The sequence below is a fragment of the Physcomitrium patens genome, chromosome 20, assembly GCF_059467195.1.
Source record: "Physcomitrium patens ecotype Gransden chromosome 20, ASM5946719v1, whole genome shotgun sequence".
In the NCBI taxonomy this organism is placed as follows: Eukaryota; Viridiplantae; Streptophyta; class Bryopsida; order Funariales; family Funariaceae; genus Physcomitrium; species Physcomitrium patens.
The window spans coordinates 13,690,085-13,762,173 of NC_143429.1; the positions used below are offsets into that span (position 1 = coordinate 13,690,085).

General features: G+C 32.6%; 4 protein-coding genes across 16 annotated transcripts; 2 read left to right on the forward strand and 2 right to left on the reverse strand.

Moving 5' to 3' along the window:
- Window positions 1-8,763: 8,763 nt before the first annotated feature.
- Window positions 8,764-16,950, forward strand: LOC112273485 (autophagy-related protein 18h). Of its 4 annotated transcripts, none has more exons than XR_002967040.3 (12): window positions 8,764-9,181; window positions 10,183-10,352; window positions 10,808-11,094; window positions 11,361-11,807; window positions 12,074-12,529; window positions 12,835-13,080; window positions 13,177-13,998; window positions 14,266-14,450; window positions 14,585-14,793; window positions 15,160-16,014; window positions 16,228-16,302; window positions 16,422-16,950. XR_002967040.3 is itself a non-coding variant. In XM_024502355.3 (11 exons), the coding sequence occupies exons 3-11, from the start codon at window positions 10,888-10,890 to the stop codon at window positions 16,233-16,235; spliced, it is 3,435 nt and encodes a 1,144-aa protein (XP_024358123.1). In that variant the 5' UTR covers window positions 8,824-9,181; window positions 10,183-10,352; window positions 10,808-10,887; the 3' UTR covers window positions 16,236-16,950. The 4 variants fall into 4 exon arrangements, 2 of the variants coding, with proteins under 2 accessions (XP_024358123.1, XP_090101479.1); XR_016499053.1 differs by lacking the exon at window positions 8,764-9,181 and adding an exon at window positions 9,596-10,073; XM_024502355.3 differs by having other exon boundaries at window positions 8,824-9,181; window positions 16,228-16,950.
- Window positions 16,951-19,404: 2,454 nt separating this feature from the next.
- LOC112273486 (large ribosomal subunit protein uL15x) lies at window positions 19,405-20,482 on the reverse strand. Its single transcript, XM_024502356.3, has 2 exons — window positions 20,106-20,482; window positions 19,405-19,677 (listed from the first exon to the last, which is right to left on the reverse strand). The coding sequence occupies exons 1-2, from the start codon at window positions 20,427-20,429 to the stop codon at window positions 19,561-19,563; spliced, it is 441 nt and encodes a 146-aa protein (XP_024358124.1). The 5' UTR covers window positions 20,430-20,482; the 3' UTR covers window positions 19,405-19,560.
- Window positions 20,483-21,956: 1,474 nt separating this feature from the next.
- LOC112272923 (V-type proton ATPase subunit d2) lies at window positions 21,957-26,267 on the forward strand. Of its 2 annotated transcripts, none has more exons than XM_024501101.3 (12): window positions 21,957-22,107; window positions 22,483-22,703; window positions 23,022-23,142; window positions 23,369-23,476; window positions 23,769-23,871; window positions 24,161-24,241; window positions 24,434-24,519; window positions 24,705-24,764; window positions 24,914-24,962; window positions 25,216-25,350; window positions 25,583-25,714; window positions 25,838-26,267. In XM_024501101.3, exons 2-11 carry the CDS (start codon window positions 22,517-22,519, stop codon window positions 25,712-25,714), a joined length of 1,062 nt encoding a protein of 353 aa, XP_024356869.1. In that variant the 5' UTR covers window positions 21,957-22,107; window positions 22,483-22,516; the 3' UTR covers window positions 25,838-26,267. The 2 variants fall into 2 exon arrangements, with proteins under 2 accessions (XP_024356869.1, XP_024356868.1); XM_024501100.3 differs by having other exon boundaries at window positions 26,029-26,267.
- Window positions 26,268-62,872: 36,605 nt separating this feature from the next.
- Window positions 62,873-66,191, reverse strand: LOC112272970 (methylesterase 17). Of its 9 annotated transcripts, none has more exons than XM_073529568.2 (6): window positions 65,749-66,191; window positions 65,348-65,622; window positions 64,942-65,082; window positions 64,693-64,818; window positions 64,402-64,547; window positions 62,873-63,328 (listed from the first exon to the last, which is right to left on the reverse strand). In XM_073529568.2, the coding sequence occupies exons 2-6, from the start codon at window positions 65,579-65,581 to the stop codon at window positions 63,136-63,138; spliced, it is 840 nt and encodes a 279-aa protein (XP_073385669.1). In that variant the 5' UTR covers window positions 65,582-65,622; window positions 65,749-66,191; the 3' UTR covers window positions 62,873-63,135. The 9 variants fall into 9 exon arrangements, with proteins under 9 accessions (XP_073385669.1, XP_073385671.1, XP_073385672.1 ...); XM_073529570.2 differs by having other exon boundaries at window positions 65,348-65,442; window positions 65,749-66,190; XM_073529571.2 differs by having other exon boundaries at window positions 65,348-65,442; window positions 65,745-66,190.
- Window positions 66,192-72,089: the final 5,898 nt, after the last annotated feature.

The following is a 72,089-nucleotide window of genomic DNA, read 5'->3' on the forward strand; positions in this document are numbered from 1 at the left end:
TCTGATATTGTCCAAAAATGAGGAAGAGCATGAAAAGCACGTTCGTTTGGTCTTAGAGAAACTACACGAGCGAAGGCTATATGCCAAGTTGAAGAAGTGTTTATTTCACCAAATAGAGATGGAGTTTTTGGGATTCGTTGCGACTACAGAAGGCTTGAAGATGGATCCCAAAAAGATGGAAGCAATCATGTCCTGGGAGGTTTCAAAGACGGTGAAAGACGTACAATGCTTTCTTGGCTTTCCTAACTTCTATCGGATCTTCATCAAGAATTACTCTCAAGTTGCTCCTCCTCTCACTCGGTTGACATACAAGGATAAGCTGGAATGGACACCTCTAGCGGAGAAGGCATTTCAAGACCTAAAAATTGCATTTACTACGGCTCCAATCTTGGTACATCCAGACTTTACAAAGGCCTTTTATTTAGAAACTAATGCTTCGGATTTTGTTTTGGGAGCTATACTTTCACAAATGGGAGAAGACAAGAAGCTCCATCTGGTTGCATTCTATTCTCGAAAGTTCTCTGCTGCTGAAATCAATTATGAAATCCATGATAAGGAACTTCTTGCTATAGTGGATTATTTCCAAGAATGGCGTCATTTTCTTGAAGGAGCTGCACACCTAGTGTCCGTATATACAGATCACAAGAATTTGGAGTATTTCATGCCGGCTCGAGTTCTAAATTGACATCAAGCTCGGTGGAGTATGTTGCTATCTAGGTTCGATTTTGTTATGACTTATCGACCTGGAAAGCAGCAAGGACTATCTAATGGCTTATTGAAGAGATCGTATCTTGTACTAAAGGCTGGAGAAGCAGCATTTGATCAATAATGTACGATGTTCTTGAAGCAAGAGTAATTTTGGCTTTGCGCTACTATTGTGTCAATTGATGCTGACTTCTTGAATCAAGTACATGCCACGACCATTAAAGATTCAATAGCCATTGATATCCAGTAGCGTACCAATGACGACAAATTTAAGATAGAGGGAGATCTTTTATACTTTGAAGAGCAGTTGTATATCCCAAAAGGACTAGCACGACTCCGAGTTCTTCAATCTCACCACGATTTTTCAGCTGCGGGATATTTTGGATTCAGCAAGACCTTCGAGCTTATTTCTCAAGATTTTTGGTGGCCTTAAATGTGGAAGGATGTGAAAGATTTTGTCTTTTCCTGCGACATTTGTTCAAGATCCAAGAATCCTCGGCATTGCCCTTATGGACTCCTACAGCCATTGCCAATTCCACATCGACCATGGTCTTCAGTTTCTATGGACTTCATCACGGACCTTCCATCATCGAACTCATTTGACAGCATCTTTGTCGTGGTAGATCGGCTTACAAAGATGGAGCACTTTGTTCCTTGCAAGAAGACATTGTCCAGTGAAGTCACAGCAAGGCTCTATCTCGATAATGTGTATCAATATCATGGACTACCAGATGATATCGTATCAGATCAAGGAACCCAGTTCGTATCAAAGTTTTAGAGATCTCTTTTTGAGATACTGAAGGTGGATATTAAGCTTTCTTCGGCTTTTCATCCTCAAACTGACGGCCAAACAGAACGGGTGAACCAAGTCTTGAAACAATACTTATGATGCAGCATCAACTATCAGTAAGACGATTGGACCACATATCTGTTCCTAGTTGAGTTTGTATATAATAACACCCTCCATGCGTCGACTCAATACACACCATTCTTTTCCAACTATGGATATCATCTGAAGCTTGATTTATTGAGTCCATCAACAAATAACAATTTAGCAGCTGAAGGATTTGCGAAACAACTATCAGAGCTTGAAAATATGTTGAAGCTTTAATTACAATCCGCTGAAGAATCCTACAAGGCGTCTGTAGATAGATTTTGAAATCAAGCATCTACTTTCAAAATTGGAGATAAAGCATGGCTTCTTCGACGGAATATCAAGACCAAGCGACCATGTGACAAATTGGACTATCAAAGATTGGGACCATTTATCATCCAGAAGCAAATCAATCCAGTGGCATACCATCTGGAATTACCGACTTCTATGAAGGTACATCCAGTCTTTCATGTTTCTCTGTTAGAGCCTTATCGAGAGTCGTCTTTTCCTAGAAGAATACAATGTCCGCCACCTAGTATTGAGATCGAGAATCACGAGGAATACGAGATTGAAAAGGTATTAGATTCACGGCGAAGAAGGGGCAAGTTGGAGTATTTTGTTCATTGGTGCGGCTACGACATTAATGAGTGAACATGGGAGCCAGCTAAAAATCTCGCAAATGCGCCGCAATATCAAATATTTGGAATCATATATTTGGAATCATATGGTATAAAATAATTTGGAATCATATGGTATAAAATAATTTGGAATCATATGGTATCAATGTTTTTAAGATTATTTAATTATGAGTAAGTTTGTGAGTGATCCATTAATTCCTTATTTATTTATTAAATAAGATTAAATTGGTTTTATAATCATCATTGTATATGTTGATGATCTTCACCTAATAGATATTAGATCTACATGTGTTGTAGCTATTAATTTACTTATCCATGAGTTTGAGATAAAAATACTACAAAAAATAACTTTTTGCATTGGTCTTTAGATTATGCATCTCACAGATGGTAGCATTTTTTTCTATCAATAAATATATATTAGAAAAATCTTACAAAGATTCAATATAATTGATGCTTATCTATTATCTAGACTAATGATTGGGTATAGTTGTGATGGTCATGATCCATATCGTTTGTACTAAAAAGAAGAGAAAATATTGGAAGATCAATATCCATACCTTACTGTAATTGGAGATCTTTTATATTTAGCTACATCTACAAGATCAAATATTGCATTAGCAGTTAGTGTTCTTATAAGACATAATGCATGTCTAACACTAAAACATTGGAATGGCATCAAATATTTACTATATTATTTAAAAATTACTATAGATTTGGAATTATACTACACATGATCTATAGATCCAAAATTAGTTGGATATTTTGATGTATGATATGAATTTGATATTGCAACAACTAAATCTTAAAAAAACTATGTATTCTTAAGATATAGAGTTATAATATCATGGAAATGAATGAAACAAACTATAATTGTGACTTCATTCAACCATGCAAAAATTATTATTTTATATGAAGTATCTCGAGAATTTATTTGATTGCAATCAATTGATAAACTCATTTAGTCAATCTATAGATTTTCATATGATGATTTTCCAACTATCTTCTATGAAGAGAATAGCACTTATGTTGCACAAATATAAATTGGTTTCATTGAAGGAGATAAGACAAAGCATATTATTTTATTTTGATTTGATTATTGATCAGGTACTTAAGATCAAGAAAATTGAATCTGCAAATAACCTTCTTAATCTCCTCATCAAAGCTCTCCCTTTGTGCAACCATCGCCAACTTACTTATGGCATTGGCATGTGGCAACTTGCTTTCTTTGAGTAAGAAAGTAAATGAACTCTTGAGATAATGTTTTACTCTTTTTCCTTCATCTATGGTTTTGTCTTTAAATATAATAAGGTTTTTGTAAATAAGATTTTAATGAGGCAGAAGTTGTTGATCTTAGGAGATTACAAAAAACTACAGATCATAATTCTATGCATATAAATATTATAACAAGCAAGGAAGAGTGTTTAAAGTATTAAATGTAGTCAACTATTTACTGTAGTTTATAATATTTACTACAGATATAGTTTTTCAAATATAGTAGAAATAAATTGTTTATCTTCTCCCCTTTTCTTTGTGTAAGAAATATAATCCTATCAATAAAATCACTTCTTGTGTGTTTGTGCGTGTGTTTTTACATGTGTATGCATATTACTTCTAGCTACTTGTCTCTTTCTCTAAAACATTCTTAACAATTTTAATAGCTATGTATGTGAACTTTCTATGTGAAAAAATTAACATAGTTGAAATGGTGTCATTTGAGTGACTTGTCTAATAATTCAATCAAATAGCTTTGGACATACTTTTTGATGGTGGGGCGCCCATACCTCATATATAGTGGCTAAAAGAATCCTACAGTGCTTCAATTTAATATGCTCCATAATAAAAATGATAACAAATAAAGTAGTATTATTATTTTCAATGGAATTTTACTCTAGGCTTGTGATAGGATTATAGATGATTTCACCCAAAAAATAATAATAATAAATTAATTAATAAAATCTAAAGTTTATCATTATAATAAACTATTAAAAAATATTCTAAATTCTTTAAGGGTTAGAAGTTACAAAATCCTCTTGTGGGTCATACAAGCCATACAATAGGCATGGAAAGTTCTATAATTTAAAGGGAATAAATAAACCTCGGAATATGTGAGCATGCATTCTTCTACTTTGTAATGCTTTAATTATTTATTTATTTTCCTTCAGAACTCCAAATCCCAAATAAAATGCGGCCATATGCCAGTACTTGTATGTTCAAACTGAAACCCATACAACAATTGCCACATCAGCGATGCACATTCTGCATGGGAATTGTCCTTCAACCCTCGCCTTTTTATTATTCCAGTTTACTTATTGAATTGGAGCTGGACTTTGTCTTGGTTTGAGATTCTGTGTCCCAAGGGAATGTATGAATGGATGTGCCCCTTTCTTGGGTAGCCATCCACATGAGATTCCAAAGCCATTTGTTGCAATTATGTATATATTTTTAGAATTACCCATCCATGTTATATTTTTGCTTGTAACATAAATGCTATTTTTACTACATATCAATCTATAAAGAAACCATCATGCACCAAAGAAGATAAAATCATCAAAAATTATTCCATGCTTGGTTTAATACTTCAAAACTTTACATTTTATTACTTTATGTAAAAACATATTAAAGTATTAAAGTATACTTTTATTAATAATAGGTGTTAAAGTATGAAAGTAATCTTTTGATACTTGAAGAAACTTGTTCATTACAGTTTTGAAGCTGCTGATTTTAAAATCTGGTTTGAAGTAAACATTGCAATGAGCGTGTCTATTTTTTAAATTTCAAGAATATATATTATGCATTGTCATTTTTTAAGTTTCTGCCATTATTAAGTCTAAATTATGGCATCTCTACTTTATTAGTAGAATATATATTGTTGTTTACGAAATTGGTGGCTTTCCTTAAAATTCCCTAATTAGACTCACTCGAATTGATAAAAGAGTGACTATTAACTTCTGCAGTAAATTCCAAGTGATACATGAATGACTCAATTTTGTGAGATGTTCATATATATATATATATATATATATATATATATATTTTTGATTTTTTTCAATTTCATTTTTCAAAATGTATTTGAAATAATAGGAAAAATCATGAACAAAAATACATCCAAGTTTTTAGTCAATAACATATAAGATTATCACAATATCTGCAATGACAGTCTCTCTATGACGATGATTTATACTGCCAAATAATGTTTTTTTAGGACTTATCAAGAATTTAGCTTACTAAAGGAATCTCCTTTCTAATATGTATATGTTCAATTATTGCACATAAATTAAATACTGATTGAGAAGAAAAAAAAAAAAACCAAAAACCAAAAACCAAAAACCAAAATTTCAAAATGTGCATTTATGATACATAATGTTTTTTGCTTCTCAACTATTAACAAATATTTATAAAATGTGTAAGTTTAACTAACACTTATGAAAGTTCAACTTATCAAGACTATTACAATCCTCAAAATTTCCATGGTAATTGAAATATGAAATCACCTCAATGTTCTTAATCTTAAATGTGTCATATCCAGTGAAGACGTGAACTTCCAAAAAGCATTAATCTGTATGCAATCAAAATTGAAAGTCGTGTTATTTTTGCAAAGTTTCAATCACAATGTGTATGTCGAAACTTACAAAAAAATATTTTCAAACAATTGATTCGACATATAATGTTAGTGCTCGGGGAATTCTAGGGTAACTGTCATCAATTTGTTTCTTGTTTTTAAGATGGTTTATCATTTTAAAATAGAACCACTACATTAACATTTGATATTAAAAATTATCTGAAAAAAATTGATGATGATTTTTTTACTAGTTTAATGTACATGTGTTTACAAATATGTAACAATAGATAACTTTATACTTTCAAAGTTAAATTATGCATTCATTTGGTTGACTTCTAGAAGCTCAAATCATTCTAGATTACAAGCAGCAGAGAAGAATGTAAGATTCAAACTTACAATCGAACCAATTTTGAATACTTTTTTATTCTATCTACAAAATAATAACCCTAAATATATTTATCCGAAAAAACACCTGTATGAAAAACCCTCTTTCTTGATAAGTATTATAACTTTTTATTTTTATTTTTATTTTTAACAATTAAATCAGTACAACTTTTCATACTTTTTTTATTTTTTTATATATGTATAAAGTTTCTATCATCATGGTTATTGTGTATTTCAAATAGTAGATTTGAAGAAACATATTGAGTAGCATAATTGTAAAATGTTAATACGTTTTCTAAACTAACTCAGTGAAGTACAAACATTGTTGTAAAAGATGTTCTGAAATCACATCATGTACAATAATAACTGGCAATGCTACTTCATTAGTTGTTGAATGAGTTAAACATTTTTAGTATATATATAGACGTACGTACGTACATAAAATATAGTATGACCTGATAATTCTAGTGTAAAATAGAATGCAACAATGTATGTTACTATTTAGGTACAATATTGGAGAAATGTACTAATATGCTTGTAAGTGTCGTAATAAGCTATTTATTTTGTAAACGAAACATTTAGATTTTTTGGACTAAATTTAAAGAGTATTTCAATGCCTCAACACACCATCATAATACAACTTTATCACCTTGAGTTAAAAATCACTTTTTACTTGTATGTTACTTATGTTATTGAAGTAAGAATAGATTCAAGTTTTAGAAATTAATAGTTTGGAATATTGAAAAAAAACTAAAAACATGATACATATTAAACATGATGATTTTTATTAGAGTATCAATAGCAATGACCATTTATGTAAATGAATCATGGAGAACATTTCTTTCCACTCTACTTATTAAAGTCATTTAACATTTGGGAATTATAGTATTATAAATCACAATGATATTATGTATAATATCTAGTTTCTTAAATCAAATATTCTGAATACTCTATGTTTTATAAAGTCTATAACAAAACCAAATTTCTGTATATGTGTACAGAATAAATATTTAAAAATATTGTATTCTGTATCTTTCTAATTAAACAAAAGATAAAGTAATTTGGTCTTTAAAATTCTTTGATTCATTTTTCAAAACATCCCATTAATTACATAAAACGTCTTAATTATGATATTTAAAACATTATTATTAATTTTTAATGACAGAATGTCGAATAGTTACTATACAAAAATGATTATTCTCCAACATTGCATTTCCAAGCATTTAGAAGAATGTAGCTTAAATGGAATTAAAAATCATGCAATATAAACTCTATTTCTAATCAATTATATTGTTTGAAAATGTAGAAAAGAAATCAATAACGTATGTTATTTTTACAATTTAAAGTTAAATATATAGGTAAAATGTACAAACCCATTCAATTTAGAGATTATAAAATGAGCTTTGCTAGTAATATTCGTATTAGATTGCTACCATATATATATATATATATATATATATATATATAGTTTATGCTGAAATTATTAAAAGGATTCATTTTGAACAAACTATATTTTATTCATGCAAGTTTTATCACTATATAAAATTATATAAGTATATACCCACATTTCAATGTATATAAATATAAATTACCTTGCTTTATCAAATATTCATCAAATTATATCATTTCAGTTTCTCTCTTTGACACACAAACATATATATATATATATATATATATATATATCTTTTATGTTAAGGGTATAATAAACTAATAATTATATATATTGTGCTTTTGTTTTCCTCAATCTTTGCAATTTGTTAGATAAATTACGAATGCCAATTGTTTTTAATGTATTCAATATTGCTCACCTCACTCTAATTATTATTCAAAAAATATAATATATTTATAATCGTTGATGCCAATATAAATGTGGTTTCAACACATTAAATTATACGTTTTTCCCCAATTATTTTTCCTTTTTGATTTTTTGAATTTTTTGATAACATGGACATTATTTTAAATAATCATCAATTTATCTGCCCTGGAGATTTTTCAGAAATTAGAAAACACTTGAAGAGATCACTACCACCATGAACGGTTATGAAAAAATCGAATTATTTCCAACATCGAACATCAATTTTAATACAATTCCAAATCCACACAAAGAGGCCAAATCTCAATAACCCACACTAAATGTGAGCAGTAAGATAACGAGTCCCGCACAATTTCATTCGTCAATCACTCACCCTATTTCATTCATCAATCACTCACCCTATTTCATTCATCCATATCTATTTAATTCATCCACAATCTAATTATACATATATTGTTCGTTCGCTCACTCGCTCGTTCGTTCCTTGTTCGTCCCTCAGACACAATTTCGTTCACTCGTTCTTTCGTTGTTTCGTTCGTCCATGCACGACCACACTAAATTGGGAAGTGGCGAGAGTTGAGTGAGGGGAGATGGGTGACGATTCCGCACTCACTGACGGACTGACGGACTGACTCAGTGCGGTGGGGCCAAGTGCGCCGAGCTGCCAATGCCCCGATGCTGCGAGGAGGAGCATCATCGCATCATCGCATCATCGAATCTACCTCCAACCCATTAAACCATAGGATGAATCCTGGTGTGGGTTGTTATTGGATTTTGCTTTCACAGGGTGGGGGAAGGGGAGGCTCTTTACCCTGCGCTCCATCTTCGGGGATTCTGTTTTTATTTTCTAGTGGTGGTGGTGGAGGTGACATTGCTTGTCGCAAGCGCGAGCGAGTGAGTGAGAGAGAAGAAGAAGAAGAAGAAGAAGAAGAGCAAGAGACCAAAAGTAAGAGGAGGGAGGAGTATTCGGCCACTCGTGGACCAGGCTCGCTGTGGCTCCCCGTGCTCCTGTTCCTTCCCTTCCCTTCCCTTACTTCCTTTCCTTGTTTCTCGTCCGCTCGCCCCTTTGCCATCGACATCCTCGCAAGCTGTGTTGTTGTTGTCTCCTCGTTTGGTGATCAAAGGTATAAAGTGCCGCCACTCGGATGCTCCTCCGGCCCCTGCTTGTGCACGCATCGACCTCTTTTCCATCTAATTCCGCGACCACGGTAAACCACACCACGATTCTCTCCCGGTTCTTCTCTCCCTCGGTTCCGTCGATTCATGGGGTCTGTTGCATGATTACGTGTGGAGAGAGATGTGGGGAGCTCGCGTGTTGAGAACCATTTCGTCCTGGGCTGTAGAGGTGTCGAGGGAGATTGATTTCACGATGGATTAGGTTGTGGGTGATGCGTCGCAGCGGTTGGTGTGTATGAGCAGGCGTAGTTTCAGTGGGTTGTGGATGTGGGGCGAGAGGAGAAGGGGAAAGTCGGGGATAGGGAGGTATGAGGTGTTGATTTGCGAGGTGAGGAGGAGGTGGCGAGGCGGTGTTCCTAGCCCATTGGCATCGAGAAACAGGGGCATCGTGTGGGTATTTAAGGCGGTCGATTGAACGAAATTCTCTGCGGGGTTGAAGGTTCAGTACGTGTTAGGGTGGAATTTAGGTTGGCTGGAAGCCCGGGTTTGTGACGATGCGTGTCTTGAGGGTAGAGGATTCATGTGGTTGATCTTACGTGGCGGTCTGGTCAAGCCAGCGTGTTGTGTGCTGCGGACGTTTGTTCCGGAAAGCGTGAATGGGTAGGCGTGAGCATGCCGTCCCGGCGTGAGAGTTCATTTGCTTGCACGCCTTGATGTTGTGTTGAAAGGCGTAGGTGTACCTGGACGTACGCTGAACGGGTCTTTTTGTATCCTTCGACGGCTTTGTTTCTGTTCCCACGTATGCGCACTTTGACACGTATAGAAAGGGCGTCAGCGACGTAAATTTTGGTATTTCTTGTAGAGAAGTGCTTGCTGTTCGCAATCCAGTGTGGGCAGGGTGGTGTGGTCTAACTTGGGAGACGCGGATTATTGGGAACATCGCTTACAATTGAATCGAATTGTAGTTTGTATCGCTCTATTCGGGTACCGATAAAGAATTGTTTTTCTTGCTGAATCTATTTTCTGCTTTCGATTATTTATTTATTTATATTTATTTATATTTTTTGAAGTTTGCCTCTTTTGGCACGTGCAGGATGTGAAGCTTATTTCGATTGACGTATTCGGTTGATAATCGAATCGATCAAGAGTCCGTTGTCAACTTATCAGCACATTGCGATTGGAATCAGAACTTAGTTTGCAATAATGGCTAACGCAGGTTTCTGAGGAGGCAATGGACTGACAAAACTCGTCAGTCGTTGCCAGGTATTTGCTCCGAAGCAGGATCTACTTTAAATATCTTTGTTCTAATTCTTGTATCGCGACTTCATGTTTTGTCCACTTGCACAATAATTTTGGGGTTGGGTCGGGGAAATGAGGAATTGGAGTAATTTCTTGTTCGGAGAGTAATGAAGGCAATGGATTGCAGGTCGATTGACCATATGAATCATCATGAATCTTGAACTTAAACGTTTTCTAATAGAAAGACTGGCTTTACCTTTTTTTGTGGTTTTGCATGCTTTTGCAAGCGATTTATTTTGTTTTTGATGCCCCGATAAACTCACATCATGTGTGTTTTAGTTATTAGTGATGTGACCCATGTTGGCCAGATTCAACAGCAAATAAAGCTTAGCTATCTGACAAAATCTTTGCAAAATTTGTCTGGACGGGGCATACTGGCATACCTCTCAAGCTCTGAGTACTGACGCCTTTTCTTTCAGGACTGTGGGTGCACAAGAACGCTGCGTGGGCATGCGCTTAGAAGGGCCAACAAAATCTCCGAATCAAGGCATAGAGTGGGATGAGGAACGACGCCGACTATCAAATGCGTAGTCCCCACGGGGGCAAATTTAGATCAATCCCTTCCTCCTTCCGCACCATATCCAACTATCTTCGCAGTGTCTCTGCAAATGCGAGCAGCATTGCTGCATCTACTGTTCGCCAGGCTGCTGTCTCCGCAGCTTCTAGTGGATCACTCAACCATGAAGATGATCGTCAGCGCGAACAGGTATCGTTGACATACCTTGTGGAGATTAAGGTCTGAGGCGGAAATGCCAATTGGTGGTGCTTGCCTACGAATTGCTTTTCATCTCATTTGTTATTTTAGGGTTTTTTCAGTCGACATGCTGTGACTTCCAGAGTAGCAATTCAATTTTAGTATCACAGAGGGTTGAGGGTAAGTTGTTTCTTTGGTCTGTTTTATATTTTATTATGTTATTTTTTGGTTCAAAATTCTGTGCTGTTTTAAATTGTCGTCATTTTCTGAATGTGCAGGTCCTGTGGTCAAGCTTTGATAAGCTAGAGCTTGGCTCAGGTGAGATTCGGCAAGTGCTCTTGTTGACGTATGCAAATGGATTCCAAGTTTGGGATGTACAAGATGCGAGTAATGTGCATGAATTGGTTTCACGTCGTGATGGACCGGTCGCTTTCCTGCGTCTTCAGCCGAAACCTATTCTTCAAGAGCCTATGGATGAAGGGGTAAATTTCGAGGGAGCTCGGCCTCTGCTGTTAGTCGTTACTGTGGATGTAACAGGTTCTGGGAGTCCAGGTGCCGGTGGCGGGGGCGGTTCTTTGAATTTTGGAGCCTCTCACTTCGTGCCAACTGTCGTTCGATTTTATTCCCTTCGCAACCATTCGTATGTGCATTCCTTAAGATTCCGCACGGGAATTCATGCAGTGCGCTGTAGCCCTCGTGTTGTTGCAGTGGCCTTGGCTACTCAGGTAATTGAATTTCTTACTCTCTGAGTCTCCAAGGTTCTACTTGTCCTCTGCCATATGTTCTACGGCTTGCTTTGTCCCATTTGAGCAGTTCTATACCTTGAGAGGAACCAAGTTTGTACAGCTCAAGTTACGTTCGCCCAGTTCTTTGTGTTACGCGTTACAATTGGGGCACCTTTTGCTACCCGTGAGATTATTACTTCGTGTGAAGATTCAATACTTGAATGGAAATGTTTGACCCAAGAAGTTCTATCCGCGTTATTTTGCAGATTTATTGCTTTGATGCAGGGTCACTTCAAAATGTTTTTAGTGTGCTTACTTATCCATCCCCAGCACCAGCTCCTGGATCCAGTCATTACGGATATGGTGCAATGGCAGTTGGTCCTCGGTGGTTAGCGTATGCAGCCAACCAGCCTCTATTTGCGACTTCTGGGCGTGTGTCCCCTCAGCACTTGACCCCATCTCCAGGAGTGAGCCCATCAACTTCTCCAGCTAACGGCAGCCTTGTAGCACATTATGCAAAGGAGTCCAGCAAACATATCGTAGCAGGAGTGGTGACTTTGGGGGACATGGGTTACAAGACAATTTCAAGATACTGCTCAGAGCTTATGCCGGATGGTGGCGGCGCTTCTCCTAGGCTTAGTAGTCCCAGTTGGAAGAATGGTACTAATAACCAGAGTCCTTGGCAAGGAGGTCCTGCCCTCGAACCAGAGTTCTCTGGCACGGTAATTTTTAGTTTATCTTGGACCTTTAGGCCAGGATTTAGTTCTTAATGTTACCTGTCATCGTGCTTCTGATATGCTAAGAGCACAAGAAGCAGCTGTTTTCTTTTCTTTTTTTCTGTTTTTCCTTTTTTTTTTTCTTTTCTTTTTTCAACTACATGAATGGTCTGCTATTATCTGTTGTTATCCTCGGCCGAATTAGTTCCTTACTCTTTTTGATACTATAGTCGTCATAAGTGCAAGTGTCTGTGCTTTAGTTAGGGAACTTTCTGTAACGAAATCTGAGTGTCTCCTCTGATTATGAACAGGTGATTATCCGAGATATTGTGAGCAAAAATGTAGTGGCCCAGTTTAGGGCACACTCAAGTCCTCTTTCAGCACTTGCTTTTGATCCGAGCGGCACTTTACTGGTCACTGCTTCTGTATATGGCCATAACCTAAATGTGTTCCGCCTCACACCTCCATCCTCAATTGCTGGGGGTAATGGGACCGGTGGGGATACCAGTACAAGTTTTGTGCATCTATACAAACTCTCTCGTGGAGTGACTAATGCGGTAAGTGTTGCATACGGTTATGTTTTGTTCGACTATGTATTCTTGGATCAAGTAGTATTCGTATGTAGCCTGATGGTCATTTTGGTTACTGTACAGGTTATTCAGGACATAACTTTTAGTAGCGACAGCCATTGGATCGCTGTCAGCTCTTCAAGGGGAACAAACCATTTGTTTGCTATATCTCCATTTGGTGGAATAGTAGGGCCGCAGACGCACGCAACATTACCTATTGATGGGCTAATCGGGCCCACTATAACACCGGCCCCAGTATTCCCCTGGTGGTCTACAACAGGACCCGTGAGCCTGAATCAGCAAGCATCGTATTCCCCTCCTCCTGCCATAACCCTCAACGTAGTAGGTAGAATAAAGAATGGGAATGGTGGGTGGCGGGGTACTGTAACAAGTGCTGCGGTGACAGCTGCGGGCCGACCCAATGTTCTTGCTGGTGCTGTGGCTGCTGTTTTTCATGACGGTGGTAGAGTAGGTGTGGAATCGGACATAGGAACTGGGACGTTGAGAGATCAACTTTGGATTTTTTGCCCGACAGGGCATCTTCTTCGTTACTTGCTGCGTCCTGCTGTAGGAGGTGACGGTGTTTACAGTAATGGCTTGCCGCAAATGGTCGGGATAGGCTCACCGGGAAGCCCTGGCCTACCTCAGGAGTTGAAGGCAATTGTCGAACCAGTAGAGCGTTGGGATGTTGCTCGTCGGCCTAACTGGGTAGAACGGGAAGAGATAGTTGGGGCCCAGGATGCAAATCAGGAAGAAGCTGGAGTGCGTTCTGGAAACTCCGGGATTTCTGTAGGGTCTGTATCCAAGGAAGCTATGAGAACTGAAGAGTTGCAGCGCTGGTTTATGTCTAATGCTGAAGTGCAGATGCATCAATCCAGGTCTGTGCCCATCTGGGCAAAGTCGAAGGTACTCAATATATCACTTATTAAACTGGCATTGGTTTTCCCCTGCGTTCTTTTATCACGTGTGAATCTTTTTGAAACTTAAAATTCTTTTGTATCTTGTTTTGACTGTTTGCTTGAATGTACATTACTGTTTTGACTTGTACAGTTCAGTTTACGACCTGGCGTTTTCGGATCTCCGATTTCGTGATGAGAGACACCTAGGTCTTCACTTTTTCAATGCATTTTACTTCACAAACTAGATTTTTACTAGAGTTTTGCTCCTTTCTAGATTCAATTTCATGTGATGCTTCCGGGGACATCGAAGGAGCTTGAAGCTGGCAAGTACCCTTCTTTAGATGGGGTGGAAGAGATTGAAATCGAAAGAATTCCTACTCGTATTGTTGAAGTGCGAAGGAAAGATCTTGTTCCTGTAATTGAAAGACTCCAGAACTTTACGAAAGTACACGGTGCTCGGTGAGATACCTTCCTTTCCGTACACTTTCACTGTTGAAACGTGTAAGCTTATATTCCTCATCCATCTTTCACATTTGTTCGTGTGACTGAAGTTTGACGTTTGTTTGTGTGTCTTTCAATTCCTTTCCGTGTAGGGCCACCATGGTAACAGATGCTTTGCCTGGAATATCTAACGCCCATGATCAGCTTCTTGGAAATGAGGGCTTGCAAGATGGGTTCATAGCTGGAAGTTTGAGAGGCATGCCCATCCAGCGCACCAATAGTAGCAGTAGTTTTGGTTCAGAGGGTGCTCCATATGCTACCAGTGCCGGTGGTATGAACGATTACCACCGCGGGTACCAAGGTTCGTTCTTTAAGATTATATTCGACCCTACACCTTTACATGTTATGAGCGCTCTTTTGAATTCATTTTCATAATTCGTGTTAGTAAGTGGTAAGGGCAATGAAATTCCAGTTAATGGCAAGCCGGAAGACTTGCTGAGTATTAAAATAACGTTTTTGAGTGGAGATATTGTATCGTGGTGGCCGAATCGGCCCTCTTGCATCTCAGTGGTCTGAGCAGTAGAGATAGTGTTGGTCCATTCATTTTCTCCTTGATGCAAAGTATTTACAGATGCCTCTTACAACGTAATTGAAGTTCGTGGATATTGCTTACAGGTCTATTGGAATTTCGTTTATGCTAAAAAAATTAATGTATTTGTGGATGCAGATTTGTCCGTTGTGATAGCGGCAGACACCCCTCCTTCATCATTTGGTTCCCCTCCGTATTTTCATCAAATCCATCAATCGTTAGAGTCACCGGTGTCGGGCAGATCTGAATTGTCTCTTGGCCATTCGTTTCGGTCCAGAACTGTCGTTCCCGAGGTATATCAGGACAGTTTTGCACCGACAGCGGTCACTTCAGAACCAGTTACAACGATGGTAACAGGGTCCCCCATCAACATTCTAAGGGCAGAACAGAGAGAGTTATGTGTGTATACAGATTACATCAAGCCTGGCGTATCTGCTGGCAGAGATGGGATTTCCAATCATGAAAATATTGATGGTGCATCTATCGGCGATGGACCATCAGACGTTGACAATGTTCAGCGTGTTCAACCCAACGCTCTTCTTGGCTCTACTCCAGTGATTGAAGATCCTGTAGCCATCGCAAACTCCCAATTCAAAGATATGGTTTTGCAAGAAAATGGTGGTATGCAGCATATTCGTTCCGGGGTTTTGGCAAATGGGACAAACTGCTGGGACATGATACCAACTGATCAGGTTACAGCGGATGGATCCTATAAACACGACAACCCATCTGCACATGTACCAACTCCTACGTCCGGCTCCAACCCAGAATTTGAAGATGCGTCCCTCATTGATCACCGTAGGAATCATGGAAGCAGCGGTGTTGCAAGTGATAGTCCCTTGAATGAAAGTCCTGCTCATGGAGGCATTAGTGGTATGGCCGAGGATGCCGAAAGTGAGGATGTAGAGGGTACTCAGAGTAAGAGCGAGCAGAATGAGAAAGCAGAGCATGGGGATGATGTGTTGGAGGGCTCAATGTTTCCTTTTTGTGAAGGTGAGTTTCACAAGATCATAGCATGTTTTTTTCTTTTTCTTTTTTGCAAATTTTTCTAGGGTAGAATCTGATTACAAATCCATCAACCACTGCCTGTTTGACGTGTGCCTCTGCGGAATTGATGTCCTTGGAGGTTTCTCTGACATGAAAACCCCGCTGGTGTTTTACGAAGATGTCCAGGTTTTGAGTAACAAGTGAATTTTTTTGGATCAGATTGCTAGATTAGGGTATGCGCTTCCACTCTGGCCTGTTAAGTGGTGGACCATGCTCGAATCGCCCAGTGACCTGGTATAATCCATGTCCTTGGCTGAAGTTTGCTTCTTTCATTTTCGCATTTGGAGTCAGCAGTCTTTTTGGATGTGAAGAATGATGGTTTGGACATATGCAAGTGATCCTCTGCCTTGCAGTATGTGACAACGCGAGACGCCTCTTTTGAAGTTTCTCAAAGAGGCCTATGTTGAGAAGTGTTCCGGGGAAATTCTGGTCCTGACTGACCGGTAGGACTCGTAGAGACCTGACAGCAATCTCTGTTGAAATTGAGGAAGATTTTTCGTGGCTGCGGGAGTCGGATATTTGCACTGGACATTATGCAAGGGTTATTGGTAGCTACAAGGCTAAAATGAATCCGGCCAGCTCCCTTTCTAGGCTCAAAATGGCGTGTCGGGAATATCAAGGAATTCTGATGTGGTTTGAGTAACTGGGAAGAAGAGAATGCTCTATTGCTAAGAATTTGGGAAGGTATGTGAAGTAATTCAAAGTTGAATAAGCTGGATGGAGGCAAACATGCTGGATTATCAAATTGTAGGCTTTCAAGAACCAACTGAAAATGTAAAAATAGTAGTGTGGTATGAGGGTTGTGGCAAGATGATGCCTCAGGTCTCTTCATCTCAGTTTTTGTATATATGGTGTAAAATATCCACTTCATTTGTGGGCCAACAGTGCCTCATGTGTCTGATTGTACTGAGAATTCCCCTACCTTCTGGTTTGTCCTGTTGCGATTCTTTGAATATCTTAGTATTGGCCATGGTATTTAGTTGCATCTCCATTTGTTTTGTTGCTCCCGAGCTGTAGTTAGTATGTATCTACCACTGATGGCAGCTAAACGTAAAAAGGAAAAACCTTCTTCATTCCATTAGAAAACTTTTGTGGGGCTATTTTAAAATCCCGACTTACCTCGCAAATTGTATGTGACGTAAGGCAGCCTTCACTTCTCAATCATAGTTGCAGATCTCACAACGGTACTTTGCACTGGAGCCAAATGTGGAACAACTTTTTCCATGTATCTTAGTCGAAAAATAACCCGTCGATCTTGTAAAGACTCTTGGGATTACTTTTAGATGCTCTTGGCACATTGAATGATCGTCGACTTTTCTTTATGCCATAATTCTTATTGTCCAATCCCTCAATTAGTATGCCGTCTCAACTTTCAAGCTACACCTAGTCAAAGATTTCATTGATAGTGCAACACGCTTCCATCCACTTTCCACCGTCACCATTGGGCCTACTTGTGACAACTACATATTTCGTCACCTTCTAGATAAGAGATATAATAAACGACACTGATCCCTTAAACGCAAGCTGACATGTTAGCATGAGGAAAAGGGTTCGGTGACAGCTCCTGGTGATGGTTTCTTTGGATAATTTCTGAATACCTTGAAATCCACTCAGCTGGGACAGAAAGGGGTGGGATGCTTGTAATTGTAGTTGCAGAAGACGAATAAGTAAAAGAATCGGGAAACTGGTTCTGAATGATGAAGATTCTGAGTTAGCACCCGGAGAAAAGTGGATAGACCAGGTTAGAAGAAAGAAAGAATCCAATCCTCAAGTAATTTGCATGTCGAGAACCTGATGCAAGCAAAGTTTGTTGAGCTCCGCCAGCACATAATAATGGAACTTAACTTTTCATTGAAAGGTTATTCTCAGGGAGGAATGTTGCAAGTAGTGGATTAACTAGGGCTTTTTCAACTGTAGCTCCTAATTTTGTAACGTGACCAATAGTCAGTGCAGCAATATCGAATCGTCAGGGCATTTCCCGAGTTTGAAATCCAGTTGTAGACTGATTTGAGTTCACCGTAAAAATAGCAATTTTGGAATTAATTGTTTAAAATGTATGATGGATACCAAGTGATTTTCGCCATAGACCCGGTTGACAAATGAGAACTGTGTCAAGACCAGTCTCTGGCTTGCAGCAGGAACCAAGTTGCTAAGTGATGTTAAGAACCGGACGTAGAATCAATATTTCCGGTCATTCAGAATGGATCCCTTTCATACTTCCAACCCAAGTACTTCACAAATGGACTGGAGTAGATGTGCATTCAACCTCATGGCCAAGCGTTGTTTCACACACGGGTTTTCATGCACTATATATCGGAGAATCCGTGTCATAAAACTAGTTGTGATCACGTTAGGACATCGTTGACACTCAAACCACATGTGAATTCAGTGTTAGCTACATGATTTGGTGCATTGAGTTCATCGTCATGACAGTTGAGATTCCACTAGGCTGACTGGGCTGCAACAAAATTTGTAATTCAGTGCAGATTTGTACGCCTCAAGCATCTGTAAAACGTTCCACGAAAAGCTTCGGGCACAAAAAAGCACTCGAATTCCCAAGTTATCTGTGCTACTGAACAAATTCAACGTCATGCCTGAGAAGGACCAGCCTTATCTTAGAGATAACTCAACCATTCCCTGCATCTGAAGTCAAATTCTAAAATTGTTCGGCACCCAAATATTCCGCGAATGAGAAGAAAACCATCACATGCAGACATCCAGAACGATGCGATTGTGGTAATCACGTGAGGATGATGCCACTTCCGTATACTGGACTTCGTTGCATATCTTTAGCACCAAACAAACTTATCCTAGTCTATTTCCCAACTGGTAAGAATTCGGTACAACCTAATCGCTCGATGTGCTCTAATTACCAGGCACATTTCGGGGAGTAAGATTGCTGGGTTGACCAACTCCGAATTAAAGAATACATGGCTGTTGATCAAACGCATTACAAACCTGTTCTAAATGGCACAGAAGAGAAAGCAAACATCAAGTCACTTGCATCATGACTCATGGACAGCCTTAACTTTCGCTGATCCCAACCAGAGTAATCAAAACAAAACTTTTTAGGGGATTTTACAACCTCAACACAACCTGAAAAGGGTAGAAGCCGTACATAAGTATTTAAAGCCTGGAATATAACTCAAGCACATCAAATTAGTATCGACTTACAAATAGGTTATGTCGAAGACCAGCCTACAAACATTTGTCTATATTAAACATACGGTTCTTGATTCTGTGTAACCCAGGTGAAGAAGAAAGTCAACACATGAGACGATGACGGGTGATTTAGTCCACAACGAGATCAGTGTGATAACGATTCGACATTGAATATAGGTATGAACAGAAAAGAACTTTGCATTTCTGATATGTTAGTACAAACAAGTTCCATGACAAGGGTATGACAAACACCTACAAAACCATGATGAGAACGTTTCAAAATCATACTACAACACACAGGTGCATAGGTTGTCGAACGTTGACTTGAACTTAGGCAGTCAAGATAACAGCTCCTCCGGCCTCCTTGATCTTCTTCTCAGCGAGCTTAGAGAAGAATTTAGCCTTGACCACCATGGGTTGAGTGGGAAGATCACCCTTTCCAAGCACCTGAAACAGACGCGCAACATAACTTAAATTAGGAAAAACTTGAAGTGTCTGATGATTCGAAATTAGACATTGTGAGACAAGTACCAAATGAATAATCGGAGGTAATTAGATTATTTTCTAGAGAACAGTTTTGAGAAATAAGCAAAATTATTAAGTCATCCAAGTATACACAGAGACATCAACATAACATTAAAAAAAAAAAAAAAAAAAAAAAAACTACCTCACCAGAAATAAAACGTATAGAGGAACCGATTGAAAAGAACAAAGTTACCCATTCAAGACAACCACAGATTAGATCGGGGACACTCCGCCAGTGCAACCCGCCAAACCCACCACAACAGAGAACAAAAACGCAAGAGTAAACACCGCGACCAGCTACTTGCACGAACAAATCACACCGAGGTTCGGTATTGGCATTGCAGTGACACCTTGAAGAAGCCGTGTTGTGTGACGTCCAAGAGAGGGGCACACTTGTCCCCATCGGTCTTCTCCTTCACAGCCTCAGGCACAAGCGACCAGAGCTTGTCCACGTTGACAATTGGGCAGTGGAACTTGTTCATAGTCTTGTGGAAGTACCGCATACCGACCTTGCCGAAGTACCCTGGATGGTACTTGTCGAAGAGGATGCGGTGGTGGTGCAAACCACCAGCGTTACCGCGACCTCCAGGATGCTTGCGGTGCTTGCCAACACGTCCATGCCCGGCACTGACATGGCCTCTCTTCTTGCGGTTCTTCTTCAGCCGGGTCGTCATGGTTGCCGGATAGAGGAAGTGTCGAGCAGCTCAACGCAAGCAAGCTAGCAAGCAAGCAAAAGAGAAGGATCATGGTTGCCCGCCGCTCGCTTTAAACAAAACCCTAATCGGGGAGAAGGGACCTCTCGTCCCCATTCACACTGGAGCCCCTCGATAGTACCCATGCTCTTGCTGATCCGTCTGCTTCTTACTAATCCATCAACTGTTTGATGACAAGTAGTTAATTTGCACATTAGTGGTATAATGTCTATCTACGATTTTGTAAGATTCTGAATGTGATTGATATTCTCAAAGTTTTACACTTTGAACACAGCTATTCTTTTTGCTTCTATTTCTTATTTGATACATTTTTTTAATTTTTTTAATTTTTTCTCCAGGTGGCCGTTTAGCATTTGGATGAACGCAAATAAAATCGTGATTTTACGATAGGTGATTTTTATTTTTTATTTTTTTTTCAATTTACATTTGTTGTTTCACATCTTTTAGATCAGATTAATTTCATTCTAGTGTTAACTGTGATGTTTTGGCAACTATACAAATTTACGGAATAATAAGATATACTTGCACAATCTTTCAACAAATGATTCATATGGACACCTTTTGTTTATTTCAAAAAATTGAATAACTTGGTTTTGATTCTTGTTAATTTAGTAAATTCAACATTAATTGATTGGGTTTATATTATGACATATTGAAGCAGTCGATAAAAAACGAAAAATTTACGATGTAATAGTTAAATATTGTATCACTTATGTACGTTTAGGTCTATGCTCAGAAAACAATGAACAAAAGACAATATCAGTAAGATTTTGGATGTCTTTCAAAAGAAAACATTACAATCATACAATTTTACAATAAAATTTACAAAACATGAATGTACGACCTTGTTTTATTTTGTTTGATGACAATTCTTCCTTACATTCTTACTTTCACTAAGTCGTTTTTAATCACTTCTTCTAATTTTCCCGTGACTAACATTATTATCATTAGTATCCAAACAAAAACTATTTAAAATCCTTTCTGTGATAATATATCATCCATCATCCATCACCCATCAACATATTCATCCAATTCGCATTAAATTCGATGACACTCAGTTTAAATTGAATGGGTCGTTTCTGGCTTCTATTCACAATTCAAAGTTCCAAAATTTCCTTTGCCGTATATCAGTTACAGCTACAAAACTCTAGAGTACTGAAAATATGTATTTGTGGATGGTTTGTATTTGAACACCTACTAATCAAACTTTGGTCCTCGGATTAATCCAAGATTCTCACCAGGCACGAAAACCACGTAATACCCGGGAAGCGAGAGATGACACCCAGGAAGCAATGAGTATATCCGGGAATGGAGTGATATACCCGGGAACTGAGAGACTATGCCCGGGAATCGAGAGATGATACCCGTGTGTCCTCCCACACCCTCGTCGTTGTCGTTATTAACCAGTTCATCAATATCCGCCTCAGCTTGAGGCGATCGTCCGTCGATGTGGTGGCGGGCGATTATACGATACACGCCTTTGCTGCTGCTACGCCCCGCTCTTCACTCGTGAACACCGAGCACGGCTACGTGCAGTCCAAGCACCGACTAGCCAAACCTCCGAAGCTCCCTTCGGGCGCCAGTCTCGAGTCCTCCTGCTCGGATCATCGGCGACGCTTCTCTCAGTCGGTGTCAATCGGTACGTTTCGTATTTCCTCTCGTTCTCGCGCTTCTCGTGATTTGAAACGAGGGAGTTTATGACCGTTTTTAGTTGATACGACGAGGAAGATATTAGAGGGCGGGGGGTATGAGATCTCGACCAGGTTTTTTGGAGGAGAATTTTGAATAGATCGAAGAAATTCTGGTAGGATTTGGATGTATTTGATAGGTTTGAGTGATCTTGAACTGATTTCGGCTTTGTGTGGGGGTGATGGAAATGTGAAAGAGCGGTGTCTAGGGTTTTGATTGAAAGTGATGCAGAGTTATCGAGGGTTAAGGATTTTTTAGATTTTGGATTAGTGAGTTTGTGAAGAGATGGCACTAATTTTAATGTTTTGTGTATTGATCGGATTAGAGCACGGAGGTTGTGATTTGCGAGGCACAACACAATGTCGATGTACGGGTTTGAGGCGTTGAATTTCAACGTGGATGGCGGCTACCTGGAGGCCATAGTGCGAGGGTACAGATCTGGGCTGCTCACGTCTGCGGATTACAACAATTTATGTCAATGTGAAACTCTGGACGACATCAAAATGCATCTTGGAGCCACTGATTATGGGCCTTATTTGGCAAATGGTAGTTTGTCCACTCTTCTTTGCAGTTCTGGCTGTGGGAACTCTGGGCCACGTTGGCTTTAAATGCAGTTCATTGTTACCGACTTCGATGTCTGACATGAGGGATTGTAAGCAGAGAGTTTCAATATACTCGTTTGTTTGGAAATACTATTGTAAATTCAGAATCGTCATTTATCACGAATCATAACCTTCGATAAAATAGAAGGAATTTGAACTTTTTGTTTGCCCGAGGGTTTAGGTGTGGTTGGAAGGGGATTTATGGCTGGGCAAAGATTCTTTAGATTTTTTTAATCTTACGTTCCACTTTCAAATTTTTCAGAGCCATCACCCCTTCATACTGCAACAATTGTGGAAAAATGCACGCAGAAGTTGGTGGATGAGTACAATCACATGTTGACGCAAGCAACTGAACCGCTGTCAACCTTTCTTGAGTACATCACGTGAGTGATAATACATTCTCCATCACAATCTTTGCAGGATGTTCAGTTTTTCAAGTTTGCTGGCACTTGGCAATTAATCAAGAGTAAAGTGAAATTTGATATCAATCTTCCTCAGGACCTTCAATCGTTTTCGGACAGTATTATATTATTAATGAGTTTTCTTTCATTCAAAGTCATGTGCCAGGCACACCAACTCATGCAGCTTACGCTTGAATATTTGTTGCAGGTATGGACATATGATTGACAACGTAGTGCTCATAGTCACAGGCACGTTGCACGAGAGAGATGTTCACGAGCTTCTTGAAAAATGCCATCCTCTAGGCATGTTTGACAGGTGTGTCCGAGTCAAGTCCACTTTGCCCTGCTTTTTTCTTGTATACAATTCTTGAAGTTTTTAATATGTTTACAAGACGGTTATCTAATTGGTAGTGCTCGAAGGCAGAGATAGATCTCTTATGGCTTGCATTCTGGGAATTACTTGGTTTAGCAGTATGCAGTAGCAGTTATCTCGAGGCAAAACAGTCATATTAGTCTACTTTTTGTTTCATGGTTTCTAGGTAACCAGTTACGTAAGCAGGGAGTGTGAGTATTTTATTTACACTGACATATTCAATGTTGTGATGCAGCATTGCATCTTTAGCAGTTGCTCAGAACATGCGGGAGTTGTATCGCCTTGTGCTTGTTGATACTCCCTTGGCCCCTTATTTCTCAGAGTGCATTACTTCCGAAGTAAGTTGGTTCTTGTAGCTTAGTCTTCGTTGAGTCCTGCCGAAGTCTTTTTTCTAATTCCTTTGGAGGAGAAGCAGCTACTGAGAAAGTTGTCTTCTCAACTTTAAGGATTATTAGTGCCGATGCATTGGATGATTCTAATGATTTCCTAAGACATGAGTTGACTATGGAAGTTCTGGTTGAATGGAGTCATGCTTTTTAAACTCAGCTTGAGCAAGTGGCGTACAGTTTTGACTTAAATATATATATATATATATATATATATATATATATATATGTTTTCCTCCAGGATCTTGATGACATGAACATAGAAATCATGCGGAACACCCTGTACAAAGCATACCTGGAGGACTTTTACAGGTTCTGTCAGGTAAGATGAGGTGTTGTATTCTTTTACATCATCGAAGATAGCTTATTAATGTTTGAAAGATTAATACTTTTTACAATCATTTTTTTATTTACCGAAGATTTGAAAGCCAGTTATGCCATGCCATCAGATGTCTTGTATCAGTCTGCTGTCTGAATCAAGACCTAAGTTTATTCTGGTGGTTGTGGGGAGCAGAAACTTGGAGGTGCAACTTCTACGATTATGTGCGACCTGCTCGCCTTTGAGGCCGACCGCCGTGCTGTGAATATCACCATCAATAGGCAAGCATGAAAATGGAATTGTTTCTATGTGATCATCATTTGTTGCCAATTGGCGGAATATCATTGTTATCTTGTCAAAGTCTCCTATCTAGTCGCACATTCTCCATCCTTTGGTTATTCAGACTAAAGGTTCTAAATTCTTAGACCTTGTCAGCTAATTTTAAAGATTGTGCGGGTATTTGCAGTATTGGAACAGAGTTGACACGTGATGATCGACGAAAGCTGTACTCTAAGTTCGGTATCTTGTACGTTTTCCATCAAGACCTCATAATCTCTCCCTTTTTTCCAGGATTGTTAGATATAAAAAATTTAAAATGTGGTCAATTGAATTAGTTAATCAATTATTGATGTATCGGAAGACTTCGTATAAAGGGAGCTGTTGTTCGGTTCACAGGTACCCATATGGGCATGAAGAGCTGGCGGCATGTGATGATTTTGATGCCGTAAGTACTTAGTTCTTGAAATATGCGTTGATTAAATGTTCTACTTTGTTAATTTTTAATTTTTAATTGTTTTGGAAACTGTTTTCATTGACTGTATGAGTTCAAAGTATTTAGTAGTATTATTTCTGGTGTGCAACCCTTTCATGTCAGTGCCCTATGTGAAAAAATTCGTCTTATGCTGATGTTTGGGAATTTCAGAAGACCTTGCACTGTATGTGGTATAATTATGGGTACGTGTTGTTCTTTTGATCAGGTTCGAGGAGCTATGGAAAAGTACCCTCCATACCAGGCCATATTTTCGAAGCTGTCTTTTGGCGAAAGTCAAATGCTGGACAAGGCATTCTATGAAGAGGAAGTCAAGAGGCTAATCTTGTCTTTTGAACAACAGGTTTGTAGTTGTTGCCCTGGTTTTGCTTTTTGTTATAGCTTGGCTTATTACAAATCACTTGTGGATATTGTGCATCAAATTTATGTTGAATTGTGTTATTGCTTCAGTTTTTGCGGAAATTATTTTGGTTACTTATAATGTTTATTTTGTTGCACTTGAATTTGTCATCCTCTGGTAGGCTTTTTGCTGGTGTCTGACGATTTTATCCGTTCTTTGGATTCTTACGTCGCAGTTTCACTACGCGGTGTTTTTTGCCTATATGAGACTACGCGAGCAGGAGACCAGGAATTTGATGTGGATATCAGAATGTGTAGCCCAGAATCAGAAGTCACGAATTCATGATGGTATTGTTATGACTTTTTAGGTGAGCCGGCTACCTTTCTAGTGCAGATTTACCAGCTAAATTAGTGCAAATGATTTATTTTCCATTTGTCCCAATTTCTCGGTAACTCTTGTAATGAAACTGGGATTCTTGATTGTGAGACAGAATAAAGCACTACCAATTTAGTGTGTGGGTTGATGGCACGATATTCGAAATAAACGTTTGTCATAGACGGCATGAGAGGTTACAACTGCTGCATACACTGGCACGCATAGGTCTTCATTTGAACCGATTCTTTTGCTTTCTTGTCGGAGCGACTTGTTCTGAAATTAATTAAAGTTTTTGTCGGCTTGCAGAGCCCTATCTCATGCTTAACACATTTTCAAAGAAGGGTTGCACCACGGTCCCGTAAAGTGCAATCATTTTTTGCGCCCAAGTTTTTTTCTTCCGAAATCTAGAGGCAAGAAATAAGTTGAAGTTGCATTGGCTATCTAAAAGTTGATACCAAATTCTGGCTATTTATATCTTATGACCACAAGTGTATTGCTTTCAGTAGAAAGCTATTATTCTGTTCAATACAGTCTTCCTTCATGTATGGGTGGGCAAGGTCAAAATGCAACTGCCGTGAAATGTGAAGTTGGCACTTACAGCTAAAATCATTGAGGGATGGATAGGGTTAAATACACAATACGTAGTCATAGAAAACATATGCTATGTGCACAGTTGGATGGTAGACAACATATTGCTGAAAGTAATCATTACATCTTTTTAAAGCAAATAATGACAAACATAGAGTTATTAAATGTTACAAAGAAATGAATTCTAAGGAAGTTGTATTTGTCTAAATATTTAATATTTTTGAAAAAGTCAGACTACATTGTGGTTTGTGGTCCATATCTCTCAAATTGAATTATATTTTATCATTTATATTGTTGAATTGTATTGGTTATATATATATACATATAATCTTTATATATATATATATATATATATCTATCTACGAAAGTATCAAATCAATCCCATCCTTTGTTATTTTAAATCCATCATTATCAATTTATACCAAAAGTACATTATACAAACATGGTAGTATTAAATTAGAAATAATATTGACATGGTACAACATGTCACAATAAATATGATTGAGTTTGAGTGGGATTAATCATGGTGAATTTTTGTATAAACACAATACATTTGTACAAACATGATTGTTGTATAAACAAAAATCATTACACATAACACATTGAGTGCTATAAACCAATCACAAAGTATGCAATTTAAATCAAATACAAATGCACATCCAATACATTCTCAAGTGCCTCCTTAGTTGATTAGGAGCTCCTCCAGTCAACTAGGACTACAAAATACATATCATTGAAGATGAATGCCACAATGATATTATTGTTGAACTAATATTGTAGTAGCTAGACCATTGAAGTGTGTGACAAACAAAATAGAAGAAATCTTCAATCCTTATCAATAAATAAGACATGATTAGAAGACTTTTTACAATAAGAACAAATCCAATTTCGTGAAAGGAGAGTTGAAAGAAGTAGTGTCAAATATGCCATATGCTACCTATATTAACATTGATGATACACAAGCATGGTAATAGCTCTTTTTTTTCCCACCACATACAAAACAAGGAAGACCAATTGGTACAACTATCAATCCAAGATACATAGAGTCATCAATAGGAAGATGTCAAGGATCACAATTCTTTGAATGCTCTTCACATTCTTCTCCATCCTTGCCTTCTAATAATAAAATACCACAAAACAATACATCTTTTATAAGTAAAATTATGTGCCTTGTCTTAATATCAAGTATTGTAGGCATTTCACATTGCAAATACACATAATCTCTTTTGGAGAATTTTTACAACTGAGGTTGATAAGCTTTATTTTGAATATAAGTATATTGTAAAGTATCACAATGTTGAGCAATAAATAAGTTCTCCATAGCCATAGGCATGCCTTGTTTAAAGTACTTTACTTGATCATATAAACATTGAGTCTAAACATTGGAATCATCTAAGTCTATTGAAGTGATAACTCATTGCAATCCATGGCAATATCAAGTTCCAATCATGATGGTTGCCATAAAGTAATCCATGCTTTCATAAATCATGTTTGATAGTCTAAAGAATTCTCTCAATTAGGCCATTTGCCTCAAGATGCTTTCCAGACATGGTACAATGATCTATCATAGCTTTAGTATATAAAGCTTCAAACATTTTAAGAAACTTTCTTCCTTGATCCGTTAAGACTTCAATAGATGCTCCAAAACGTACTAGTATTCAATCAAAAAAAGCCATAGTTGCTAATTTTGAAGAGTTTTGTGATAAAGCCGCAAGTTCAATCCACTTACTAAAATACTCTACCATCACCATTACATATTTAACTCCATATGAAGTAACAATAAATAGTCCAACAAAGTCTAAAGACTAACAATAATACAAATCCATGATAGGTAATGACTTCAATTGAAATGACAAGGTATTAAAACTTGATCTAACTTGATCACAAACTTCACATCAAAAAACATATGTAGCCATTTATTGATACATATCACTCTATCAATATTAATTATGCATCATAGAATGTGTTCTACTCACCTCAAAATGTCAAAGTTCTTCATGTATTTATTGTATTAGGGAGGTTCTTTGATCTAGTATTCCAACTATGTGCCTAATTCCATCAGGCCACATATAAAATAGCAAGTTGTTTTTTCAATAAAATTTTGTTATTTAGTGACTAATCCTATCGCTTTCCATAATATAGATAATAGAAGGAAATATTCCTTATTGAAGCTTGTATAAGATTGTAAGATTTTTCTACACAATATTAATTACTTAATTCTTATCCATTTTTTTTATTTTTTATTTTTTTATTTTTTTATTTTTTTATATCTAAATTCTAATTAAGAATTGTGGTTGTAGAATTTAACATTAAATTCAAGTATATGGCTACATGCCATCTAAGAATTGCATCCAAGTTCTAATTAAGTCTTCTTTTGAAGGACATGGATTATAAGAAAGTCCATCAACATTCAAATTGATAATGCTCACTCAATGCACAACCTAAAAGTTGTATTCTTGAAGCAATAAAGTCCATCTTGCAAGCTTGCTAGTAAGCTTGTTTGATTCGATAAACCACTTCAAAGATTAATGGTCAATTATGAATATAAAGAATTGATTTTACAAGTAAGATTAGAAGTAAGCAATTGTCCAAATTGTTGTCAAATCTTCTCTTTAATAAGATGAATAATTTGATTTTGTATTGTCATTACTTCTAAAAAAAATATAATAATATTTTTTCATCCTACAGCATCTTTTTATATCAAGATTGCTTCTAATGCTAATGTACTCCAATCCATGTATAGTTGAAAAGGTCTATTGGCATCTAGAGATTGAAGCACTAGAATTAAATTCAACTTTTGTTTTAATGTGTTGAATGTATGTTGTTGCTCACAATTCCAAATCCATGGTTGATCTTAATTTCTAAGAATAGTTAAAAGCTTCATAGTGAAACTAAAGTTTTTAACAAACCTTTGAGAGTAGTTTGCCAATTCTAAAAAAGTCAGTCTATTATCTATTGAAATTTAGCTAGTGCATTCTTAAGACCAAATGGAAGGAACTTCTAGTATAAGAAATAATCTTTGTTATCTTGGTTAACTCTTCAAAATGTTGTCTTCACTCAATCTTTAATAAATAATCGTAATTGGTAATAATCAAATATTAAATCCTAAGTATTGAATACTTGAAAGAATCTTATTGTATATATATATATATATATATATATATATATATATATATTTTATTGGGATTGAATATTGATCAAATTTAGTCTTATAATTAATTAAAGAATAATCTCTAGACATCCACTTTTTTGTCCAATTGCCAAAAACATCCTTTTTTGAAGGCATGAATGTATGAAGGACATGAATCTCAAAAAAAGAAATCTTTAATATACTCTTGTGACACTGAAAAGAACTAGAAAGTCACTTAAAGATGATATAATATTCAACTAGAATGGCTATTGCTAAAAACAAGGACATTAGAAAGTCTTGAAACAAGACTAAGGATTAGAAAAGCATTGACAAGAGTGAAGAAGGCTTCACTTTTGCTTCCATATATATTCTTCATTAGGAGTTACGTGGTAATGTCTTATAGGACCTCCAAAATATGTTGACTTTGCAAGATACATAACTTAACTTGTAAAGTAAATTTTTTATAAGTACACCACATAATTAACTTATTTTATAAGCTACCAATATGTGATTAACTTATTGACTATGTTTCTAATGTATAAACTTACTATAAATACATGTAAAGTCAAAATAATATCTATGATGCTTCTTAAAAGCTTCTTTAGAAGGTATTATGAAATTAATTTATTTTTATCTACTTTTACCTACTTCTATCTAATCATATACGTATTTATTAGAGTACCTATGTATATACATGACATTCTCATCTCTTCTAAAGATAAGTTCTACAAGAAGCGGTCTTCATATGTTATGGAAATCCAAGATACGACGAATTATATTTGCCACATACTTTGATCTTTGTTCTCTTTGAAGATGGTTGATAGGTCCATTCACCTTCAATAGTGTTCCATATTAGGACAAGAAGACCACCCTATTATTTGATCATTATTGAAGCCTTCATAACTTCCTTTAAATAAAACATTTGAAACACCATCAAGAATTGTTCATACTTCTAATAAAATCATCAAATATTGGGACTCTCTTCCAAGGTCGTGATACCGAATACATTGTATCTTACCATTTATTCAAAAAAAGATATGTCATTCTTGAGAATCTTCTTCTTGATTACGTTGTATTGAAGGTTGAGACAATTGCAATGTCTCGTCTAATAAATCAACAAATAAAAGCTCTTGAGTTGAATCTGTTGGTTATTGATTTTTCATCTTTTTAGCATCACAAATACACAAAAGCTACAAAAAAGGATAAAAGATAGAGTGCTATCTTTCTTTGATCTTGTTTCTTTTATAGCAAAGATTTTATATTCTTTATCTTAGTTTTGATGGATGTTGTCGATAAAAAGGTTCAATTTTCTTTGCTATATTTGTAAGATTCTTTGCTGGCTTTTATGTGTATTTACTAATATCATATCCATATCAATGAACAAGACATTTCAACCTATTTTGATGCCACCTTGAATCTAAGACTTCTTTTACTTCAAACTCTTGATTATTATCCACTTCTATAGGAAGAAGTGGCATTTGTCTTCTTCATGCGATATTCACTATCTTATATAGATCAAAAAAAGATACATAAAATACAGGATGGATCTTCATAGACTCCGATAGATATAATTGATAAGTAACATAATTGACTTATTTACTAATAAAAAAAATTCTAAGCCTGTAATAGTCTAATTTGTCACAAGGACAAGTAGTCTTGATACTGTCACAAAGTAACTACATCTTGTTACCTACATTAAATTGTCGTTGTTCTTTGCAATAAGTATTTGCATTAATTTTTTTTGTTCTTAAACTCTTTTTAGTTGTGCCTTTATTGTTGCATATAGCTCCAACAAACAATTTGCCAAATCTTCTATTGTAAGTTTATCAACTTTTGAAAAGTCAAAAGTATCAAATTATAAATGATAACCATAGTTGGGAAAGAAAGGTGTTTGTTGAAGGGAAGAATGTACCAAATTATTATATGCAAACTTTGTCAATGGTAAAATTTTTTTTCAATCATTTTGATGATAATTGATGGTATACCTCAAGTACTACTATAAAACTTAATTCACGTGTTCTATTTGTCCATCAATTTAAAGATGAAAATTCAAAGAGAACTTTATGTCTATTTTTAAAATCTTAAAAAGGATTTTCTAAAATCTTAATATAAATTAAGTCTCCTTATTCCATATAATATCTTTAGATAATCCATAATAGCAATAGATGTTGTTAAGAAAAAACTTAGTTCTTTCTTCACTTGTGATAGATTTTGTACATAGTACAAAATGTGCCATCTTAATAAAACAATCAACTACCACAAATGTAGAGTCATACAAACCTCAAATTAAAAGATCTATAATAAAATCTATAGAAATGAAAGACCATGATTGTTCTAGAATAGATAATAGTTGAAAAAGTCTATAGTAAGGAGTTTTGGATCTTGAACAAATATCACATGATTGTACAAAGTTTGTGACTGCTTTTTATATTTGAGGCCACAAAAAATCTCTCAATATTAGCTCCAAAGTCTTATATCCAAAATATTGGGTTGCTGAAAAGCCATGATAAATTTAAAAAACGTGTAATTTTATCCTACATTTTGGAATGTATAATCATTCTTTAAAATAGAATAGGTTGTTCTTGAATCAAACTTAGAAGTATTATAAGATTTAAAGGAATTATTCTTGATATTATAGATAAGAAGATCAGAAGACATACTTGATTGAATTTACTTGACAAGCATTGAATCAAAAATCAATGTTGATTTTGTTGCTCAAAGATAAAAATATTTTGGATTCAATAAAATCATTCTTTATTGATAAAAAGATGCATCTTTTTTTTTTGATGTAAGATAAAAATATTTACAAAAAGATGTCTAACAAATCTTGTTGTTTTTTAAGTTAATAAGTGATTTTAAAATCAAATTTTAATAAAGACATGCTCCAACAAGCTTAGCAACAATTCAAAACATGTACTGACATGAAATATTTGAGGTCTTTGTGATTTGTATAAACTATGACTAGATTTGAGGTACCTTCTAAATAATGATGTCATTCTTGAAATAAATCCACAATTGCAAGGAGCTCTTTGTCATGGATCTCATAATTAATATTGACTATTAAAATATTTTTGGAATGAAAAGCTACTAAATGGAGTTTGTCAATTGCTCCTATTTTTGATAATACTACATCTAAAGCAAAGTTTCATGCATCTATTTCTTTGAAAAATATCTTGGAGAAGTCAACATGATATAAAATTGGTGCAAAAGTAAATTCTTTTTTTTAAGCATCAAATAATATTTTGCTTCTTTACTTCACTCAAATTTGTCTTTACATGTCAAACATGTAAGTGGAATTGCAACTTGAGAAAAATTCCTGATAAAGATTTGATAGTAATTGACAAAGCCTAAAAAACATTGCATATCTCTTATTATTCTTGAAATCCTCTAATCCATGATAGTTTGGACCTTCTTTGGATCCATCACTAGCCTTTTATTGGAAATGATATATCATAGGAAGTCAACTTCAGTAGTGTGGAATACACATTTTTTTAACTTTGCATATAATCTTGTATCTCTAAGTTTTTGTAATATATAAAAAACATAAATTTGATGCTTTTCTATGTTTTTAGAGTAGATTAAGATGTTCAAATAATACATGACAAAATCATTCAAAAATTCATAAAAAGATATTATTCATTAGATGTTGAAAAAAAGTTGGTATATTTGTGAGTTCAAAAGGCATAACATTATATTCAAAATGCAAATATTTTGTTCAAAACTTCATTTTTCATTCATCTCTTTCTTTAATGTGTACCATATTATATGCTCCTTGTAGATCTATTCTTATATAGATCTTTTCTTTATTCAATTGATGAAAAAATATTAAAATCAAAGATAGAAGATATCTATTTTTGATGGTGATCTTATTGAATCTTTGATAGTCTACACTTATGTGTAGAGATCCATCTTTTTTCATCATAAATAAAATAAAAGCCCTATTAGAGATTTAAAATGACTTATAAAATTTTTAGCCAAATTTTCATTAATGTATTCCTTGAGTGCAATCAACTTTTTTTGTGATAGACTATAGATTGGTCCAAATTGTGGTTGAGCTCCTTCTTGCAGATCGATGGAACAATCAAAGACAATTCTTTGGAAGAATATTTATATATTTTTTTTAAAACATTCTAAAAATCTTGATACTCACTAAAAATACCACTTAACATCTTTTTACAATTAAAAGGGGCGTGGTAAATAAAATAAAAGATAACCTTTTTTTTAATCAAGATAATTAGGATTAAACTTTGGATTATACTATCAAATATAAATTTGGATTAATAAAAAATCTAATTTTTAATCAAAATAATTAAGATTAAATTTTAGATTATACTATCAAATATAAATTTGGATTAGTAAAAAATCTAATTTTTATAATATTAATTATAAAAAATTAGAATTATAAAAAATCTAATCTATTTGAGGATTATATATTTTTTAATTAAGATAATTTTAAAATAATCAGATTGGATAGAGATCTTATTATTTTAAATATTACTATGCTAGTATGATCTTTAATTGCTATATTTAAAGAAATATTCTCATGCATAATATCTCCAAAAGATAGCAAACGACTATCTATGACTTCTACATATATTTTTTTAACTAAAATTATTTCTTATTTTTTGACAAAATCTTTGTGCATAAAATAGGCTGAGGTCCTTAAATTTAACAAAGCTAAGACTTTGTGATTTTTTGGTCATAAATAAAATTCTATTATAGAATAAGGCGAGAGATCTGAGAAGAGTATAAGACCTTTACTAAGAATTATAGAAGATCCTAGCCGCATGGTCCCTATTGTAACTAGAGAAACTTGTTTTTCGATACATCATCTTCTTTGGCAACCATGCTTCTCATTTTGTAGTTAAGTTGTTTTTTTGGACAATGTTGAATAGTATGTTTAGCTTCTCCATAATATAAGCATAAGCCTTTTTGATGTCGTCAAGTCTTTCTTGCTCTATGAGGAATTTAAAATATAATATATCAATTTGCATTGGTTTTTGCCTTAATGAATGTATTTTTAAAAACTTAGGAGCGGCCTTTATTATTTGATTTGTTCTTCTTTAGTAAAATCTTTGTACTTAACATCTTTGAAATAATTGATTATTACATGTAATGGCTTAAATAATAAATTGTTTCAAAGATTTTATATTTGATATTATTAGTAACAAATCTTTGAAATTATCTATAATCCATATCAAAATTGATTGATAAGGGCTTTGTCATTTGAGTCCACGTTACAAGCAAGGTTTTAGAATTTAGCAATATATATGGTGGCTAACTGTAATTCTTGTCACAAAGTTAAGAGCTTGGTCTCTATTACTCTTTTTTGATTACTTTCTTTGAATGTGGCCGCAAACACTTTTATAAATGAATTTAAATTCTAAAAAAATCACATATCTTTTTCCATTAAAGGTACAAATTAAGAGAGAGCACTTCTTGATAGAAGTGTGCCTATGAATCCAACTTGAGTAAATCCATTAGAATATTGGAAGAGATGCAACCTTAGATAGAACTTAACTTGTTACAAAAATCCTCAAAATTATGATCTTGTTCCATCAAAATTTTTAGGCATACTAAATCTTGTCCCCATTATACTTGTAGAAGCTAAATTTCCTAGTTTAGGTTGTAAGATCAATGTACTTGCTTCCTTGAATTACATAACTTCTTACTTCTTCTATAGGCATAGGAATAGTACCTCTATGATTCATGTTGAAAATATATTATTGTGTTGTCGTTTGGCTACCATGTAAAAATAATGTGTTTATATATTTAATGTATAATTTACTTAGCAACATGGTGAGAGCTATGTTACTAGATTTTAGTTGGTTGTAGAATGTGGTTGAATTACTACTTTAAAAGGATGTTGTTTAAAAGTATTATTATTAAAATTTATATAACTTTATTTTCTTTTGATAATGACTTTTGAAGTTGATTTTATTGGTAGTAATTTTATATATTTAGACATTGGTGACTCTTAAAGTTTTATTTTGGTTCTTTAATTTGGTATTTAAGGCATATAATATGTAAATATTATATGAAAAGGGATTGAAGAGGGATTTTGGTAGCAAAAAAGTTAGTTAGGGTACCTATATGAATGAATGGAGATGGATGATATAAATCTCCATTCTTATTGGTCAAAAATCATGACCAATAGGCTTCAAGGAGGCTGCCTAAGGCCATATTAGGAATTAGGATTAATCTTTTAGAGGAATTCAAATATTGTAGGCTATTATTACTAAATTTAACTTTTTGGCTATGATTTTAGTACAAATTTTGAATCATTTGGAGTTTTAATGAAAGAAATATAGGTGCTCAAAGTCAAGGTGTCTGTTTTGTACCAACTAACACTCTTTTAGATATAACACATGTGTATAGAAAGCAATTAAAGATTGGCAACTAGGATTAGAAAAAATACTTTTTTGGCTATATTCTATGTATACTGTTTGATGAATTATAAGCTAGGATGAATGAAATATTGGAAGTTGAAATCAACACTTGGAATCTAAGAAGTAGCACGTAACTTGAATTGCTAGTGGTTATATTTTGAGTTATATCTTGTACAATTTGACAAGATTTTGGCTAATAATTTCTAAAAATATATATTTTCATGTTACTAAACTTTATACATAAGTTTTGTGACATTTGAATTTTGGATTTGTGAGATATAAAGAAAATAGTACCCAAGTACTTGTAAATTAGGATTTTAGAGAACATATTTAGAGTTTTAAGATGCCAAACAATTAGTAGCAAATTTATGATTGAATTTTTTGAAATAAAGCTTAAGAATAAATTCTATAATATTTGAGAATTTAATAAAAATTGAATGGTTGGATCAAGAGATGTGAATTTTTGAAGTTTGAGAAGAAGAAATTTTTAGCGAAAATATTATGTTTTGAAAGGATTTTATTATAATTTGAAAATTTTATATAAAGTAAAAGGATTTTTTGAAGTTAAGACTTTATATATATATATATATATATATATATATATATATATATATTAAAGATGGATATATGAAACTATGATTAAATTTTGATATAAAGATGAGCTTTTGAGAGGAGATTATGGATTTTCTTTGGAATTATTGAAAATCTAGCTTACTAGCAAATGATTAGTTATGATTTGATAAAACCAAGAATGTAAGGAAATTTCTAGATATTTTGAAAAGCCTTATATATAAACTTTCTTAAATATAAAAGATTTTACTAATATAATATCTTTTTGATATTAAAATATTTATTTATCTTCTACTTTAAAGATTAAATAACTTATTGGAGCTTGGCCAATAAGTTAAAATTAAACTTTCTACAGCTAAGTACCTAGTGTATTCCCAGATAGAAAACCACATAATATGACAACATGAGATTTCTACTCATAAAATATTGACAAGCTCATGAAGATATGCAATAATTACAAATCTATTCTCTCTTTTGCTAAGAATAACATCTATAATCTTCCCTTCCATAGACAACTCAAACAAATTCAAAAAGTTAAATTATAGGAAGGTAATTTGTAACTTCTAATATCAAATAAATTTTTTGATAAGGAGGGATAATCCACTCTCTTTAAAGAAAAGAATATTATTAAAAAATAAGATTATTTGTTTAAAGGTAGATAGTCTACAACCTTCAAAATTCATCAATAGAAGTGAGATAATTCACTTACTTTTAAAATAAGATAGAAACAATAAGTTAATATTCTTTTCAAATTATTAAGGACATAAATTTCAAAAAAATAAATCTTTTACTACCCTTATGTGAGATTAAAAAGAACTACAAAATTACTTAAAGATGATATAATATTTAACTAGAATTGCTATTGCTAAAAACAAGGACATTAGAAAGTCTTGAAACAAGACTAAAGACTTGAAAGGCATTGACAAGAGTGAAGAAGGCTTCATTTTTGCCTCCATATATACTCTTAATTAGGAGCTACAAGGCAATGTCCTATAAGACCTTCAAAACATGTTGACTTTGCAAGATACATATCTTAATTTGTAAGGTGATTTTTTTATATGTGCACCACATAATTAGCTTATTTCAAAAGCTATAAATACAAGGTTAATTTTTTGACTAAGTTTCTAATGTAAAAATCTACTATAAATATATGTAAAGTCAAAACAATATCTATGAAGCTTTTAAAAAGCTTCTTTAGAAGATATTATGAAATTAACTTATTTTTATCTATTTTTACCTACTTCTACCTAATCATATAGGTCTTTATTAGAATATCTATGTATATCCATGATAAAATGTGGCATAAGCATATTCAACATTGAAAAGCTCAATCAAACATGTAGCTAATAATTCTTGGCAACAAATTTGAATATGAGCTTTTTTTGAGGCACTAAGCTTGTAAGGTTGTTGGAAGATTGGATGATCATCTTTCAATTGGATATAAATAAGTTTGTCCTAATAACCTTCAAGATCTTTAAAACTAAAGGCAAAATAATTACAATATGAGTAGATAAAAGCCTATATCCTTTGTTCTTTGACATCAATAAGATTTGGCCATAATTCCAATAGCCAAATATTATACTTTATGATTATTTTTTTCACCAATGGAGCACCACTATATGCCGGCATGGCCTTTAACTACTAATCTATTGAAGCAATAACTCCTATACCATCAATATCTTTACTTCTATCCAAATGAAAGGCTTCATGACCACAATATTTGTATGAATTAGAAATGTTGATAGAACATAAAGTATCTTCCAAAAACAAATCCCATAGAAATTTTTTTTAAGCATTTGTTTTTTCTAAGTCTTTAGCTAAAATTGCTAAGACATATTGAATTTGTAGCTCATCAATTCTATACCTTTGTAAGCAAAAAAATGACTCATACTTTTCAACCTTAGTTAGTTCAAGATCTATAGCTTGTTGACCATTTTTTTTGATCTCAAAGTACTAATATGATAATGAAAATATTTTTGAATAATAAAGCATATGCCCAAAATTTATATAAAAGTGTTGAAGTCCATAGACTAGCTTAGGAAAAAATGACATTGTCTTTCAATAAAATCATAAGCAATTATGGTGCTAGTTAAAAAATCCATAGCACACTCTCTTTCATTGACATTAGATTCTCTATAAGTTTATAAAATATTATTTCAAACCATTCCAAGTCCATGTGCTTAAAATAAAAATGATATTGAAAATATTACAAATGTACAAAATGTACCAAAGGTTCTTCCATTAAGGTAAGAAGATGTTCATTAAATTTAGTAAGAATCAAAGTAATTTTATTATTATCTAAGATATCATCAACATAGCATCTAAGAAGTCATTTAATTCTAAAAAGTACTTTTGTAAGCATCAGAGATAATGCCAAATTAATCCAAATCAAAAAAGGTTGTTGAATATAGGAGTTCAAAGCCACAACATCTATAAAGGTTGAAGGACCAAAGAATTGGCTAATATATTGATAAGCCTCCAATACTTATATTTGAATATCATCCAATATTGGTATATTTTTAAAAATATATCAAAGTGATATAGTTTGATGTGTAAACCACCACTACGTAAATGACATCAAATCTATAAATAAATTAGATCAAGAATCATCTAATTCTTAATTTTTTTTAGTATGTGAATGATCTTGATAAGACCATTCAACAATTAATAAGTTTATATTGCCTAATTTCTTCAAATCTTCATAACTAATAAGGATGATATTATGAAGGAATTGATTAAAATAATTAAAAATAATAGGAGGTTATAATTATTTAGGATACATAATCAATAATCTTTAGAGATGATATTAGGTTCTTTGGTTATGTATAATTCTAATATCTATATGAATGTACTATCTAACAATAAGTCTAGCCTTTAATATTGCTGCCAAATTTGTATCAATGCTTGCAAAGAGCTCTACAACAATAATATCTTTATTTGATAGATGCCAATGAATAATTTGAGTAAAAGTAGGTAAAAAAGAAGATTTTAAAATTTTGATAATTAGTGACAAATATCAAGTAAGATGATGCAGCTCTCATTAGCCAATTTTTTTACAGATTGTAATACGAAGTAAAGAAATTAATGCTCAATTATTTGATCCTCAGATATTAAGTCAAGCAATTGGCTTTGCTATAAAATGTGATAATCGACTTTTTGAATTTTAATCTAAGAATTTTTTAATGAAACCTCAATGTTATTATAATTCAATGATAATACCAATGACTTTTCAATCTAAATATTTGGAAGTAAAAGACATGCAAATTGATGCAGTACGTTTTAAATCTCTTTCCAGATAAGAAAAGACTCATCATCATTAAGAAGGGCTATGTTTACATTGTGGAGAAGCTAAGCATAGTACTTAATATTGTCCAAAGAAATGACATAACTACAAAATGAGGAGTACTGTTTTCAAAGATGGAAACATGTCAAAAAATAAATTTGTCTAGCTACAATAGAAACCATGCGGCTGAAATCTTGTACAATTCCTAACAAAGGTCCTATTCTCTCCTTAGAACCTTCTCCTTGTTTTATAATAGATATACATTTAGGATCTAATAATCACAAAGCTTATACTTTAATAGATTCAAGAGCCTCAACTTACTTTTTAGATGAAGAATTTATTATTAATATACTATTAATACAAAAAATTAAACCTATATATGTAGAAGTCATAGATAGTCATCTATTATCTTCTGGAGATATTATTCATAAAAAAATTCTTATAAATATAGTAATAAATGGTCATAATAATCACATAGTTTTTAATATAAGTAGATCTCTTTTTAATCTAGTCATTTTAGGTTTATCATCGCTAAAAAAGTATAATCATGTGATAGATTGGATTTATTGTAAACTTGAATTTTTTTCAAATATTATTAAGAAATTTTCTAATCTAGTAGAAAGCTATGAAACTAATATAGTCAAACCTATACTTATAGGTATAAAAAAAAATCATCTTTTTTTATTTATGCTACACCCATTTTAAATGATGGAAAGATTTCAAGTGAAATTCCAAGTCACTATTAAGATTTTCAAGATGTTTTTGAAAAGAAGAATGTAGATATTCTCCTAGAACATCATTCATATGATTGTTCAATCGATCTTAAAGAAAGAACTTAGCTGCCATTTGGTCCAATCTATAGTTTATCACAAAATGAGTTGGTTGAATTCAATAAATACATTGATGAAAACTTGGCCAAGAATTTCTTACGCCATTCAAAATCTCTTATAGGAGCTCCTAGTTTATTTGTGAAGAAAAAAGATGAATCATTGTAAATGTGTATGGATTATTGAGGATTCAACAAGATTACCATCAAGAATAGATATCTTCTATCTTTGGTATCTGGACTTCTTGATCAATTAAATCAAGCTAACATCTATACAAAAATAAATCTACAAGGAGTGTACAATTTTGTCTGCATTAAAAAAAGAGATGAATGAAAGACTATATTTTAACAATGTATGGACACTTTGAATATAATGTCATGCCTATTAGACTCATGAATGCACCAACTACTTTTTAATATCTTATGAATGATGTTTATTGTGAGTTTCTAGATGATTTTGTTGTTTGTTATTTACGCAAAATTTTAATCTACTCTAAGAATGTAGAAGAATATGAATTTCATGTTTTTTGTATCTTAAAAAAACTTAGAGATGTAAGATTGTATGCCAAGATAGAAAAGTGTGTATTCCATACTATTCAAGTTGACTTCTTAGGATACATCATTTCAAACGATGGTTTAATGATGGATTCTAAAAAAATTCAAACAATCATATATTAGAAGATTCTAAAAATAGTAAGAGATGTATAATATTTTTTAGAATTTGCTAATTATTATAGGATCTTCATCAAGAATTTTTTTTAAATTACACGAAAATTTATATGCTTAACTTGTAAAGACAAGCTTGAATAGAGTAAAGAAGCAAAAGCAGCATTTAAAGCTTTGAAGAAAACTCTTACGTCTACATCAATTCTACATCATGTCAACTTCTCTAAAGCATTTTTTATGGAGACAAATGCATTTGACTTTTTCTTAGGTACAGTCTTGTTACAAATAGGAACAGATGACAAACTTCATCTAGTAGCTTTTCATTTAAGAAATTTTTTAACAACCAAGATTAATTATAACATCCATGATAAGAAACTTCTTATAATTTTGGATTTTTTTCAAAAATGGCATCATTATTTAAAAAATACTTTAAGTTTAGTCATTTTATATACGGATCACAAGAACCTCAAATATTTCATATTAACACATTTTTTGAATCGTTGCTAAGCTTGTTATAGCATGTCTTTGTCAAGATTCAAGTTCAATATCACCTATTGGCCAAAAAAAAAATAGAATTTGTCTAATGCTCTTTTTAGGCATTCTTATTTTATACCAAAAGAAGAAGAAACAACCTTTGACCAATAAAAGATAATTTTAATAAATCCAAAATAATTTCATCTCCAAGCAATGAAATCAATATTGACTATTGATTTGACTTTTCTCAAGCAAATCCAAGAAAACATGTTCTGAGATATTCTTGTTCATGATATTAAAAATAATTCCTCTAAGTCTCAAGATACTTTGAAGTTTGAGTTAAAAAAAACCTATTCTATTTTGAAAGATGCTTATATGTTCCAAAAGGAGAAGCATATTTACGTACTCTTAAAGCTCATCAAAATTTCCCTACAGTAGGATATTTTGGATATAATAAGACTTTGGAGCTTATATCCAAAGATTTTTGGTGGCCTCAAATGTAGAAGATTGTTAAAGAATTTGTGCAGATATGTGGTATTTGTTCAAGATCAAAAACTCCTTGACATTGATCTTATGGATTCTTCCAACCATTATATATACTAAAACAACCATGGTCTTTTGTCTCTATGGATTTTATCATGGATCTTCCAATTTCAAATTTATATGATTCCATATTCGTGATTGTAGATTGTTTCACCAAGATGGCACATTTTGTACTATATACAAAACCTATCACAAATAAAACAACAACTAAATTCTTTTTTAACAATATTTATTGTTATCATGGATTATCAAAGGATATTATTATAAACAAAGGAACACAATTTTTATCAAGTTTTTGGAGAATCCCTTTCAAGATATTGAAGGTGGATATAAAGCTATCTTTGGCTTTCCACCTTCAAACTGATGGATAAATAGAATAGATAAATCAAGTTTTAAAGTAGTATTTGAGGTGTACCATCAACTATCAACAAGATAATTGGACAACTCTTTTGCCATTGGCAAAATTTGCTTACAATAATTTGGTACATTCTTATATTCAATAAATATTTTTTTTTTTTTTTTTTTTTTTTTTTTTTTTTATTTATCAATTACACTTATTATCCATGATTTAATACTTTTAACTTTTCAAAAATTGATAATCCTATAACGAAAGATGTGGCAAATCGATTATTAGAGCTATATGCAACAATGAAGGTACAATTAAAAGAAGCTTAAGAATGAAAAAAAACCAATGTAGATGTCTATTGCAAGGATCAACCTCAATTCTATGTGGAGATAAGGTATGGTTATTTCATCATAATATTAAAACTATTCATCCTTGTGATAAGTTGGATTATTGTAGGCTTAGACTATTTCTCATTTGTAAACAAATCAATCTACTTGCTTATCGATTACACCTACCAAAGTCTATAAAAATCCATCTTGAGTTCTATATGTCTTTATTTGAGTCATACAAGACAATGGATATATAAGAAAGGAGAAAAATGCCACCACCTCCTATAGAAGTAGATAATAATAAAAAATTTGAGATAAAAGAAGTCTTAGATTTAAGGCGACACCAAAATAGGCTAGAATATCTGATACAGTGGCATGAATATAACATTAATGAATGCCTATGGGAGCCATCTAAGAATCTAGCAAATGCATTAGCCAAAGTTAAAGCTTTTCATCAATAACATCTATCAAAATCAAGATAAAGAGTCAAGAAATTCTTTGCTATAAAACAAAGCAAGTCCAATGGAGATTTCATTCTATCTTGTATGATTGTTTCTTTGGATTTTTTAGTACTTAGGAGATGGAGAACCAACAACCAGTAGATTCAACTCAAGAGCTATCGTGTGCTAAGCTACCAGATGAGACATTGTGACTATCACAACCTTCGAGACAATAAAATCAAGATAAAGATCGTTAAAAACAACATGTTCTTCTTTAAATAGATGGTGAGATACAACGCGTTTGATATCATGACCTTGGAAGGAACTCTTGGTGTTTAGTAATACTTTTGGAGGTAGAAACTATTCTTAATGGTATTACTAATGTTTTGTTTCAAAGAAGTTATGAAGGCCTCAATAATGATCAAATATCAGGGTGGTCTTCTTGCCTTAGTATGTGACATTATCGATGGTTGAAGGGACCTATCAACTACCTTCAAAGAAAATAAAGATCAAAATACATGACAAATACAGTTTGGCACATCTTGGACTTCACCAACATGTAATCATCACTCTTCGTGAAACTCGTCTCTAGAAGGGGGGATAATATCACGGACATACATATTTATCCTGATAATTATCTAGATAATAAAAATAGGTAGAAGTAAGTCAAAGTAGATAAATATGATAATATCTTGTGAAAAGCTTCGTAAAAGCTTTATAGATGTTGCTTTGTCTTTAAACATGTCTATAGGTGATTAATAGGTTGAAAATTTGGCCTACGAGGAGGCCACATGTTGATATGTTGACCACTTGTAGTATAAGTTGGATATATGGCATACACTTAGGAAACTTGCCTTGTAAATTAGATATGTGTCTTATAAGTTGGACACGTATTAAAGGTCCTATAGCATATTGCCACATAGTTTTTAGTTAAGTAGTATATATAGAGGCAAGAATAAGGTCTTTTTCACTCTTGTCAACTCCCTTCTTGCTTTTATTCTAGTTTCAAGAGTCTTATGTTTTCTAATCTTTGGCAATAGCCATTCCAGTTCTTTCTTAAATATATATATACTTTCTTCTATTTTGTCACTTTCTTTTTGATACAGATTCTATAATGTCGTATTACGTATTGTTTTGCTTAGGAATGCATCGGGCACTTAGTTGTTGAAGTTGAGATTATGTTTCACAAGTAGCCAAAAAATCCTAATAGGTTTCACCCATGCGAGAAGAATATAATCTGAATTTTAATTCAAAAGTGCTTAAAACACTCTTCTTAATAGTCTTAACCATACATAAATCCCAATTACCTTGTTACTTTCATATTTAAGTAATTTAGATTTTTTTTCTTGTAAACCCCAATCCTAATCAATGGCTTTAATAAGTTATAATATCCAATCTGACCATCCACTTGATGTGGAATTTTGCATACAATTGTCAATGCAAGTCTTTTAAATTCTTAAGAATTTTTAGCCCAATCCAACTTACAAATTGTGAGAAAACCTCCAAAAATTGCACCAATGTCACTTGGCCGCCAACTTGAAAAGTAAAGCAATAATTCTAGCAATGATTTCTCCTTTTCCAACCATTAACTTTGTCTCAAAATTTGTATGTAGCTTGAACTTTAAGTCTTCCAACACCATGCCAATTTTCACCTTAATTTGATTGATAGATCTTCAAATATCATAGAAACCCTATCCAACCTCAAACTCCCACCTTCTAAAATCCTCTTGTGCTAAAAATAAGATATCTCTAAACCTCGTTGTTAGATTATCACAAAGTTTTGTATACACTTAGTATACCTAATAATCCAAATAATATCAAATTTTTAACCATAGATGTTATGCCATTGCACAAATTAGCCAAAATTGCTAGCTCTAATTATATAATATAAAACCCAAATCACTAATATAAACCTTGACTTTGAACAATAATTGCTAATCCCTCTAAAATCCTCTCAAAATAATTCTTATGTCTCTAAAATGAACTTCAAGCTAGCTCTCAATTTCTAACCTTCGAGCTTTGAATGAAACCCTATTTTTCACTAAGCCATCATTTTAATGGCCACAAGTCTGATTTCGACCCTGTCTCACAAATGGTCGACCCCCATGTATCAATCTATCCTATCCTAAGGATTTTTTAGTCCAAACCTACTCTCAACATAATCTTAGTATCAACTTTATCAATTATTAACCTCTTTTAATTTGATTTCATCAATTTATGATCTCTCTAAGGTAGTAGAAGAATCTCTACAACCTAGAAAGGTAAAATTACTTACTAACCTTCAACCTACTAATTATTAAGATAAGAAAATAACCTAAGAGGCTTTTATAAAAGCCATGTTAGATACCTCAAATTATAATTAAATTAAGATAATTAGATATTAATTAGAAATTCAATTTTGATTATAATTTCAATATATAGTCATATTACATCATGAGTTCCACCTTGTCTTAACCTGCGCATCTTTTGGTATGTGCCAAATGAACCATATGTCATAATTGGCATCACAAATTCTCTTCATTTTCTTCATCAAATCCTTCATTTTTATTTTCACCATCCTCTCGAAAACAATTGTTTTCTTAAAAAATACCAATAGCTTTAGCATGATCTTCCATATTGATTTTTCTATCTCATCTTTTAAAAATCTTCACTCGCTTTCCAGGAATAGGTATTTGCAACCTCATACCATCTAACTTCTTTAATGAATATGTGGCATTATCATGAACCATTACTATCACATATGGTCTAAACCAATGTTTTAAAAAGTTTTGCAAAGTACTATGTTGGTTATTCAGACTGCTATCATAAACAAGTATCCAATCACCTTCTTCAATTGCTGTAGGTTTCAATCGATGTTGCTTGTCAAATCGAGTCTTATTTCCTAACCTTACCTTTTGTAACCTTTTTAATGCTAATTCCACATCTTCTGATCTTTGTTCAAGTTGCCGGATTCTAATGGCTTACAATTCCTCTCTTATCAATCCATCTTTTCATGTTAGCATACTCCAAGATGGTTCATTTTCTTCAATCGGCATAATTGGTTTTTGACCTGTCATAAGTTCCATTGGTATATATCTTGTCACCAAACTATGTGTTGTTAGATCAGCCCATAATGCATAAAGTAGAAGTTGAGGCCATTCTCTCATTCTTCCATTGCAAGCTTTAGCTAAGGCTTTTACAATTGGTGGATATCTACGTTCACTCTTTATATTCCCTTCTAGATTATAAGCAATAGTTAATGATAATTTGATCCCACATCTCTTAAAAAAATCATGAGCTTCATGTACATCCAATTCTCTTCGATTTGTAATGATCTTTCTCACACATCTATAGCGACAAATAACTTCCTCAAGTAAAAACCTGCTAATTTCCTTTGTGAACTTTGTTCTTAATACCCTGCCTTTTACTTGGTTTGATAAATCTTTACGAACCAAAACTAAATATCTTATTTGCCATAGTCCCATTGGCATAATAACCAAATCTACAATCCATTTAAAATGAAGAGCCAAAGGATATGTCAGATGCAGTCCATCTCGATGTCGTTTATTTGAATACATCTAACAAGTTATATAAGATTCTACAAACAAAGTTATATCTCGATACATATTCTTCCACTAATATCGTTCCTTCATTATAGCAAAAGTAGTCCAAATTCCTCTATGTCCCGCCCATAGACTCTCATGAAACTCTTTGAGTAGTCTTTGTTGATCTTCTTTAGTACCTACTACTTGTCCTGGCATTCTAATTTCTTTCTTTGGTCTCTTCCATAAAAACCCTTCTTGAAGCAAAAATCCATAAGCCTTCTTTCTTATTTGATTATATTTTTCTATTGACCAATTCTCTTGCTTAGTCAAGGTATTCAAATAAAGACCAATTTCTAGTAATTCTCCTTCATAAAGCTCTTCAAAAAACATCTTGTCTTCTTTATTAAGATTTGATATTGAATAGAATTTTTTCTATCATCATCAATATCTTCAACCATTTCATCTTTTCTTTCATATACTGCTCGAGATAACATATCTACTATTGGATTGTCTTTCTCTGCAACATATCTAAATTTTGAATTTAGTGATTTGATATAAGCAATCCATCTCAACATCGCAATAGCTGGTATTGTACAATTGGTAATCATTTTAAGTAAAGGCAAAGAATCTATTTCAATTACCACCATAGCTTCAATCAAATAATTCTTTTAAGCTTTCATAGCTGAAACAACTCTCTATAGTTTCTTTTTCACATGTGAATATGTACGTTGGCGAGTACTTAAAATTTTAGCTTCTAATTGCACTGCAAGTCTATGTCCATTTGAGTCATCTTGACCTACAATCCCTCTAATGGCAATCGGATTAGTATCCACAATAAGAATCATTAGTCTATTGTTCTTATAATCAATTTTTCTCAACACTGGAGGTGATATCAATAATTTTTTTAATCTTTGTATTGATCTAATAAGTATTTTAAATTGATAGCCCTTACGTAATAGTTCATATAATGGATCTGCTATGTATGCATAATGAGGAATCCAAATACGATAAAATATACATGCACCTAAAAATCTACAAACCTCTATTAAAGAACTACAATCTTCTTTTATTCTCCCAAACGCATCAACCTTAGTTGGATCTAGTTTTCTTATATAAAATCCACACAAATGCCTAACAATTATAACTTCTTGTACTCTAAATACAGATTTTGTATCCGATTATATAAGATGAACTTCTCCAAGCTGATTCAATATTTTTTTACAATCTTATATATGATCAGCAACATACTTGTGACACCCCATCTTATCTAAAGTTTCATCCTTGTCTTCTTTTTTGTACCCCTTTATAAGAACATCATCTATAAAAGATATAATCTTTTCCAAAATAAAATCACTCAATACCTTATTCATCTTGTTCATCATATACGCAACTAAGTTGGTTGCTCCTTTAGGAAGAGTATACATTCTAATTAATCCAAGTCGTGTTTTCATTGTTGTCATATCTCTACTTCCTTCTGCAAGTTGAAATTGGTCATAGCTCGAATATAAATCACCCATTGAATAGATTGCCCTTCTTGCAAACGCCTCAACAAATTCATCTACTATAGGCCCAATTTTTACATTCCTGATAGTTACTGCATTCACTGGTTGCATATCTTGAATAAAACATAATGACCCATTTTTCTTAGGCATTGTAAACCATCGACTAGAATATGGTGCAAAAGAGGGCTCCAAAATCTTCATCTTTATCTTTTCTTTTAATAATTCTACCAAGCTTGGTAAATGTGTCCTTGATACTAGAATTGGCCTTAGATTCCAAGGTACATGTGGTACAGTGAAAATAAACATAGGTGTTACAATATTTGGATCCATACACCTAATTTCATAAGATTCAAATGCAAATGATCTAACTTATTTTGCCAACATCTCTTTGAAGCAAGTAATTTCTTTTGGCAATAAAGATCCATCAGAACCAATCTTTAATTCTTCAAAAGTCTCTGTAGTAAACTTGTGACCAATATTCTTTGGATCTCTCAAGCTCCCTTCTCTTGATGCTTCTCCCATTTCTTCTTTAGAAATTTCTGGCAAAGATCCGGCAATCGGTTTAACTTTCTTATCTACTGTCTTATATTTTGTCTTAACTATAACCTCCGATGCTTAAAAAGATTCAATCATATCATAAACTTTTCTTGAATAAATTAGTATAATTTTATCATCATTACCTAATCCAATAGAAGCAATCAATTCCAAACGATCTTCCAGTCCATTTTCTTCATAAATACTGGTAATCTTTTCATTATCTTCTAATATTCCTAACCTATTCAATTTTCTTTCAATAGTACTTAATTCTTTTGTTTTCTTTCTTTTTAAGTCATCAATCTTCTTATATATAATTCTTCCATTTTCAAAAATGCTAATAAATCCTCCATTAAAAGTATCTACATTTTGCGAGAGTATATCTCTTTTTGTACCTCTATAATCTTACTTTATAGTGGTACCTCTAAAAATCCTTGAATTCTTCAACAACCCTTGGCAATGGATTTTTTCTCAATTTGTCTCGATTCCGCTCATGATTTGGAGGCACAGTCAAAAATTGTACTACCCTCCTTCCATCCTTATTACGAATTTGTGCATAAGTTGAACCATCATCAAGTAACTTTGTTTCTATCTGAGTTGCAATAATATATGGTTGTCCCGAAATAAGAGGATAAGATGTTACATCTTGAATAAAAAAATTCTACTCCATTGTAACATCACTAATCCGAATTTTCACATCTGAGCAAGTACCATATAACTCTCCACGTATATTATTGGCTGCTCATATTGTCCACCCATACTCCATGTCAATTGGCCACCTTTGCTTCATATAAAGATCTTTAGACATGAGATTTATCTCTGAACCATGGTCAAACCAAGCAACAACCGGTTCATCTATATCTCCAATCTTCACTAATGCCTCTGTAGTTGATCTAGCTCAATGCTTTCGAGTATAATGATTTGAAACGTCTCTATCTTTATTACCTTAATCATCAAAATATATCCTTTGATTATGACTCCTCTCTTCACTTGTTGATTGTTTATAACAATTATTGAATATATCTTCTTCACCTTCATATATGTATACATCAATAGCATGATTTAATCTAGCTTCTTCCATTAATTGCCTCTTTTTTTTAATACTGTCAATAATGACATCATGGAATTCTTTCTTGGAAATTCCTAAAATTTCTTTCAATGTAAACTCAACCTTAGCATTTAGTACACATTCCTCAAGCACTCCCTTTAAATCTATTGCCACTTCAATATTTGAGAGTAGTTTATAAGTTATCAATTTACCTTTATCTTTCATCTCATTTGCTTTTTCTTCTAATATTGTTGAAGTATCTTTTATGGGCAATTCTTGTAAAGCTGATGCACGAGTCTTATCTCCTCAAGTTTATCTTTTACAAGAATTTTCTTCTCTTGAATCATCAAACTTTTCTCTCTTCTTTTATTCTATTAAAGCTTCATATTGGCTTTTAGTAATATATGCATGTACTCACAAAGCTTCTATAGGATCCTCTTAATCCGTAGTACTACAAATTATTGCAGCAGTTCTTAATAAAGCTTCTGATGGCATCTTCTCTTTTTGCATTATAGAAATAGCAGAAGACCGAAGTCCACTTCGTTGAACATTTCTAACAAAATTTTGTCTGCCATCATTATCCACCCTAGTTTCATAACTTGCAGCTTCTATTGTTGCAATTCCATGTGTTGCCAAATAATCTTTAACTAATGCTTTTATGCCTGCTTTACCAAAGTTGGTTTGGAAAAGATCACCAGTATCTTTCAATACAACCTTTCCATCTTTCGAATAAATAATGCTTTATTGAACCATCCCATCAAATTCACCAAAATCTTTTTGAGAATGAGAATCATCATCATACCAAATACATCTTTGCACATACCCTTGTTTAAAAGTAATCTTTGAACTTATTGTAAAAGTCTTTTCTTCAAGCCTTGCAAGTTTGATTTGAAGATCTTGCATCCCTCGTATAATTTCCTCAAGTTCCATATCTTCTTTCTTTGGTGTAGCTAATGGAGGTTGGATAATAGGCACAGTCAATCTTATAGTAAACATTGGGGTCTTTGATACTTGTACCACTCTTCGAGTACTAAACTTATCCTTTCTCTTTTCTTTTTTTATAAATAATCTAATAGCATCTTCGACAACTCTCCACTTTATTGTCAATTCTTCCTCTTCTTCTTTATCTTTAAGAAGAACTTCTAACTTCTCTTGTAATTCTTCATTAGTAGCTTGAAGAAACAATTGAATCTTGTTTGGTCCCAATGTCAACTTTTTCATTTTTGATAATCAAAAAAATTGCCTTTCAATTTTTCTTAATAATTCTGTAGCTTGCAAATTTTTGTTAGGTCGCTCAATCCATTTCAAGAATGATTTCTTGGTAACTCGATCAATATCCTCCAAAAAATATTCATCCTTCAATGCTAGTAAAAATACCTCCCATGAACTTTCAAATTGTTCTATAATAGATCTTATATACTCTTTTATCTCTGATACCATAGCAAGCTCAAATAATTGAATCATCTCCTTCTCAGAAATGGGATTCAATTCTATTTTCCGCACATAACATCTTAAATATTTAGAAATATCCCTCCCATCAAATTAATCAACCTTGTTAATCACTGCTTGCAATGCTTTGGTTGCCAAAGTCTCTTTGTAATCATTGCCCTGTTGCTATTGCATAAATAATGTAAATGCTTGAAACATTTTTGTAGTGTTTTGGTCAAGGTACATACCTTGTTCACTAGTAGAAATCCCACTCGAAGTTGTGCTTGAAGATCCACTTGAGGCTCCATCCAAAGCTCCATCAAAAAGTCTAAATTCAAGCTTCCTGCCTTCTTGCCCCATCAATTCCAAATAACCACAAATATAATCCAATACCTTCTACCCCAAACTTTCACATCGGGTTCACCACTTATGTCGTATTACGTGTTATTTTGCTTAGGAATGCATCGGGCACTTAATTGTTGAAGGTGAGATTATGTTTCACAAGTAGCCAAAAAATCCTAATAGGTTTCACCCATGCAAGAAGAATATAATCTGAATTTCAATTAAAAAGTGCTTAAAACACTCTTCTTAGTAGTCTTAACTATACATAAATCCCAATTATCTTGTTACTTTTATATTTAAGTAATTTAGATTTTTTTTCTTGTAAATCCCAATCCTAATCAATGGCTTTAATAAGTTGTAACATCCAATGTGACCGTCCACTTGATGTGGAATTTTTCATAAAATTGTCAATGTAAGTCTTCTAAATGCTCAAGAATTTTTAGCCCAATCTAACTCATAAATTGTGAGAACCTCCAAAAATTGCACCAATGTCACTTGGCCGCCAACTTGAAAAGTAAAGCAGAAATCCTAGCAATGATTTCTCCTTCTCCAACCATTAACTTTGTCTCAAAATTTGTATGTAGCTTGAACTTCAAGTCCTCCAACACCATGCTAATTTTTACCTTAATTTGACTAATAGATCTTCAGATATCATAGAAACCCTGTCGAACCTCAAACTCCCACCTTCTAAAATCCTCTTGTGCTAAAAATAAGATATCTCTAAACCACATTGTTAGATTATCACAAAATTTTTTATACACTTAGCACACCCAATAATCCAAATAATATCAAATTTTCAACTGTAGATGTCATACTAATTATACGATGTTCTAATATGTGAAGTCTTACTTGAGAATGCTTCGAGCACCTAGCTGTGGAAGGTAGAATGGAAATTGCAACAACAAAATCCTAATTCTAATAGAATACTAACAATGCTAAATAATCTTTAATTAAATTCAAAGAAACCTCAAAGAAATTTCAAAGAAACAATAGGAAATCTTAAAGAAATTTTAGAATGATAAAAAATATATCTCAAATACATCCCAATTCAAACTTAATTTAATCCTAGTTAAAATCCTATTGGACTTCATTCAAAATTTAGGCCAAAAATAACTAAATCTTAAATCCTAATAAATCCTAATAAAATCCTAAATCCTAAACCAAATCCTAAACAAATCCTAAACCAAATTCCAACCAAATCCTAAACTAAATCCTAACCAAACCTTAAATCCTAAATCAAACCCTAAACCTAAACCAAATCCCAACCAAACTCTAAATCCTAAATCAAATTCTAATCAAATCCTAATCCTAAATCAAACCCTAAACCAAATCCCAACCAAATCCTAAACCAAATCCTAAATCCTAAATCAAACCCTAACCAAATCCTAGTAATTCCTACAATAGATTTAAACCTCAATTACTAATGAATTAACCGTTGATCTTAACTCAAATTTTGTACACTTCTTAAAAATTAAGTTGAAAACAAGCACAAAAAGTTTTAGAAGGATCGAAATTACCAAATAGACGATAACCTTAAAAATATGCTTGAATATTGGCCGATCTCTTTCTCCAACCTTGATGCCAATCTTCTAGAGCCAATATCTCTTCTTTTCACCATTCGATTGATTTCAAAATTTTCATACACATAGAAAAATAAGTCTAATATCCTTTCATATAAGTTTCACTCCAATCCAACTAGTAGATTGCAAGTAATCTTGAAAACCCTCACTAAACCTGGAATTCTATTTTTTGAGACCTTGATTCACTTAAACCTCAATAATCTTCAATTCAATCATTAAATCGAGCTCAAATTGATAACACATGTTGAACACAACTACAACCATTAATCCACAAAATTTCACCCATAGATCTATGACAAAACTCTTGAATCATCCGAAATGTAAATCCTATTTTATTTCACAAAACCCAAGTCATCCAAAACAAACCTTGACTTTGCAAAGGTCTTACAAAGTCAGTACAAATCCAAATCATCCAAATCCAATGCCCATAGAAACCCTGCCCAATCTTCTATCAAAACCTACTCTTCGATCTGTGAAAAAGTCCTAAAGTTATCATCGAGATTCGGTTTTGTGCCTTGGATCCTGATTTCGACCCTGGTTCATAATCGGCCCTCTCTGGGTATCATTATCTTGTTTTTCTAAATAATTTTTGCTAGAATTTACTTTTAACTTCCTTCTAAAGATTCTTATATCATTTATTTTTCTAATATACTTTATATTTTTTTTTATGGCCCTAAAAAGTAAATAGAAGTCACTTTTCTAAAAAAATAGTATTACTACTAAAAGTTTTATTACCTCTCTATCTTTTATCTATATTTTTCTACTTTATCTTTTAACTTGGCTCTTCTATAATAAGATCCATATTATCATCTTTCACCATATAATCGTGTTACAACATGACAACAAACTAGCTAAAATTGCTAGCCCTAATTATATAATATAAAATCCAAATCATTGATATAAACCCTGACTTTGAACAATAATTGCTAATCCCTCCAAAATCCTCTCAAAAAAATTCCTATGTCTCTAGAATGAAATTCAAGCTAGCTCTCAAATCCTAACCTCTGATCTTCGAATGAAATCCTATTTTGCCCTAAGCCGTCGTTTTAGTCGCCATAGATATGATTTCGACCTGTTTCACAAACGGTCGACCCTTGGGTATCAATCTATCCTATTCTAAGGATTTTTTAGCCCAAACCTACTTTCAACTTAATCTTAGTACCAACTATATTAATTATTTACCTCTTCTAACTTAATTTCATCAATTTATGGTCTTTCTAAGGTAATAGAAGAGTCTCTACAACTTAGAAGGTAAAATTACTGAGTAACCTTCAACCTACTAATTATTAAGATAAGAAAATAATCTAAGAGGCTTTTATAAAAGCCATGTTAGATACTTCAAATTATAATTAAATTAAGATAATTAGATATTAATTAGAAATTCAATTTAGATTATAATTTTACTATATAGTCGTATTAAATCACAACAACGAGTTTATGTATCTTCTTTCAGTTTGTATCCTTGAAATTAAGATCCTTAGTAGACTAACTTTATAATTTATGTATTAAAAGAGCTTAAGATGCTTAAAAGACCTCTTAAGGTGCCAAAATATAATTTGTGAGTATAAAAGTGATAGAAGAGTGACAAATTTGGTTTGAAATATTTATATTGATCATTAAGCTTTTGAAAGGTCCTAGAAGTGAAGTTAAGAGTGTTTTGAGAGTGAAAACACTAGTTTATTTATAAAGAAGGCATTTTAAAATTTTTAGGCAGCAACTCCTTCTTGCTAATTTTGAGAGCTTTAGGACTATTTTTCTTGATCTTTTTTGATACATCTCTTCTTTAAATATGGCTTCAAATGAAGGTGAAGGCTTGAGAGCAATTAAAAAATTTAGAGGTGAGAATTTCTACCATTGGAAGGTCAAAATGGAACTTTTGTTGGCTTCCTTGGATCTTTGAGATATTATAGATGAAAATGAAGAGCCTCTAAGCATGCATGCTGATACAAAGAAAAAGAAAGATTAAAAATGTCATGAAAAGAAGGAATTTGAATTAATTGCATGTAATGTGGATGAAGCCAACTTCTTCCACATTATGTTTTATAAAAGACCAATAGAAGCATGGAAGACTCTTTGTAATATCTATGAAAAATTCATCAATATCATCTATACAAGAAAGAAGTGCTTGACATGTAAGATGGAAGAACGTGAAGACTTCATGGAATACATCAACAAGATGAAGGCACTTACAAATCAACTTGCAATTATTGACAAGTCCTTAGAAGAAATAGATGTTGTCATGACTCTACTCATAAGCTTGCCAGAATCCTACAACTATCTTATTGTAGCTTTGAAATCCATCAAGATGAAAGAACTCACAATGGACTATGTGACAAGAAGACTTAGCTATGAAGTAAAAAAAAGAGTGAAACTCTTTTTCTTTCTTCTTTGTTGATGTAATTTTCGCAAATAATGGCACATATAAAGCCATTGAAATTGGTTCTATTATAATTGACATTGTTGTGAATGGACAAACTAATAGGACCAGATTCAAAAACATCCTCCATATACCTAAGATGAAGCAAAAGCTACTTTTGGTGAATAAACTTATAATAGAAAGTTTTATGGTTTAATTCAATAAGAATGGATGTTTTTTAAAAACATTGTATAGAAATGTGGTTGCCAAAGGCTTTAGAGAGGGAATTTATATTATTTCAAGTGTAAGAAGGTCAATAGAGTGGAGGTAGTTGTATTTACTTAGTTTACATCAAATTAAGACAAGTTGAATATATGGCATTATCGCCTTAGCCATTTGAACGTGAAGAATATGGCAAAGCTTAAATCTATGGTAAGTGGCTTAGATCTTGGCAAAAAAAGCCAAAATATAATATAACTTGTATATGAAGGATGCATATAAGGTAAACATCAAAGGGCCTCATTTCTAAGTGGTATAGCAATACATGCTACAAAGTTGTTGAAGATTGTCAATTTTGATGTATGTAGATTCATGAAGAATACAAATATTAGATGAAAAAGGTCTTTTCTCATTTTTATTCATGATTTTTTAAGAAAAATTTGGATTTACATTCTTAAAGCAAAGAGTGAGTGCTTTTAGAAGTTTAAGGAGTTTAAAGTACTTGTTGAGAAACAAAGTGAGTGTAAGATCAAGGTGCTATATATGGACAATATACATGACTACATGTCTAAGCAAATTTGATGTTTATTTGAAGAATGAAGGAATTGCTAGACAAACAACAACTCCATATATTCCACAACAAAATGGTATTGTTGAAAGGACAAATTGAAGTATTATGGAGATGGCAAGAAGCATGCTTCATGTTCAAAATCTTAGTTATGAGTTTTGGGTAGAAGCTCTAGTGAATGTAGTATATATAAGGAATAGATGTCTTATAAGTATTCTTACATCAATGATACCACAAGAAGCTTGGAGTGTGAGACAACCTTATATTTCATATATGAAGACTTTTGGATACATTGAATATGCAAAGACATCAGATTGTATGAAGTCCAAACTTGATGCAAAAGGTACAAAGTGTATTTTCTTAGGATATTGTGAAGATACCAAGGCATATATGCTAATGTGTTTGGACATCAAAAAAATCATCAAAAATTGTGATGTTGAGTTTTTAGAATATAAGAGTGCTTCTAAGTACTTAAAGATGTATTCAAGTAGGAATAATGATGTGTTTGTAGCCACATCTTTAATTCTTATAATAAAAGAAGAAGATGAAGAAAATGAAGATGAAGAAGCAAAGAAGATGAAAAAGAAGGCCTTGCAAATTCCAAAGACCATCAATGAAGATCTTCAAGATTATGATGATGATGATGATGATGATGATGAAGAGTATCAACCTTTAAGTGAAAAAAGACAAGCTTTAAGAGAGAAGAAGCTTCATAGAGAGCTTAGAGTATAATAAGCTGAATCTTCTTTAAATGAAAGAAGATATCCCTTAAGAGAAAGAAGACCTCATGGCAAATAGTGGAAGAACTACATCTTTCTTCAAGTAAGTGAAGAACATGCAAATATTGTTCTTTTTACTAATTCATTGTCTTTTTGTAATGCTGTAAAGTCCCAAGATGCAATGAAGTAGAAAAAAACTACGGAAGAAGAATACCAATTTCTTATGAACAATGGTAAATGGGAATTGACACCTCTTCCAAAAAATCGATCTAGTATTGATTGTAAGTGGAACTTTAAGACTAAAAGAGATGAATAGATATGGTGGTGAGGTACATGGCAAGATTATTTTCCAAAAGATATTCACAAATTGTTATAATCGACTTTAGTGAGACTTATGCACGCGTTGCCAAATTCACTCTGATTAAGACCATTGTAACCATTGGGGTAGTAATGGACCTTGAAATGCACCAAATAGATGTGAAGATGGCCTTTTTGAATGATTAATTATAAGAAGACATTTACATGTACCAACTTCAAAGATTTGTACAACAAGGCAATACACATCTTGTATATAAATTAAAGAAATCCTTCTATAGATTGAAACAATGATTAAGACCATGATAACAATATATTGACACATTTTTTTGTCAATAAGGGATTCATAAGAAGTGAGGATGATCAATTATTATATATAATACAATCTAAAGAGTTCTTGCTGATTGTAATCCTCTATATTAATGATTTGATCATCTTGGCTTATAATATGAAAATATAGATTAGATGCAAGCTATATTAAAAAAAGAGTATGAAATGAATGATTTGGGGGAGTTCTACTAGTGTTTAGAAGTTGAGTTTGTAAGAGATTGTATTAATAAGATCATGACAATGAACCAAACCAAGTACGTTGAAGAAATATTGAAATAATTCAATATAGAGGAGTACAAGCCTACGAAAACACCTTTGGATACCAATTTGAAGTTGATGAAGCTCACGAATGAAGTATATGCACAAATTGAGGCAAAATACTATATATTCCATACAAAATAGCAATATGCTCAGTTATGCAATGGTGGCCACAAGAATGGATCTTGCATTCAATGTGAGTGTTGTGAGCCAATACATGTCTAAAGTAGGATCTTTACATTGAAAAATGATAAAAATGATATTGAGATACTTGAAAGGTACAAATAACTTCAAATTATGCCTTGGTGGTAATAACATTGATTTACAAGGATATTGTGATGAGAATTGGGCTGAAAATGTAAATGATAGAAGGTTGATAATGAAATATCTATTCTTTATTGGAGTGGGAGCTATTTCATGGAATTAAAAAAGACAACCTACCATTGCAAGATCAACCATGGAGGCTGAGTACATAGTAGCAAATCATTGTATAATGGAAGCATGTTGGATAAGAAAATTTTTAGAAGACATTGAACTAGTACAATTGAAAGCAACTCCAATAACTTGTGATAATCAAGGATGTCTTGCATTTGCTAATATTCCAAAGCATCATTCACACATCAAGTACATTGATGTTCAACATCATTTTATACTAAAAAAAATTGAAGATGGAATAATAAGTATGAAGTATTGTGCTACAAAAAATATGCTCACTGATGTGCTTATAAAAGCATTGGTAAAGGATAGATACCATAAGTTGATAGAGGCATTAGGCTTAAAAGCCTTTTGACAATTAACTAAGTAGAAGTGTTGAAGATCAACAAGATCTTGAATAGTTGCCACCACATAGAATTAAATCAAAGTAAGTTGCTAATAGTAAAAAGATAATAAAAGATTAAAATATATTACTATTATCACAGCTAAGTTAAGAGGAATTTAGGATCTAGTTGGATGAAAGAAAGAAAGGTGAAAACAAATAAGTTCATCTACAATCAATATAAACTCCAATTATAAGTAAAAAGTATTGGAAGTAAGAGTCATCTTACTCGACACTTTATTTTGTGTCCAACCTTGCTAATGCTAAGTGTTGTGGCTTCTAACTTCTCTTTGAACAATAACAACAAGCATGTTATTATTGATAACTAATTGTGCAATTCTTGAGTACAAATTATAACTTTCTTGAGCATGTCTAGATACAATATGAGATAAAATTGCTACCTTTGTAGCTAATGGTACATCACTTCAAGGATTTATATTTAAGGCCTTCAAGCAATCTTTTTTAAATATAGAAGTAGCTTTAATTTCAAGCTTTGCTTATAATTTATCTAAATGTTTTTATATAAAAAGCTTTATAACTGCTTAAGTCCCTTATAACAATAGCATAAGCACTTTGCCTTCCAACATTTTATATGCTAATTGAGAGATCTTCACTTCTTTAATTTTTGAAGCCAAGAGATCAATATTAAAAAATATAGGTATATTCATTACTTTATAAGCCAAAATATGTACAATATTTTTAATATTAATATCTTCATCTTATATTAAAGTTAAAATAGAAGGCTTTGCTATAGAATTAGTAGTTACAAAGCCAAATAATAAAGACAATTGTATATAAACATTAAGATCTCCACAATTGCTTAGATGACTTGAAATTTTTTTTAGTACTTCACTTGTTATAGGTGCCATATACTTAGCTATTTTTAGACATGTATCATAGCTGTAACTATTATTTATTGTGATACATCAAACAAATAAGTTTTTCGAGAAGAAGTTTTACTTTACAAGGGAGACAAATATTTTGGAATAATCTTATTCTACTACTTATTGATATCTTTGGGCTATAAGCTTAGCTTTTAATTTGATTAGTTGTCCATCAAAATCTATTTTAGTCTTATACACTCATTTTATTAATAATCAAATTATTATCCATAGAGAGGTCAATAACTTTTTAAGTTTTATTTTTGAATGTTGAATTTTTCTTTTGTTCCATTGTAAAGCGCTAGTCTAAATGTCAGTTAGCTTTGGCATAAGTGAAGAGATTTATTATTTTTTTAGCTAATATATAAAAATAATCTATTTATAATATATTTAGATCAACTAAGTGTTTTGCAATGTATGTGATATTCTCATGCAATCTAGATAATAGAAAATATGTTATTAGTAGAAGCTTGCAAATGACTAGATTTTTAATGGATACATGGTATGTTGCATGAAGAGGCAAATTTAGATGTATATTTAATAGGACATCTCGATGTTGTTGTCAATTAGCTATAGTAATTGATTTATTAAAAGTAGTAGTGATGATTTGTACTAAAGAGGCAAAAGAGATTGCAATTGAATTGGGTGATATGATATGGAAGGAAGCCCAAATTATTTACCAGATAATATACAAGTTTTGTCAAAGCATATATTTTGTGTAATTTTTAATTTCTTCTCTTTTAATACATAATAGAAATAGTCTTTAGTTTTGTTGTTGTAGCCAACCTAGATTCCTTTAATATTTTTAAGTATAATTTTTCATATTTATTTCCATCAATAAGAATTATACTTTGCAATCTTAGATCCAAATATCATTAAAAAATGGTTATTTTTTTATTTTTTTTATTTTTTAATAATTTTTAATATAGAGCCATATTTAGATTAGAATGGATTGATATTCTATTTAAGATGAAGGCAAAAGAAATTTCTACCTTAATCTAAGGAAATTGTGGTATTTCAATCTCAATATTTTAAATCATCAATTGATACAGTCTATCCTAAGGATTTTTTTTTTTTCTTATGCTATGGTATTTTTTTATTCTTTGCTATATAATATATACTTTTTTTTTATTGAAGCATGTAATACATCCTTTTGTTGGTTATTAAGCCCACTGAAAGAAAGTTTTTTTTGAGGCGTGGAACATACAAAATGTTGGATATGCTCTTTATTCTCTTAAAAGGTAAGATGAAATTTATAGATCCATTGTTGTATTGTAATACAACTATATGGTGAAAATATAATCAAAAATATTTTTAATTAATATTTAATCATCTTGGTTCGAATTTAATTTAAGAAATTTAAACATGGCTTTTATAAAAGCCTCTTAGTTTATTTTCTTGTCTTCATAGCTGGTAGATTAAAGGTTGGTTAGTAATTTTACCTTCTAAATTATAGAATTCTTTTTACTATCTTCAAAAAGTCATAAATTAATAAAAATAGGATAGAAGAAATAAATAAATAATATTATTGATACTAAGATCAGGTTAAAGGTAGGATCAGGCTAAAAAATTCCTAAGATAGGTTGGATTGATACTCGGGGGTCAGTCGTTTGTAGAACAAAGTCAAAATCAGATCTCTAGCCACTAAAATAGATGCATAGAGCAAACTATAGAAATATTTCAAGATTAGCAATTAAGATTCATGAGTTAGCTTTAAGCTTATTTTATAAGTATAAAACTTATTTTTATAGGGTTTGGAATGACTTTGCAATTGTTGTTCAAAATCAAGGTTTATATTGATGATTTAGAATTTATGCAATACAATTAGAGCTAGTTCTTTCAACTAGTTCATGCAATTGGTGTCACATCTACAATTCAAAATTTGATAATGCTTGTTTAAATGGGTGTACTAAGAGTGTGTAAAATTTTGTATTAATTTAAAGATGCAATTAGAAGATATTTGGGTTTTGATACAAGAAGGTAGTAGAAGTTGGCAGTTTGGAATTAGGTAGGATTTCTATGATATCTAAAGTTCTACTTATTGAATCAAAGTAAAATTTGGCATGGTGTTAAAAGACTTTAAGATTAAGCTTCATACTGATTTTGAATTAAATTTAATAATTGGAGAAAAAAAAATTGCTATTAAAACATCTATATCAACTTTCAATGTGGTAGCCAAGAGATATTAGTACGGTTTTTGAACTTTTTTTCACAATTTGTAACTCAGATTGAACTGAATTTTTCCAAACATATAGAAGTCTTATAGTGGCATTTAGATGAAAATTTCACACTAAGTATATGGTCAGATTAGAAATTATAGCTTGCTAAAGCTCATTGACTAAGATTATGGCTCGAAAGAAAAATCAAAATTACCTAATCATGAAAGTAATAAGGCAATTAGAGTTTATGTATAGTTGAAGTTACTAAGAAGAATGTTTTTTAGTACTTTGTATTGGTTTATAAGTACTTTTGAATTAAAATTTGAATTACATTCTTCTTATTTGGATGAAACCTATTAGGATTTCTTGGATATTTGTAAAGCACAACTTCACCTTCCACAGCCAAATGCTTGGTGCATTTTCAAACAAGACAACACATATTACAATACCACGTCCAATAATGGCATAATTTTGCCATCTTGTGGTTTTGACATTTCATTCATATTTTTCTAGACTATCAAAGAAATTCCTACTTCCACTAACATGTTTTGTAGCATCAAAGTCAAAGTACCATCTAGAGTCATTCCCTTGAATATCTAATGCAAAAACAGTTGCTTCAAAACATCTTCTTGGTAAGAAAGATCCATGCTATCAAAAGAAGGCTCCATAAATTTTTTCCTTGCATAAGGTTAGCAAAACTTGGTTTGTTATGTCTATCAGCTTCTAGCTTGAGTATATCAGCAAGTCTCTCTTGACACATCCCTTTCCAATGTGTGTTTCTTCTACCGTAGTTGCACAAGTTTAAATTGGGGAAGCTTGTTGCAATGTTTGGTGGTCTCCCCAAGAGACTCACCAAGTTCTGAATAAGTTGAGTTGGCTTGTTAGTCCGAAAGTAGAGAGCTTTGTTTGAGCCATATTTTGTTTCTTTTTCGTTTAACCTCATAACAAGACTGCTCTCCTCAAGCATGACATTGGTTTGCAATTCATTGAACTATAGATACTTACCTGCACTTGTATAATATTGCAGGAAGTGGTCGTAACTATGTGGTATGTTCTTCATTACAATCTGAACTAAGTCAAAATCTGCAATGGTAACGCCAAAAAATGAAAGCTGAGACAATATGGTTTTGAACTTGTTGAAATATAACTTGAATCTAGACTCCTCGTTTATGGTGACAACTAAAAACTTGTTCTTCAGATGATACTTCCTACTGTCTATATTGATGTCATAAGTCTCTTCAAGAAAATCCTAAAGGCTCTTTGGATCGTGAAAGCTGATTAAGTTTCCCAATAAATCTAGTCTGATGGAGTAAACCAAAATGTTGATTATTGCTTCCTGGTTTTTGTAATTCAATTCTTGTGATTTCTTGTTGTCCTTTGGTGGTTCCAAAATGCTCCATAGTTGCTCCTTCATTGCATAAGTAACATGATATTTCCACGCGCTATAGTTAGAGTTAGAGAGCTTGACTTCTTTAGGAACTGGATTGAGAGCAATAAGCTTCTGCCTATTGTATGAATAAGAACAAAAAAGAGAGAAACACGGAGGAGCAGTGCACGTCTTAAATGTGGACAAGCTCCAGGTAATGTGGTTATAGTATCGTAAAAGTAATAACTAACTCAAGGTGACAATAACTTTGTTAACGAGACTAACAAGTCCAACTCTTCATTCGGCACATTTTCTCCACATGAACAGAAGATAATAAAATGCAAGAGCAAAAACTGTATGGAATGGCTTCATAATGAAGTCATTTAGTTGAAATGAACCTCAAAATACAGTGTTTAATCTTGCTAGAATTCGTTCAAGGAGAGCATAAAGCCTCACTCTTGAGAATTTGAAGGACTAATTGGGTCTATGACAAAGTAGAGATAATACTACTCACTTGTTGACTTCATCCCGGATAGACTCTTCAACTACACCATTCCCTGTAGAGGTTACACAGCAGATGCAGGAGGAGAGATACACCATTCAATTTTGCTCGACTGTATTTAAGAAATTATGCTCAAGATGTTTCAAGGAATTTCGAATGCTGTTGAACAAATTTTCTCAAGCCAGGAAGACACTCGATCTTCCGGAAGTTTGATCAGGATTCGTTGGGACGCAGATTTGTACAGAACGGAAATAGAGTAATAGGAAGCACAAGCGTCTCTAAATGTAATATTACCTATTAAATAAAGCTGAAGCACTAGTCACTTGTATTGAAACAGACACGATCATGGATTGCAAGTCAGACCTACTGTGAATATTAAACCAATGACTCATCGATGCAAAGGATAAATTTCTTAGGTATCGACTAAAGTGGACTTACTTTGTGCAACCTACCCTCCATTTTACAAAAAGCTATATCAACCACAAGCCTTCGTAACCCTTCTTAGAAGGCGAGTGTAGCAGCATTAGTTTGCATACGTAGCAGCAACATACAACAGATGTTCATTAAGCTCCCTCGTAGCAGAGAAAAATGGACTGTGGTCTGATTCTAAATGAAGGACCTCTGTTGGAGGGTTTTGCAATACGTACCGATCCTGAAAATGAGGCGCTATAGCTTTGTCAAAAGAGGTCCGAATGTACACACGCGGGACACTATGATAGTTCGCTGTGAATATTGTGGCATCGTCACACATTATTGGTACTCCTCCCAAACGCTTCGCTGCAAACTGAATGTCCTGTAACTCAAGGCCAGAATGTAAGCAAGTCCTAAGAAATCCAAATTCACAAAAAACAAGTGAAGATAGGACGACATCACGAAAACCTACATTCAAACTACACAACGACATGTCTTCATCGTGTGAAAGATTTAGAGAGCAATACCTCAGAGGAGCACAAATTATAATAAGCTTTCGTAACAATCTCTAAGGATGGCCAGCACGAGGTTGGAGGATTTTGTTCCCCCTTGCCGAAGTGGAACTGTGCATCTTTCGATGTTTCTCTGAATACCTGTTTCACAAGACTTGATAGTTAGTGTTGTGTTGTCTTCATAAAATTCTGAGGTGAACATCAACACAACAAATCGCTAGTCACTAAGCGAAGATTAGAGTTCTCTAGGTGAGTTTTGCTGGCCTCGTCGTGATTTTCACTCTGCGACATTCCACTCTTGAGCATAGCACCAGCTATGTAGACTGCCACATGAATGCGAAGAGGATATCGCTCACATGCCCGCGCTACAGTTGTGCCACCCATGCTGTGACAAACGAGAATAACCTGCATGATAAGCACCAGTGCTCGGAATGTCTTAACCAGATAATATAGAAAACGGATTGCTTTCGTATGGATCGCATCGATAACAAAAGTGAAGCTACAAAATCGCACAAGTAAAGCTCATCTTACTTCTCCTTCTCTAGATGCTCTTGCTGATGAAGAGCAACGATACGGCGACCATAAAAACCTGAACAATGTAGAAGATGATGCGTAATCTGATCCCTAATTGATGACACTAAGCAATTGAAGTGAAATCATCGAATCTAACCTTCTGATTAGTGCCAAGGGATTCGAGCACCTCGTAGAGAGGCTGGTTGTAATGGTCGAAACACTCCACGTCATCGGCGTTCACAGAGCTATCGCCTGCACTCACCAAGTCCACGGCCTTGGTGAGATGTCCAGCTTGCTCAAGAAGCTCGATGGTCTTAAACCAGCACCACGCCCCGTGCTGAGCCCCATGGACAAACACAAAATACTGCTGCTTCTGCCGCAGCGTCGCCATTTCGCGACTCTCCGCTAATCGCAGCAATGAAGAATTGATTGCTGAAGAATCAAACCTTAACTGAGAAGTATAGAAAGGCGTATCCACACGATCAATAATGCAGAAAATCGAGAGTTCAAGAGATACAATCGGCAGAAATCCAGAATGGAGTTCGCGAATGTGCCTACAGTGACTCCAGCGCAATATTTCCAACCGCTTTTCGAAAGAGGAACGGACGCAGTCAAAGAATTGTATCAGAAACGACAAACACCATCGACACAAAGTGCTAAAAAATTCGATTCGAAGCTTGAAATCAGCGTCATTGCTCGTGCCAAGCAGTCGCCCTGTCAGGTGGACACCAAATCTGAAGATCGGAATATAAAATCCACTATAGAAGGCGATGTAGGTTTTCTTCCATCCTCTACATGAACATCACCGCGTCGTGTTGGATTCTTGCGAAGCTCCACGATCGTCGCATTGAGATCTGATATTCGAACTACGAAATTTTCCGCTCGCTCGATCTCTCTCGCTCTCTCTTTGTCTCACTCTCTTTCGCCACTTCGCGTAGGGTTTGAGCTGGATAGGCGACTGCGTCGATGGCCGTGTTGGAAGCAGGCTGCTTGTTATCAATTGTTCATGTACCTAGTCCACATAATTATATATATATATATATATATAAAATAATATATATCTTTTTTTAGAAAAGTATCTTATGTTTGATTATTGTACACACGTTAATCAAGTGTGTGACATTTGTTGTTTAAAGTTGCCAAAAAACTGTTTGAAATTCAGTAGTTTTCTTGTTTATTTGCATATTTGTCAAATATATAGTTTGAATTGTGGTGTTCATAATTGATGTAATTCTTCAACTTGATGGAAAATTCAATTGGCTTATGTATGATGTTTTTGCTACTATTTATTTGTTTTTTTATGTAATAATGTTGAGAAAAATTTTGATTATAAATAAGAGTAAAAACTTAGAATTTGTACATGAGATTGTCTTATATATTGTAAATCTTCATCTTGGTTTTGTAAAAACAATAAATTTTAGTCATGGATTTATCAAATAATACAGAATTTGTACATTAAGTGCATGAACCAATAATAGTGGTAGCTAATTTTTTAACTTTTATATTAATTATTATAATGACTACAAATTTATATATTAAAATTTTAATTTCATGTTGTTTATATTAATTAATCTATATAATTTTTTTATAATATATATATATATATATATATATATATATATATATATTTTTAAGTATTGAATTTAAAAGTTACTTCAATGATAAATTTGGGAATATTTATATTAAAATAAGATATATATTTTAATAAATTAATTACATACAATAAAATAACCTATGATTAATTTAAAGCCAAACAAAAATGATTTTTATTATAAAAAAAGATTGGTTTGCTTTAAAAGTTCTATATTTGAACATATTCTTGATATATAAAATATATATGATGCAAATAATAATCACAAAAGGAAAAAAATTATAATATTATATTTTTTTTATTAATATTATTTAATATCTTATTTAAATGATGTAAAAGTAATATACTTAAGTAATAGAAAAATACGAAAGAAAAATAAAAAATATGTTTTTTGATTATAACATATATATATATATAAAATTTATAGTGTAATAAACAAAGATAGTTTATATATAATCTTGTAATATATATTTTTTGATTTTTTAGAAATATTTCAAGATATGTAATTTAATTTTGCATAATATTTAAAATGTATATAAAAATATACATTTGAAATTTTAAAATCTAAATATTTATAAACCAATATGTAATTAGAATTGAAATTGGCAAAATTGCATAGATGAGTACTAAAAGAATACTATGATGTATTTGTTTGGTTATTGAAGAAGCTCAAGAAATGTTTTACTGCAATTTTCAAAAAACATAATTTAGTTAGATCTTGACATCCAGCCATTAAGTTTACTATAAGATAAATCCAAATTACAAAACTGTTATTTTAAAAGATATTAATTAAGTATTAGATACAAGCTTTGTTAAAATACTCAATGATGCATTTATTTTGTCAACAATTATAGTAATTTAATTTAAAAGAAAAAAAACCTATCTAAACTTAAATTTATTACTAAGTAATCAAACAATACAACATGTAAGAATCTATTTCTTTTACCTTCTATAAATGATATATTACATGACATCAATTGTCATTATTATATCTCTTCATGACATACAAAGATTGTAAATTTTCTAGTTAAAGAAAATTGATGCAAGTAGTATAATTTACATGACATCAATTGTCATTATTTTAGTTTTAAAAATCCAATACTACTTGCTAAAAAATAATATAATTATTTTTATTAATCATATAGCATTTATTTATTTGATCAAAAAAATTCAAGTGTCAAATCAAGTTACATAATGGCTATTATTATTTATGGAATATAACTTTGTTGTAATTTTAAAACCATAGAAAAGTAGATACTATGGTTAATGCTTTAAATTATAAGGTATAATGAGAACCAATAATACAAGTTGTAGATTTAACTACAAATATAACTATATTTATAAAGAATTTAAATAGTTGATATGCATTAAATAGTATTTGTATTTAGGCATGCAATCATTTTCTATGGCTTTAAACTACTTTGGCCCATATACCCATAATATTCATCTTAGTAGACGAATTGTTTGATTGGCATTATGAATATTTAGTTCTACAACAAGTATTGCAATAATTAGAGGCCAAAAAATCCTAAAATAGATAAATTCGAATAACAAGGATTGTTACTTTTTTTTTTTATAAATTAATAACTTTTAAAATTCTTAATGTTGATTATCAATAGTATTTGTCTATTTATATTAATAGTATACAGTAATTTATAAGATCTACCAAACTTGCATCAAAATATTTGAATAATTATTATATTTTTGTAGACTTAAATCACACTAATAATTAAATTAAAGCTAAAGATTTTTTTTAAAAAAAAAAAACATAATAGTAATATCTATCTAAATTTCATAAAAACAAACTTTTACAAAATTAAATATCTTCTTTATGATAAAAAAAATTATTCATGAATAAATTTATTAAATATTTAATAAACTATTTTTCACTCAAATATTATAAGTTGGTTATGTGCCAATCTCAAGAAAGTATATTAATAAAAATAATTAAGTACTTCATTAGAAATTTACTTGTCAACTTGTAGTAAGCATAAAATTAATTAAGATTTTTAATTATTTATGGTTTTATTTCTTATTGTATGACCTATAAAATTAGTATTGTACACACATTATTTTAATTACTTTATAATTATTACCAACTAATTCCAATCAAATATTATTTATCTAATCATTGTAATATAGAAGAACTAAAGTGAATTCTTTAATAAGTATTAACAAATTGATTATGAATTAATGGAATTTGGATAGCCTATACAAATAAATAAATACCAGATTGGAACAAAGACAATAGAAAAAACCTAAGTGGAGCAAAAGCTAAAGCCTTTTGAGTCAATAACCATATTTAAAAGACAAAAAATAATTTCTTTTGAATTTAAAACTTCTTAGTTTAGACCTTATAAGATTCAATGTATGTATTTGAATAAAAAGTAATAATCAAAGAAGAAGACAAAGAAGAAGAAGCAAATACTTCAATAAATTATTTCAAATAATAACAAGTAAATTTGTTTGTATTTATTTTAAAATTATAATTTTTTTATACACTTAATTCAAAGATAAGAAGAGCCATGTATAATATAAAGAAGAAAAAATGAATAATAAAAAAAATAAAATACAAGGACATAGACAAAGAGTCAAAAACAACAACAAAATCAAAATGAAATAAAATAAAATCAAAAAATAAAAATGAAAACAAATAAGAGGCAATAAAATGGCTGTAAAATAATCCAATGAGATATTAAATATAATTAATAAGTTTTTAAATACAAGAATCCATAGAAGGCAATAATAACAATATTTTTCTTATTAATAATGTACAACCAAATAACAAAATAATATAAACTTGGTAGATTTAGTAAATAGAATCAATTTTATGATAAAAATAATAATTAAAGAAAATTTAGTTACATCATGAGCTACAAGATAATTTAATAATAATTAAAAAATATTACATATTGAACCATTTAATTAATGCATAGAACAATATATCCATGCAAATTATCAAAAGACATGATAGAAATTTTTTATTTATTAAAAAAATATCTTCAAATTTAGATTGTTGACAAACTAAACTAATAACTAGAATAAAATAAAGTTAAGAACATGTATAAATAAAGAAGAAGTAAAGTAATAACTTACAAAGCAAATGAGATATATGAAAAGAAGAAAAAAATCATTTTATTAAATAAAAAAATTATAGGAATTATTAAAAGTTAAAAGATTAATTTGAGGGTGATAGATTAAACAAATTAACCATCACTTATTAAAGTCATGAACTGAAAGAGGATACATAAACTTGAAAAATCTATATTAAAAGAAAAGTGAAAAAATAGCAATAAAGTAGTATGTATATTAAAAAGAAACTAAAATCGCTATTTCCAAAAGACAAAAAACTAGAGACTCTTAAATCTAGATTAGAAGCAAGAAAAGAGTTGACAAAAGTGAAGAGGGCTTCAGTCTTGCCTCTATATATACTATCTAACTAGAAGCTACATGGCGATATTCTATAGGACTTCTAATATGTGTTAACTTTGCAGGACACATGCTTTAGCTTATAAGGCAAGTTTTCTATGTGTGAGTTATATAGTTAGCTTGTTCTTCAAGCTATCAACATATGTGGTACATGGCCAACTTGTTAACCATATTTCTAACCTTAAAAGTCAATCAAAGATACTTATAAAGTCAAAATACCATCTATGAAGCTTCTAAAAAGCTTCTATAAAAGATATTATAGAATTAACCTACTTTTACATATTATTATCTAAATCATATAGGTAATTATTGATTAACATGTGTATGTCCATGACATTATTTTCCCTTCTAGAGATGAGTTCCACAAAGATTGGTCTTTATATGTTGAAAAAATCCAAGATGTCAGAAATTATATTTATTACATATTCCAATCTTTGTTCTCTTCAAAGATAGTTGATAGGCCTTCTTAGCCATCGATAGTATCCCATACCAGGGTAAAAAGTTCATCCTATTATTTCATCGTTGTTGAGGCCTTCATAACTTCCTTCAAATACAATATTTAAAATACTCTCAAAAGTTATTATTACCTCTAATAAAATGAGCAAACATTGAGAGTCTCTTCTAACGTTGTGATATCAAATACATTGTATCTTATCATCTATTTGAGGAAAGATATGTCGTTCTTGAGGATCTTCATCTCAATTTTTTCATCTTAAAGGTTGTGATAATTGTAATGTCTCATTTGATAAGTTTCTAAATAAAAGCTCTTGAGTTGAATCTTCTGATTCTTTATTCTCCATCTCTTTAGTGTCACAAATATACAAAAGCTACAAAAAAAGATAGAAGATAGAATGCAATCTATTCTAGACCTTGTTTCTTTTATACCAAAGATTTATTACTCTTCATCTTAATTTAGATGGATGTCATCGATGAAAAGCCTTCACTGCCTTTGTTGCATTTACAAGATTCTTTAATGGCTCCTATGTGCATTCATTGATGTCATATCTATTCTAATGGACAAGTTATTCTAATTTATTTTGGTGTTGCCTTGAGTCTAGAACTTCTTCCACTTTGAACTCTTTATTATTGTCTACTTTTATAGGAGGAGGTGGAGCTTATCTTCTTCTTGGTATATTCATAGTCCTGTATGGTTCAAGGAGAGACATGTGGAAGATAGGATGGATCTTCATTTCTTCCGATAGATATAAATGATAAGCAACTAGATTGATTTCTCTACAAATATGAAAAGATTCAAGCTTGTGATAGTCCAACATATCAGAAGGACGAATAGTCTTGATATAACAATGAAGCAATCATATCTTATTACCTACATTAAATTATAGTTGTTCTTTTTGATAAGCATTCGCAATGATCTTTTGTCGTTCTTAAGCTTCCTTTAATTGTACCTTTATTATTGCATGTAGCTCTAATAAATAATTTATCAAACCTTCTGATATAAGATTATCAACTTTTGAAAAGTCAAAAGCATCAAATCATGGATGTTAACCATAATTAGGAAAGAAAGGTATTTGTTGCATGGAAAAATGCATCATATTATTATAAGCAAACTCTGCTAATGGCAAGAGGATTCTCCAATCATCTTATTGATAATTATTGGTACATCTTAAGTATTGCTCCAAAACTTAGTTTATGTGCTTTCTCTATCCATCAATTTGAAGATAAAAGGCCAAAGAAAGCTTTATGTCCATCTTTAAAATCTTAAAAAGACTTCTCCAATATCTTGATATAAATTGAATCTCCCTATTTGATATAATATCTGTCATGGACATACAATTGAAGAAGGTTCTAAAATATTCTAGAAGATTTTAGAAGATTTTAGAAGATTTCAGAAGGTTCCAATTGGTTCTAAGAAGGCTCT

Coding starts and splice junctions, on each gene's coding strand:
- LOC112272970 (XM_073529568.2), bottom strand. CDS start 65,581: ATGGCGACGCTGCGGCAGAAGCAGCAGTATTTTGTGTTTGTCCATGGG. Junction 64,819..64,941: donor AGAGTGAAAATCACGACGAG/GCCAGCAAAACT, acceptor CTTGTGAAACAG/GTATTCAGAGAAACATCGAA. Junction 64,548..64,692: donor ATAATTTGTGCTCCTCTGAG/GTATTGCTCTCT, acceptor CTTGAGTTACAG/GACATTCAGTTTGCAGCGAA.
- LOC112273485 (XM_024502355.3), top strand. CDS start 10,888: ATGAGGAACGACGCCGACTATCAAATGCGTAGTCCCCACGGGGGCAAA. Junction 13,999..14,265: donor CCATCTGGGCAAAGTCGAAG/GTACTCAATATA, acceptor GCTCCTTTCTAG/ATTCAATTTCATGTGATGCT. Junction 14,451..14,584: donor ACGAAAGTACACGGTGCTCG/GTGAGATACCTT, acceptor CTTTCCGTGTAG/GGCCACCATGGTAACAGATG.
- LOC112273486 (XM_024502356.3), bottom strand. CDS start 20,429: ATGACGACCCGGCTGAAGAAGAACCGCAAGAAGAGAGGCCATGTCAGT. Junction 19,678..20,105: donor CACAACACGGCTTCTTCAAG/GTGTCACTGCAA, acceptor CGTCTGTTTCAG/GTGCTTGGAAAGGGTGATCT.
- LOC112272923 (XM_024501101.3), top strand. CDS start 22,517: ATGTCGATGTACGGGTTTGAGGCGTTGAATTTCAACGTGGATGGCGGC. Junction 24,242..24,433: donor ACTTTTACAGGTTCTGTCAG/GTAAGATGAGGT, acceptor TGTGGGGAGCAG/AAACTTGGAGGTGCAACTTC. Junction 25,351..25,582: donor TCTTGTCTTTTGAACAACAG/GTTTGTAGTTGT, acceptor CTTACGTCGCAG/TTTCACTACGCGGTGTTTTT.